General features: G+C 34.9%; 5 protein-coding genes across 7 annotated transcripts in view; all 5 read right to left on the bottom strand.

Annotated features, from left to right (window-relative positions):
* Positions 1–30,686: 30,686 nt before the first annotated feature.
* Positions 30,687–35,349, bottom strand: LOC109806126 (Cox19 family protein (CHCH motif)). The gene is made up of 3 exons (XM_020368499.3): positions 35,191–35,349; positions 34,446–34,522; positions 30,687–30,923 (listed from the first exon to the last, which is right to left on the bottom strand). Exons 1-3 carry the CDS (start codon positions 35,279–35,281, stop codon positions 30,876–30,878), a joined length of 216 nt encoding a protein of 71 aa, XP_020224088.1. The 5' UTR covers positions 35,282–35,349; the 3' UTR covers positions 30,687–30,875.
* An 18,834-nt stretch (positions 35,350–54,183) lies between these two features.
* On the bottom strand, positions 54,184–55,218 carry LOC109806210 (uncharacterized). The gene has a single exon (XM_020368585.2). The coding sequence runs from the start codon at positions 55,216–55,218 to the stop codon at positions 54,184–54,186; it is 1,035 nt and encodes a 344-aa protein (XP_020224174.2).
* Positions 55,219–62,394: 7,176 nt separating this feature from the next.
* LOC145957335 (eukaryotic translation initiation factor 4G-like) lies at positions 62,395–62,835 on the bottom strand. The gene has a single exon (XM_083073570.1). The coding sequence runs from the start codon at positions 62,833–62,835 to the stop codon at positions 62,395–62,397; it is 441 nt and encodes a 146-aa protein (XP_082929696.1).
* LOC109806209 (eukaryotic translation initiation factor 4G) lies at positions 62,586–65,180 on the bottom strand. 3 transcript variants are annotated; one of them, XM_083072529.1, is made up of 4 exons: positions 64,369–65,180; positions 64,022–64,254; positions 62,802–62,992; positions 62,586–62,725 (listed from the first exon to the last, which is right to left on the bottom strand). In XM_083072529.1, the coding sequence occupies exons 1-3, from the start codon at positions 64,511–64,513 to the stop codon at positions 62,987–62,989; spliced, it is 384 nt and encodes a 127-aa protein (XP_082928655.1). In that variant the 5' UTR covers positions 64,514–65,180; the 3' UTR covers positions 62,586–62,725; positions 62,802–62,986. The 3 variants fall into 3 exon arrangements, with proteins under 3 accessions (XP_082928655.1, XP_082928654.1, XP_082928653.1); XM_083072528.1 differs by having other exon boundaries at positions 64,066–64,513; XM_083072527.1 differs by lacking the exon at positions 62,586–62,725 and having other exon boundaries at positions 62,859–62,992; positions 64,022–64,513.
* Positions 65,181–65,379: 199 nt separating this feature from the next.
* The window catches only part of ELP6 (elongator protein 6), an 11,748-nt gene continuing 11,276 nt past the window's right edge, over positions 65,380–65,851 (bottom strand). The window contains exon 6 of the mRNA XM_083072526.1: positions 65,380–65,520. The gene's annotated coding sequence lies outside the window, so the exon portion shown is untranslated. The remainder of the gene's footprint in view (positions 65,521–65,851) is intronic.

Below are 65,851 nucleotides of genomic sequence, written 5' to 3'. Positions count from 1 at the left end.
TTCCGTATCATACAGTTGCATGCTTATACTACCTTGCATTCGCAACCCTTTGTCTCTTATGGTTGCTGTGTCATTAGAATTAGAATTACCATTTAGTTGCATTGTTGCTTACCACTACTGAAAACAATTTTAAACTGTTGGCGGAAGCTATTTTGATCTTGTTCTTGTGAGATTGCCATTTGAAGTTAAGAGCCGCAAATAAAGTTAGAGTTAAGAGTTGACCTAAACCATATTGTTTTTGTAGGGACTAAAAGAACATGGTTTTGTAATTTTTAAGGACTAAACAAATAAACTTTTCACAGCATTAAAACCAAAAATAGGCATAACTTTGAGGACCAAATTCATATCTAAATTAAGTTATACGATGCTTCCATTTGTTCTGCGGTTTAATGTTGTAGTTCCACACTTTCGGAATTGTTTTGAATTTTTCTCCTTTCCCCACTTTTGTGAAAGCAACAGATCCATATCTGAAGCCTTGTTGCATCCTTATTCCTCACCATAACTGTGTAGTGTGACTTATTATACTTATATACTCCTGCAGTTGTGAGTCTTGTGTTAATGGAACAATGGAGTCAAATTAAATATAAGTAGATGGTAGTGTCAATTCTATAGTATACTGTTATGTTTTGACTGTTAATAGTCTTTATGCCTTTATCCATGATATTGGAACTAAAATCAGGTTTCTTTTCTTGTCAGTAAGGTACACTTTCTACCACATTGACTACTACACCCACTTTGAATTCAACCCTCACACTCACTCTATACATCAAGATTTATGTCATGTTTGAATTACCATGATTGACATGGTTCCAATTTTTGCAAACACTGTAATAGTGTTTACTTTAAGTCCTTACTTGAAAGTCAAAACCTACTTTACTTGTAAGAGTGTCGTAATTACAGATTTATAGATCTTTGTTATATCATCAAGAATTTGCCGTTTCTTCCCTCCTAAGTCCTAATTAGGTTTTGCCTGATATGTACCTGCACTTATAGGTTGTGATGTTGGATGAACGTGGGCAAGACATAGGATCTGAGCAAATGGCAGAGTTGGTGGGTGATGCAGGAAATACTGCAAGAAATTTTGTAAATGATCTCTTCCATACATGGATATTCTTTTAATCATTGACATAATATAAGTACTGTCGATAGAGATTGAATACCACAATTCATATCATGTCAATCATGTGATAGTAAAATAGTATCATTCATATTTCTCACTTTTGGCAGTGCTTATATCAATCATTTTTGTGTATTTTCTATCTTTCATGATCTTTGTTTATAGTGAATTGACTTAGCTATCACTAAACATTTTTAATAGCCACCGGAATGATTAAATCTACTTTTAGTTTTTATAAACTTGCAGGTCACCATTCCAGCTCTATAATTGACCTATGCATTGTTATTTGTATAAAACCATCTATCTCTAACGCAGGCCTAAATAGTTTCTCAGTTTTGAACTCCTGAAGTGTGATTTCCTTTCCTGTATATAATTGACCTATGCATTGTTATAATAAATGATTGTTGAATTTCTGTTTTCAAGCCAAAGTTGTTTTATATGTCCATTCCCTTGTGATTTCCATTCATGTTATAGCTCTTTTGTTCTTTTATTATGAAAATACCTTTCAATAAAATTTATTTCATGATTTCTGTTTTCTCACAGGGTGCTTCACGATTATCCTTTTGTATTGGTGGACCATATGGTCATGGAAGAAAAATGCGAGAATGGGCTAATTTATCAATCAAATTATCTTCACTGGTCTTAAATCATCAAATAGCATTACTTGTGCTCATGGAACAGCTTTACAGGTAGCAATGACTTGATCTCTTAATATCGTGTTCTATTTTTTTTATATTTAAATATTTACTAATCTTTTAGTCTAAATATTTAAATATTTACTAATCTTTTAGTCTAAATATTTACTAATCTTTTAGTCTAAATATTTAAATATTGAGACTCATAATAAATCTAAAAAATCTCTAAAAGCTTGATTAGTGGTAATATGAACTTAAATTAATTCATAATCTCTTTAATACCACTTTAGTTTTTCTTTAATAAATTGATTCTTACTCTTTGGTTACAATTTCTTTGATCTTTAATTTGTTTTTGGGTTGCTAACACATATTGTGCTTCAATTCAATGTCTTATTTTTCAATTCAATGTCATTTCTGTTTGTAAAAAGAAATTTGTTTTGGAGTATAGGATGAAAATTTGTCTTATGGATGATGGAATTGATTATAGCTATATCAAGTCATTAACCATGAGAATAGATTCCAGTATTTTTTTTCTGCACAGAGCAATATAAATTGGCTAACTCAATGTATAAGATTTCATTGACTGAATTGTTGTATTCTTTGGCTGTAATTTCGAATGCAGGGACCAGCCTTTTGTCTCTTATGGATACCTTGTAATCATCAACCTGTTTACTTGATTATTGGAGTGAACTATTTTTATCTATTAATTGGTGCTTAGGAGATTTTATAGTCTTGCTGGATTTCAATTAGTAACCTTGTTTCCAACCACAGCTCATGTGGTAAGCTTCACTTTCGTTTCCCATACTTCTTGTAGTTTGTGTGTATAAACCTTGTTTATTTATTATGAGAAGTTACATGCACATTATATTAGATTATATAAAGTATACTCTCAATGTTCTTCATTAAAAAAAATCTGATTTTACGTATAATGAGAAAAAAATTTATTTGCATTAAATTTTATTAATTCCATAACATTCTTCATTGATGCTGAATAAAAATTAACCTCTTACAATAATGACAATACTGTGCACGCTCACTGTTTAATTGTTCCATATTTTACTTTCTGTGGTTCCACTTCTGTATCAGTTATTATTGAATATTTTAGCACTTTGTTTAATTGTTGCATCTTTTTTTACCTTTTCTTTCTGTGGTGCCCCTTTTACTCAAATGCTCTGTGAATCTGTTTAGTTAATATATTTTATTATTGTATACCATGGACTTAGTGCCTTCTTATGAATACCCTGTTTTGTCTTCTTTTAAAATGGAATTCAAAGTTATAGCTTTATTAGAGTAGTTATTGTATCTGATAACCTCTAATTCAGGAAACTAACTGGAACTCAATAATTAGATTTTGAAATTATACTATGAATGAAATATATTTATACAGGTAACCCAGAAAGAATCAAAAAAATAATTGATTATTATTATTTTTTTAAAATGCAATCTACATCGGTTTAAAGTAGAACCGATGTAGATTTCAACGCAAATTTACATCGGTTTTCTGACAACCGATGTAGATTTGAACGCAAATTTACATCGGCTTATTCTACATCGATTTTATAATCGATGTAAATTACCTTCCAGAACCGATGTAGAACAGTGCTTTTGTAGTAGTGATTCAACACCTGCAGAACACAAAACCTGCAAAGCACACACACACAACCTTTCTCCCCCTTTGGGCATCATCAAAAACAAATCAAGCTATGTTTGTTCATAACACATAATATAAGCCATATGCACACACCTTATATGCTCAGAACAATACCAAAACTGGTTTAACATATCATAGGTATTGGTTAACAAACAAACATTGTGAACTTTGAACTATAATATCCAAGTCAGAATTATTAGATCAGCAACTCAAGCATGAATTGGTTAGCTAACATCACAAATTTCAAACCACAATTCAGAATTTTACAATCCAAAAACATTATCAATTTAGCTCACCAAATATCAAATATCAAAATATCAATGCTCAAGAAAAAAACAGAACATCATCATGCTAAAAAATAGAGCATCATAGCATCAATCAACCAAATCAAAAATTTGTCACACCATTCAAACCAGTATTACAGCAATTCAAACTTCAAATACCATCAGAATTTAAATTGTTCAACAGATTAAAGCATTCAAATTGTTCCGGAATTAAAAATATTACAACCAAATTGAAATGAAAATCCAAAAATAGAATTTAAACTTCCTAATTAAAATAGAACAGCAAAAACAGAGCATCAATCTGAGTCTTCAGGCATCCCAAGGTGAGTCTTGAGTCGATTAATTTCATGATCAAGGGTATCAAACCTATCAAGAATACCCGAATAAATTGACTCATGCCTTCTAGACATCTTCATCACAGCATCAAGCTTATTAATCATAATTTGCTCGAATGGAGAGAATAGCTTAGGCTCCGCTTCTTGCTCCCAGTTAGGTTCAACTTCAACCTGTGGTGGATGATCTTCATCATGTGATGGAACGCCATTTTCATCTATCGCCGGTTCAGGGGTTAGAGGTACATCTCCCTTAAATACCCACTTGTCTTCCTGTTTGAGCATCCCCATGTGATGCAAGGAAGATTTCTCAATTTTGTTAGAAGCATGGAGAATTATTTTCTTCTCCTCTGTCAAGTCTACCCCTGCATTCTCAAAAATTTTCGGCAGCAACAGAGCATACGGAATCGATCCATCCTCTTTTCATCTTGCCTTCCACATATAGTCGTTTACAACTGATACCCAATCAATCTTGATTTTCTTCTTAATCACATGCATTAATAAAATGTCGTCCCTTGAAATTTGGGCATGGTTATGCAAACAGGGTTTTAACATCCAAGCAATTATAAAAGAAATCAAACGGGAATTTTTCTTCATACCTCCCGCCATAAACTTGTTGTAGTTGGTGGTCTCAGGATTTCTCTGACAATCTCTGAAGGTCGTCAGCTCCTCAAAATCACCAAAGTTGAAGGGTTGGGGTTTTTCATGTCCCGTGCCACTCAGCCCGGCAACCGCCTTCAAAGTTGGCCCGTCAAGCTTAATCAGCTTCCCCTTCACAACTGATTGCATAATGCCTTCATTGCTTGTTGCAAAGCAAAGAAATAGCCTAATCAACTCAGGGTAGTAGGGTCCCTCCATCTACAAAAAATTTCCAAGTTCTTGGTGCTCCATCAGACACCAAGCAGAGAACACATAATACATATACAAAGAAAAGTGTTGTACATAAAAGATCAACATTTAACAGTTTATATTGATCAAACATATTGAGAATAAAGCTGAAGCACTACAAAGAAGCTTTTCATTGTAAATCTTGTACATAGTTCTTTGTAGTCTATTTGTGTTGTACTTTCATAGAATCACATCTAGAAAAGAAAAAGTTATCCTTATAACTTTTCAAATTTATTTGTAAGGGTTGAGCCTGAAAAGACTTGCTCAAAAGAATACTGGGGTTTGAGCCTGGAGAGGCTTGTTGAAAGAATACTTGATGTTAACCATAGAAAGGTTTGTTCAAAAGAATACTTGGTATTGAGCCTGGAGAGGCTTCTTGAAAGAATACTTGGTGTTTAGCCTAGAGAGACTTGTAGAAAGAATACTTGGGTCTGAGCCTAAAGAGGCTCGTTCAAAGAATACTAATATATTTTCTTGGAGAGGCAAGTCAAAGAGTATTTAGGTTAAGCCAGAAGTGGTTTATGTAAAGAATACTTTTATCTAGTGAAAAATAGTGAAACTTAATATAGTTGGATTGAAAACTGAACATAGTCTCTGTGTTTGAGACAAACCAATATAAATTACTTATGCCACTTCATTTGGTGCTTTCTAATACTTCGGCTATCACAACTTCTATCATTTCACTACTCTTTAAAAGCGTGGGTTTTTTTTTTATGAAAAAGATAGATATGCTAAGGCATCACTATGTGGAAAAGAGATCCTAACCAAGTTAGCACCTCAATCCACACCAATCATCTGCAGCATATCAAAATGGACTAAAAGAAATAAAAGAAAATAAAAGTACAAGTTGGGGGACCAAACCAAAACCCACCTAAAAAATACAAAAGAAAACAAAGTTATGTAACCAATGCCAATCAATTGGCTTAGTGATGAGTCATTATTTTCCCTTATTTTCTTACCTTTCTGTGCTTATCTTAATCTCTGATTTGTGCTTAATTGTTTATATTCTGCACTGTTTTCTATTTGGGCTTTAATTGGACCGGTAATTCATATTTTAACTAAATTGAATTTTCTGGATCTTATTATCCCAATTTTTATTTTCAGGGCAATTTAATAATTATTTGGGCTTGGAATAAATTTTTGGACTTCAAGAAGATATGCCACATCACATGCCATGTCACCATTGCACCACTTATGCCATATCAGCATTTTATTTTCTTTTTCGTTTATTTTTATTGTATTTTCGGGTCAGACCAGTGGGGGCCCATTTTTACACTCTATTAGGGTTTTTCTAGGGAGAGGGGCAGCTACCCACATGCAGACTTGATGTGACCACGTTGTTGTCTCTCTGGGAACTTTGTTTTTTTTCGTTTTATGCTGGTGGCTCTTTGTTCTTCACGGTTTCTGGTTGTTTTCTGGTTGATCTTCCTCTTGTATCTGAACATTCACGTTTTGCTATTATTATTCACGTTTTGTATTTTGTTCCTGCTTCCATTTTCGTTTTCTTCTTCCTCTTCTCTGTTACGTTTTGCTTGCATTGCTGTTGCCACTTTCATGTTTTCTTGTATTTTCGTTTCTGTTGCTATTTTAATGGAGGGCTAAATCCCAGGGTTTGGGCCCTTGGACAGAATGCAATCCTCTGAAAGAGGTTCTCTGTGCGTTGCATTTCTGCTCCGCTTGATCCTCCCTTGTGGGATCTCTGTTCTGAGGCGTTCAACATCTGAGCCATGCTTAATGACTCTGGGTTGTTCACGTTCAGTATCTCAGGTTGCTTAATCCTGGGGAAGGAGGTCTTGCAAGGTTCACGTTTGCTTAATTCGTGTAGTGAAGTCTCATGTTAGTTTTTGCTTAGTTGATTAATCATGGACTGAACAGGATTATGTTTGGACAGATTATTTGTTGTGAACCAAGGAAATCAGAGGTGCATTATGTTCAGGGGTCTGACCTATTTTAATTACTGCAAGTAATCCATACTTCTGCTCGTTTTATTTAACTCGATAATATGAACCAACCCCCCCCACTGTGTGTTTGAACCTTTGACTGAGACAATTGGTCCTTGGGAGACGACCTAGGAGTCACTTCTTAGTACTACATTAATTGTTTTTTATTTGACCAGGTACGGCCTCGACCACTTAGTCCAAAACAATGTCAATTAAGCTATATACAATCAACATGATTCCCAAAAATCACCAAAACTGTTTAAGAGTATTTATTGGGATATCTAGTTCTCAATATGTAAGCGTTGGCTGACTCCACACAAGGCTTGTGCCTAGGTGGACGGTAAGAAGGTGTATTCACTAAGCCTGAGCCAACTCTTGATATACACTATTTTACCCCTTTCTAGTGTTATCTTTTTCTCCAACAATTATGTTAAATATTATAGACAAATATTGACATATAGCACTGCATCATTGCCACCCAATTAATGAGAATAAATCGGTGATCCAATTTTATCCTTTTTGCAACCATATTTATCATAAGGTAATTTGTCACTTCTTAAGTCTTAGATTGAACCCGAGACTTGAAAAAGACATTCTTGTTAAGTCCAATCATATGTTTCTGGATACCTAAGTAAATGTTTAAACACGAATAGGCCCAATATCCAATATTGGCTCATTCGCAAATTATCACACATATTTCACGACTCACTTTATCGAGAAACCCAAGGTATCTCTTGTTATGCAAGATGGATGAGTCCTTTGTGCATCACTCACATCTCTCACATGATTCATTGTAGGCCCAAAAAACTATCTTTATAATTACCTTATTACGAATAACATTTGATAGCATCAAAACTTACAACTCATACATTCATGAATCATAGTGACTTCAAGTTAATGGACTACTCTACATGGTTACCATGATAAAGGCTTATGATACTTGTATGACATATAATGAAGTCTTCTCATAATGGATCCATCCAGTAAAAATATCTACCTCCAATATTTATACTCGTATGCCTAACTTGATATCTCTATATCTATGATTTATGAGATGCGGTCATCAATCAATTCACACAATAATCAATATATTATTATTTTCCTTGTTAAAAATAATACTCAAATATAGATATTTTTAAGAATAACATTCTTTGTTTAAAGAATCTATCCCTGATATATCTTTGAACAAATATATTATTCTAAGGATGTTGCATACTTAATTAAAACATTTGCATTTGCAATTAGGATAACAACTGAAATGTCTATCAAAATCATGATATAAATAGAGGATTGGCCACTAAAGCCAACTCCAACATCTCTTTCATCTTCAACTATTTATCCATCAACTTGTTACGCTCATGCCTAGTGTGTGCCATATTTTCCATAATTGATTTTTTTGTTGTTGTGCTTCTTCCATTGCAATAAGATCAATGTCAAATATTTCATTTGCTTTTGATTTTCCCTTTCTTTTTACTACTTTTGTCCCTATTGGACAAATAATGGGTCAAGTTGGATTGTATTCACAACTTGATGGCATTTATAGATTAAAAGATGACAAATAACCTCCATAAGTAGAAATATTAGTTCTCTTACTAGCTCCTTCAAATGATGCAATTGACCATTTAAGTTCATCCTTCAATAACCTTTATGCATGTTTAGCTTGAAATATTTGTGTTCATCTTAAGCATAAATTGTGTATGAATCTCACATGATGTCAATCTCGAAGCTATGACTATTTTTTCTTCGACATTAGGACATGTTAGGTCTAATAACATGCATATAATCATTCAATGAGCACTTTTAAGATTTAATACATGTTTAGCCAACAATGTTACCTTAGCAAAATAGAGACTAATGTATTTAGATTTCAAAATAAAATGACACACAAGAGATGTTATGATAAGTAAAACAACTACACAAAACTTCTAAGACAAAGCTAGGAGATTAAGAAATGAAAAATGCTTTCTATACTAGTTCCTTTTTAGGATTTTCATTTGATTGAATTTCTTATGGAATCAAACAAGAATAAAGCAAATCTAAAACATTAAAATGCACATACAAAGATATCCCAGAAGCACACAGCAAGATTGATTCACAAAGATTGATGTATGAATCAAAAACAAACAAGACAAAGTGAATTGTTCTATAGATTTATAGTTGTGATACAAGAACAATTCTAAACCATACAAAGACAATATAATCAAGGAGCAAACACATAGAACGAAATTAGACACAATATAACATGTTTTGACCAAGCAAAAATGAAGAAAAAGCTTAAGAAAGTGTTTATCAAGAAGCCCTAGATCTTGATAGCAAATGATGGAAACCTTCTAGAGAATCTGAATTGGCTTGGCTTTTCCTTCAAGTTTCTCTCTAGACCTCTGGCTTCTTGACACTTCTCAAGCTTCTCCAAGGATTTTAATGGAGGTAGAAGCCTCGATTTTCATCTTAGGAGGTGAAGAACACTCATCAAGTGATGTCACTCCTTGGAAGAAGATGAACCACTTCAATCCTCACTACACTCTTTAGGAAGATGATAAAAGAATTAGATCTAAATCAAAGAGAGTTTGTGACTTTAGGGAGAGAGAATTCAGGAGATAAACTCGACAATTCTCATTAATAACATCCCAAAGTGAATTTTACAAAGGAAGAAACCTATATATCGAGGTGGAGTAGCTTGTAGAGCAAGTTAGATAAGGTAGGCACAAGGTAGTAACACTTAGATCTCGATTGGTCAATCCTAGCTTGCCAAGTGTCACCTTGTCTCTTAGAGAAGACAAGGAAGAGACATCTAGATCTAGAAGAGCCAATCAAGAGGTGCCAAGTGTCACCTTGTCTCCTTGGCTAATAAGAACAAAGTGTGTAGGAGAAGCTAAATGAAACTCGGCCAAAGAGAGAGCTAGACAACCATGGCTTGTTTCCTACATCCAATCCAATCCAAAAACCTTGGAATTGGTTTAGTTAGGTTCTTCAAATGGTGGTGAGACCTAGCTAAATCAATTCCTTGAAAAAAAAAAACGGAGGAAAACAAGTCTAATATGTAAAATTTGGCCTAAGCCCACCAAAGGCCCAATTACTAGCTTCACCTACATACTTTCTATTTGACACCCAACTTCTAATACTAAAAAGTCTCCAAGTAACATATTGTAGAATCCTAAGGGTATAACCTACAAAGAAAGAAAAAAAGGAACCTCACTAATACAAAGACAAAAATATACCTATACAAGTATCAACTATGTACAAGTACTATATAATGTATATAAAATGGAGACTGAGAGACTAATAAGAGGAATCATACTCAATGCTCATGTAGAGCATAAGTCTAAGAAATAACTCCTTTATAAAATCCTCCTCTAACCTCCTAACCATGGGCCTAGTTAAAGGTCCAATGGTCTTCATGTATAAACTCTCCTCTGATGGTCCTCCATCAGATCTGGTGATGGAGCTAAGTTGAAGAAGATTGATGAACTTCAACTCCTCCATGCTTGGACCGAATGTTCTTGAGGTTAATCCCTTGGTGAAACTTGAATCTCCATGAAAGAAGCTTCCATGGAGGAGAAGCCTTGAAGAGGAGGTTCGGCCACTTCCTAAAACTTGTGAAGGAAGATTGTTGAACCAAGGCAAAGTTGAAGAACTTTGCTAGAAACCTTAGAGTGTAGGTGCTCACGGTTTTGGTGACTCTTGTTTGAGAGAGAAAATTCAGATTTTATTTCTCATATTTGACAAAAGTGATTACAAATGAAGGGAAAACAAATATATAGGGTGGAGGTTGCTTGTAGGAGAAGCTAACCTTAACCATGGTTCAATAGGAACCATGGTAAGGTTCACTTAACTCCTACGGTTTAGCTAGCTTGTAGGAGAAGCTAACCTTGACCATGGTTCACTTAAGAACCATGGTAAGGTGAGCTAACCTTACTTGAGTTTAGAAGCTTGCAAGACAAGCTTCAAAACTCAAGAAGGAACACTTAAGAAATTCGGCCAAAGAGGAAAGGATGAGCTAGGCGGCCTTGAACAAAAAATGCTCCATGGATTAATTTGAAAAACTTTGATTTGGTTTAGTTAGGTTCATCATATGATGATGAGACCTAGCTAAATCAAATCTATGAAAAATTAGGAGCAAAATGAGTCCAATATGCAAAATTTTGCCTAGGCCCAACTCAGGCCCAATTTCTAAACACACCCTCAAGCATTGCTAAATGTCACCCCTTTTCCCTACTGAAAAAATACAAAATGAAAGTATAACTAGGGAGGTTAAATGGAGCTAAACTCTCCAAGCAGCCTACCTTAAAAACAATATACAATCACTAGGAAAAAGCAAGTAAAGTGCCTCACAAATACAAAGGCAAAAATAACCTATACAAGAAACTATTTACAAAATATATGAAAAAGGTCTTTAATATCATCCCATTCCTCTTGGTTCTTTTAGTATATCACCTCTTGGATTCCTTGGCCTTGGCCATAGTCTATCATCCCTGATGGAGGACCATCCTTGGTACTTCACTTCATGTGAGACCCATCACTTGGTTCATGACTATGGTCAATTTGAGTAGTATAGAATTTATTGCTTTATTCCAATTTTACCCTTGTATTTTGGGGTATTTTAGTCATAGGATTTATTTTCTTTGTATTTCCCATTTTACCCTTGTATTATGGGGTGCTTTAGATGATTAGGTTTTTAATTTGGGCTAGGGTATTTCATGAGGAGGTGACGCATTTTTTGGTGAGCATTGGACCTATTTTTGGTGTTAGAAAGGCTTAGGCCCAAGTAGAGGGCAAAGGTTGCATGGACTTATCATGCACCTAGAAATAGTCAATCTAACCCCTAAGATTCCATCCTTGGTCACCAAGTAGCATCTAGGGTTCATTTGGCATGTCATTTGGAGTGCATTTGCCTTATGAATTTCGGCCATGCATGTCCCAAATGCAACCCTAGATGCCTCCCCTCCTATAAATACCCAACACCCCACCACTTGTAAATACTTTGGAATATATAGATTTTGAGTGAGCTTTTATGCCTCAACATCTCTTCCTTAGTCACTAGGTTAACTTCGGCTAGCCTCCTTCATTCTCCACCCTTGGAGAGTGAAACCCTAGAGTGGCCTCCACCTATACTTGGAGTGAGCCAACCTTGAGCAACCAAACGCCATTCACCTAAACACTTCCGCCACCCTAAACCTACTTCACGCCCATCTTCCTTTTCCCATCATAAGTCACCTTTTGTCTACCCTTTGGTGAGCCTAGATCAAGGGCAAGGTCTTCCCCCTTCACACTCTACATCAATCATGGAAGGAGGAAGCCATCAAGTGGTATCAAAAGCCAAGGTTCATCAAGGGTAAACGTTATTTTTTCTTGTCTCCTTTGTCTTCTTTCCATTCGGTCTTTATCTCTCTTTTGCTTTCTTTGTATGACCAAATGTTTGGGTTCATATTCTTGCCTCTTGTGAACCTTCCTTGAACATTTTAGGTTTCCATTGTTAGGTTTTTGCCATGCTTTTCAAATTTTTAGGTTGAGTCTCACATGAACATGCCATGAACATGCTTTTGATTTTTGAATCCACCTAAGTTTTGTCATTTTATGTTTCCTATATTTTGTCTACATAATTTCCATGTATGTGCCAAACACCTTGCATGAAACACATGAACAAAAATACCATGATGCATCATTCTAAGTGGGCGTGACATTTAGCTACCATCTAGGAGTCATTCATGCATGCTACTTAGTTCTAGCATGTTCCTTGAATTTTTGAGTTTCCATGTGTAAAAATGCTTCCTTGCACATGCATATAAATTGTTGCCCACTTTCCTTGCATTCTCACTTGATTTAGTCAACATTGTATGCCTAAAGAAACCCTAAAAGAATCTAAGAGGTGTGCTGAAAAATTTTGTGCAAACAACTTGTACTAGATAGTACAAATCATTTTCCACTCAAAAGATACCCTAAACACCTCTAAAATCACGCCACTTGTCCTCCTCTCCTTCTCCTAAAATTTAACCTAATTTTCACCACCCACAAGTGCAAAACCTAAGCAACAATGGGCTGACATTAAAGAAAAGAAATTGGACCCAAGAAGCCTAAAAGAAATTGACGTGAAAAATAGAACAAAAGAAGAAAAAGTATCAAAAAAAAATTGGACCAAAAAGGACTTGTTGCTAGACTTGTGGACTTGGACCATTACCTAAGAATTTGGAGTTGGACTTGTGACATTTTTGGACCATTGTTGAGACCTTAATATTGGCTGGACCGAATCACTAAAAGACTTAATCAAGTGAGCATAAACACTAATCCACTCTAGTGCCTTTCTAGGATTAATCTTTTGTGTGCTTCCTTTTTTTTGATTGAGTCTTAATTTTTAGTTTGTCTTTCTTTGGCCTCTTTTATTTTGTCTCCATCAATTCTCCTTGAGTTTAGCCTTCCTAATTGTGCTTTTTCAGTTTTATTTCTTGGACTTTTGCTCTTTGGGTTGGTTTCACTTTACTTGTAGGTGAAGAACTTCTCTAGCAAACTATCACACCCTTTGGTGGATTTGAGTGGAGGAGTGAACCGAATCCAAACCTAGCCTTTGGAGGGATTTCACTACACTAAAAGGAGTGATCAAACACTTGGAGAGGACTAACAAGTTTGCTCTTTGTGAAGGAACCCAAGTGGAGGAGTTTGAAGACTTAGACTTGTGTTTTTCATAATTTTGCTTAATTTTTCTTCTTCTCGGCCTAGTGTGTTTTTGGGCCTTAGTTTCATTCTTTTTGGTTTGTAATTTGGCCATTCTTAAACCTCTTCATTTTGGTTTAGCTTCGTGTAGTTTGAAGGTGATTTGAAAACCTTCACCTAGGACCTCGACTAGAATATGTTTTAAGTGCTTTCCTTTTGCATGTTTTATAGTTTTGGTAGTATAATTGCTTAGGCTTTTATCTTTGTCCCCAAATCCGTTTAGAAGGCTTTCTTTGCCTACTAGGGGTAACGTGCACACACACACTTTATTATTGTGCCAAATTGTTTTGTAAGAAAAGTAGAAAAGGCTTACTGATTTTTACTTGATAGGGCTTGGTTATTAAGTGATTCTTTGTAGTCCACCTCCCCTTGAAAGTTCACTTTGTACACTTAGGTCTTTTCCTACCTATCTTGTACCTTGAAAACCCTTTTTGTGAAAACCTTTTTATCACTCACTCTTTGTGAAAACCATTTCAAACCCTTTTTGAAAACAACTTTGTGAAAACCTTTTTGGATCAAAGATGAGTGATCATTCTAGTGTCCATGGTCATAATTCTCGTAGTACTAGGTCTAGTGTTAGGGATGAACTTAGGCAACTCAAAGAGTACCTAAGAAAAAAAGAAGAGGAAAATATAAAAAGAGAGGAAGAATTAAGAAAAAAAGAAAAAGAGTTTGAAAGAAATAATGAAGAAATAAAAAGATTGCTTGAAAGACTAGTTGTGGGAGGAGAGGCTAGTGGTTCAAGACCAAGAGTCACTTCTCCTCAACCCTCAAGAGGTAAGGGGCATGTGCATTCAAGTTTTCATGAGGAGGAAGGGCATCATACCCAACCTCCAAGTGATATCTTCTTTAGTAGTCATCACAATGATGATTACTATCAAAGACCCCCAAGGTATCATAGAAATAGGGAGTCTTCCAATAGGGAACCTAACATCACTCTTCCCCCATTTCATGGCAAAGATAATGTTGAAAGTTATTTAGATTGGGAAATGAAAGTTGAACAACTTTTCTCTTGCCATGGAATAAGTGAAGATAGGAAGGTTTCTTTAGCAACCCTTAGCTTCCAAGAGCATGCTATGTATTGGTGGACCTCCTTAGAAAAAGAAAGGAGAATAAATCATGAGCCCCCAATCCAATATTGGAATGAGCTCTGTAGTGCCTTAAGAATGAGGCATATTCCTCCATACTATGACCGAGAGCTTATGGACAAGCTACAAAGATTGAAACAAGGGTCCTCTAGTGTGGAAGAATATAGGCAATCTATGGAGTTGCTAATGACGAGGGCTGGGATTAGGGAGGAAGAGAGGACCACAATCTCTAGATTTCAAAGTGGTCTTAATCTTGAGATAAGAGACAAAGTTGAACTTCTACCTTATAGGGATTTGAATGAACTTGTTCAACTTTGCTCAAGAGTGGAGCATCAACTTACAAGAAAACCTTTTCGAAAAGACTCCACTCCCTCTTATTCCAAGAGTTTTAAGAAGGAGGGTCACTCTTCCCTACCTTATCCCAAAGAAGAAAAAGAAAAAGAAAAAGAAAATTCATCTTTTAAAGCACCTTCCAAAGAGTCTAAGTCAAGTGAAATCAAGTGCTTTAAGTGTCTTGGAAGAGGACATATTTCTTCTCAATGTCCTACAAAGAAAACCATGGTTTTAAAAGCCCAAGATCACTATAGTAGCCTTGATGAAGCTACTTCATCTTCCTCTAGTAGTGAAGAAGAAGCCATAGACTCCGAGGAAGAAATTTTACCTTGTGAAGGAGACTTACTATTGGTTAGAAAGCTTCTTAACAATCAACCTAGTGACATTGAACAATCTCAAAGAGAGAACTTGTTTCAAACAAAATGCAAAATTCTAGAAAATACTTGTTCTCTCATTGTAGATAGTGGGTCAACTTCAAATTGTTGTAGTACTAGATTGGTTGATAAGTTAGCCTTGACTACAAAACCTCATCCTAAACCTTATAGAATGCAATGGATCAATGAGGAGAGAGGTGTTGTAGTTAACCAACAAGTAAGCATACCAATCTCTATTGGCAACTATAAAGAAGATGTTTTGTGTGACATAGTGCCATTAGAGGTTAGTCATGTCTTGCTTGGGAGGCCATGGCAATTTGACAAGCACATAATCCATGATGGCCTCACCAATAAAATAAGTTTCCAACACTTAGGTAAGAAGTTTGTGTGGTGTCCTCTATCACCCTCTCAAGTGAATGAGGACCAACTCAAACTAAAGGCTAAGAAAGATGATGAAGAGAAAAGCAAAAACAAAAACAAAAAGAAAAGAAAAGAAAAAAAGAATTTTTCCTTTGAAGACAAAGGGCTAGGTTCAAAAGAACCTTAACCCTTGTGCCATCCTCCTTCTTTTGGTGCCAAAGAAAGATGGCAATGGAGGATGAGCACCTTTTTAAAAGCCATCATTGCATAAAAGGCACCCAGTCCCTAAGATAGATGATTTGGTGAATGAATTGCATGGGGCCAATAATTTTAATGGTGATGCCTCTTTGGCTCTCTCCTTTCCCTAGCACTTTCATTGAACAAATTGTGTACTTAAGGATTGCATCGCTAAAGTTTTAGTATTTTTTTTACTTCCCTAATTGTGGTTTCACATCTTTTGAAGGATCAATGGAATGGAAGAGCTTAAAGATTTGAGGTCAAATCCTTCTCAAGAAGGAGGGTATGATGGAGGACCATCCTTGGTACTTCACTTCATGTGAGACCCATCACTTGGTTCATGACTATGGCCAATTTGAGTAGTATAGAATTTATTGCTTTATTCCAATTTTACCCTTGTATTTTGGGGTATTTTAGTCATAGGATTTATTTTCTTTGTATTTCCCATTTTACCCTTGTATTATGGGGTGCTTTAGATGATTAGGTTTTTAATTTGGGCTAGGGTATTTCATGAGGAGGTGACGCATTTTTTGGTGAGCATTGGACCTATTTTTGGTGTTAGAAAGGCTTAGGCCCAAGTGGAGGGCAAAGGTTGCATGGACTTATCATGCACCTAGAAATAGCCAATCTAACCCCTTAGATTCCATCCTTGGTCACCAAGTAGCATCTAGGGTTCATTTGGCATGTCATTTGGAGTGCATTTGCCTTATGAATTTCGGCCATGCATGTCCCAAATGCAACCCTAGATGCCTCCCCTCCTATAAATACCCAACACCCCACCACTTGTAAATACTTTGGAATATATAGATTTTGAGTGAGCTTTTATGCCTCAACATCTCTTCCTTAGTCACTAGGTTAACTTCGGCTAGCCTCCTTCATTCTCCACCCTTGGAGAGTGAAACCCTAGAGTGGCCTCCACCTATACTTGGAGTGAGCCAACCTTGAGCAACCAAACACCATTCACCTAAACACTTCCGCCACCCTAAACCTACTTCACGCCCATCTTCCTTTTCCCATCATAAGTCACCTTTTGTCTACCCTTTGGTGAGCCTAGATCAAGGGCAAGGTCTTCCCCCTTCACACTCTACATCAATCATGGAAGGAGGAAGCCATCAATCCCCTCTCTCTTGAAAAGGATTTGACCTCAAATCTCGAGGGTCCTCATGATTATTGGCCATACCTACAAATATATAATAAAATTCATTAGAGGTGATATTTTCAACAAATAAATGTGAAAGGAATATCCTAGAAGGAATCCTTTCATGGAACCTAAAGAAATCAATGACACTAGACCTACTAATATAATGAATATGATCCTCTCCTAAACATAGACTAGGTATATTATTAAATCCTAAAAATGTGCTAAAACTAAAACTATAGCACACTAAAGACTTAATCCTAAAAACTAAAATATCTTGCCTAAAGTACCCTATGTGGTAACCTAGGCATTTCTTAGAAAATAAGGAAAATACTACTAAGAAATTTCCTAAACAATTTTGGATTATATTATTTGTTGGATGGTTATGAAAAGAATTTGTCACAAGGAACCTTGAAGGTTCATATGTTATATCCAACAAATAATATATTCCATAAATTGGGTGCATTATTGACACAACTAAGGTAGGACAAGTCCTACAAAAAGGAAGGCTATCTACCTTGGGCACCACCAAGGAAGTAGCATAAGAAGTAGAACTAAATGAAGTCCACTTCTCCTTCACAAAATCTTGAAGTTGAGATTCTTTTTCTTTAAAAATAATGGATTTGTGAATCTCTTCTTCAAGACTAGTGGCAGCGTGAGGGTAAGAGTTAAGGTCTTTATGAATAAAGAGAATAGTTTTCATAGATTCTTTAGTGATAAAGCAATTCTCTTTAGACATAATTCCCTTAGAGGATATTTCTTCCTCTTTACTTTTCCCTACCTTTTCTCTTTTTCTTTTGTTTTTCATTTGTGCTTGATCCTCAGCCACTTGTTGAGGTGAAAGAGGATAAAGTACAAATTTCTTTTCCTTGTGAGTGAAGGAAATTTCATTAGTAAGACCATTATGTATAGTTTTCTTTTCAAATTGTCATGGTCTTCCTAACAAAATATGACAAGCTTTCATTGGTACTATATCACATAAAACTTGGTCCTCATACTTCCCAATGGAAAACTTGACCTTCACTTGTTGGTCAACTACTATGTCGCCATCCTTATTAAGCCATTGCAAATGATAAGGTTGAGGATGTGGCATAGTAATTAAACTCATCTTTTTAACCAACCTAGTGCTACAACAATTGCACCATGAACCACTATCAACAATGAGAGAACAAGCATTATTTAAAATATTACATCTTGTATGAAAGATGTTCTCTCTTTGTGATAGGGTACCACTAGGTTGATTATGAAGAATTCTCCTAAGCATTAGGAGCTCTCCTTCATAAGGATAAACTGGCTCCACTAGAAGAGGAGGTAGTAGTCTCTTCTTGACTACTATAAGTGTCATGCCCCCTTAAGATCATGACTTTCTTTGTAGGGCATTGAGAAGCAATGTGGCCTCTCCCTAGACACTTGAAACATTTAATATCACTAGTCTTTGTGCTAGTGTGTGGAGTGTGGGTACCTTTACCCTTCTCTTGTTTTTATCCTTATTCTTAGCTAATTCCTTGGAGGGTTCTAAAATATTTTTCTTTTCAAAAGATTTTTCCTCCTCCATGTAGTCTTTCTTAAGTGATCTAGAGTGGGAGCCTTCTCTTTTAAAAGAAGATTTTCTCAACATTTGTTGTTCTACCCTTACACAAAGTTGGACTAAATCATTTAAGTCCCTGTAGGGTAGTAGCTCCACTTGGTCTCTAATCTCTAAGTCAAGACCACTTAGGAATCTAGCTACAGTGGTGGCTTCCTCTTCCCTAATACAAGCCCTCATCATTAAAAGCTCCATTTGTTGCATGTACTGTTCTACAGACATGTCTCTTTGTTGGAGCCTTTGGAGCTTATTCATAAGCTCTCTCCCATAGTAGGTGGGAATGTGCCTCCTTCTCATTGCACTTTTGAGATCATTCCAATATTGAATTGGAGGATTATTGTGGAGGCGTCTCTCTCTTTCTAGGGCTGTCCACCAATACATGGCATGCCCTTGGAAGCTAAGGGCAGCCAAAGAGACTTTTCTCTCTTCACTTACCTTGTGGCAAGCAAAGAGTTGCTCAACCTTCATTTCCCAATCTAAATATGCCTCCACATCATCTTTTCCAAAAAATTGTGGGAGGTCAACTTTGACTTCCCTAGGCTTGGGTGTCCTTCTAGGAGTATGTTGGTAGTGATCCCCTTGATTCATGCTTTCATTAGGGGATGTGTATTGGGAATGTGAGCTCCTACTCTTTTTCCTATGTTTCTACATATCTTCTTTTAATTTTTCTTCCTCTTGCCTTAAAATTCTCAATTCTTCCTCTAAATAAGCAAGTTGTCCTTCTCTTTCAATTCTTTCCTTCTCTCTTTGAATGGACTCTTGCTTTTTCCATAATTTAAGTGATTTTAGCTCTTTAGTGATGTAAGAAAGACTTTTTGGAGAGCCATCACTTTCACTATTGGAGGAATTTTGAGACATTTTAATTCAAGAGATTTTTCCACACAAAAATAGTTTTTATGAAAATAAGATTTTTTTTGAAGTGCTTAGACTTGGCACTTGGAGGTCTAAGAGTACAAATTGAACTTTGGAGGGAGGTGAGCTACTAAAGAGCCACTTAATAACCAAGCCTCTTCAAGTAAAAATCTCTAAACCCCCTTGTACTTTTGTCTTGCACAAAACAATTTTCACAAAGAACTTTTCTTAAAGAAAAATAACAAACAAGTGCCTATGTGTACAGTTTATAAGATGCTTGAAAACATAAAGAGCAAGAAAACATAAATTGCTTGAAAACTTAAATGACTGAAAACATAAACTAGGCGTGGTAAGCAATTTAAACCTAAATGAGAGCTTGAAAGGCACCAAAGACCTTCAAGGACCACTCTCACAAGTACTACACGTGATTAGCTATAAGAGTTCTTAAGGAGAGATGGAGATACACCAAAGGCACTCCAAGACACTCCTTAATAAAGGCCTTGTACAAAAATTTAGAAGACAAAAATTACAAATCAAATGAAATTCAAATTTGTTTCAAATGAAATGTAAATTCACACTCCAAGTGAAATGTAAATTTACTTTCAAATGAAATTAGAGGCTGCACAAAGAGTTTAGAACCAAAATATTCAGCCACTAATTTAGTGACAAATGTTAGTGACGGATTTAGTATTGACAATTTTAAAGACAAAATTTCCGTCACTAAATTTGTTGCTAACTTTTCACAAAAAATTTCACAAACAATTTGCTCCTTGTTGATTCACTCCAGCCACCAATACTGCTGCCTCACAAGGTGTTTCACTCTTCTTTTAGAAGAAACCTTGACTTTGGTTACTTCTAGGTGTGTTCAAGAACCTTGCCACCAAGAGAGAACAAACTCCCTAAGCAACCACCAAAGCCTTCAAGTAGATATCCTTTGCCTTGGCCTCCTACACCTTTTAAGAAGCACTCAACCACCTTCAAGACTAGAATATTAGTGCTAAAACTGAAAATGAAAAATTTAGAATGGCTACACCAAGTGGTAGAAGAAAATGAGACAAGACTAGAAAGAGTTCCACAAAATTTGACAAGCAAAATTTAAGGCAAATTTAGAAAGCTAGCACACAAAAGAATAACCTAGGAATGGTACTAGAATGGATTAACAAATCAAAAGCTAAGATTAGAAAACAAAATAAGACTCAAAGATATGGCTGGACCAATGCAAACATGTCACAAAAATTTTCCAAATCCGAGAGCACACAACACCAAATTTTCACTCCTATGGCTTTTTCTTTTGCTATTTTCTTTCTTTTTCTTTTGCAAAATATTTTTCTCTTATTTTTCTTTTGATGTTCAGGAGTTTCAATGCCTTTTAAACACTTATAAGTCTCGGATTTAATGTAGAAAAACTGCAGCAAAATTTCTACACAAAACAAAGGTGTTCACATGCATGTTTCTTTTCTAGTGCTTCACAATTTTGTAGTATTTTAGGTCAAAATTTTAAGCACTTTTTCCTTTGTTTTTCTCATGCATTTAAGACACTCACACCTCTGTTTTGTCTCTGTTTTAAGGCTCAAAGAATTTTAATAAGGTTCAGCCACTCAACAAGACACAAGAAACCTAATAGGAATAGTGTTTAACAATTTTTTTTGACAAAACTTTTAACAAGACATAATAGAAACCTAACTCTAGGAAATTTGCTAGAACTAATAGCAAATTAAGAACTCAAACATGTAAATCAAAAGCACATATAGTGAGGTACATATTCAATAAGCAAAAAAAACACAAATTTCGGACTCAAAAAACACTAAAAAAAAATTAGGTCAACAATCTAGTCTAAGAAGTTTTAACATACAAAGAACTACACATGACTTCCTAAGACAAAACAATTGATTAAGAAACAAAATCTATACTCAATGCATGTTGTCCAATCACGGACACATGTGAATGAATGGAGATACTCAAGCAAAAATTAAAAACGCACAAGCAAGGAACCTAAGGCACAACAAAACCGGTTTGATTCAAGAATTAGAAGAACAAGCAAATTATGAATCAAACAATTATTATGTGACATTTCGAATCCATCAAAGTATGTATAAAATCTAGATCCATTCAGCAAACATAAGAAGACATAAGATAGGAGGAAGAAACAACACGGATTCTATTAGAAAAAGTTAGAACAAAAAACCTCAAGAGCATTAGGCTCTAGATACCAAAAATGATGGAGCTAAGTTGAAGAAGATTGATGAACTTCAACTCCTCCATGCTTGGACCGAATGTTCTTGAGGTTAATCCCTTGGTGAAACTTGAATCTCCATGAAAGAAGCTTCCATGGAGGAGAAGCCTTGAAGAGGAGGTTCGGCCACTTCCTAAAACTTGTGAAGGAAGATTGTTGAACCAAGGAAAAGTTGAAGAACTTTGCTAGAAACCTTAGAGTGTAGGTGCTCATGGTTTTGGTGACTCTTGTTTGAGAGAGAAAATTCAGATTTTATTTCTCATATTTGACAAAAGTGATGACAAATGAAGGGAAAACAAATATATAGGGTGGAGGTTGCTTGTAGGAGAAGCTAACCTTAACCATGGTTCAATAGGAACCATGGTAAGGTTCACTTAACTCCTACGGTTTAGCTAGCTTGTAGGAGAAGCTAACCTTGACCATGGTTCACTTAAGAACCATGGTAAGGTGAGCTAACCTTACTTGAGTTTAGAAGCTTGCAAGACAAGCTTCAAAACTCAAGAAGGAACACTTAAGAAATTCGGCCAAAGAGGAAAGGATGAGCTAGGCGGCCTTGAACAAAAAATGCTCCATGGATTAATTTGAAAAACTTTGATTTGGTTTAGTTAGGTTCATCATATGATGATGAGACCTAGCTAAATCAAATCTATGAAAAATTAGGAGTAAAATGAGTCCAATATGCAAAATTTTGCCTAGGCCCAACTCAGGCCCAATTTCTAAGCACACCCTCAAGCATTGCTAAATGTCACCCCCTTTTCCCTACTGAAAAAATACAAAATGAAAGTATCAACTAGGGAGGTTAAATGGAGCTAAACTCTCCAAGTAGCCTACCTTAAAAACAATATACAATCACTAGGAAAAAACAAGTAAAGTGCCTCACAAATACAAAGGCAAAAATAACCTATACAAGAGACTATTTACAAAATATATGAAAAAGATCTTTAATATCATCCCATTCCTCTTAGTTCTTTCAGTATATCACCTCTTGGATTCCTTAGCCTTGGCCATAGTCTATCATCTGGTCTAACCACCTTCTTTACATATGCTCTTTGAGATGAAAATTCATGAAATCACATTGATAACAATTACAAAATCACAAGAGAAAGTTATTAAATAACATGCAACACTCACAAAATTGTGTAATTTTCAGTAAATTTAAACTAATTAAAAATGTGTGTTTAAAAGAGTGATTTTAGAGAATCTCAATTATTTAGTGAAATAAAGTTATTTTTTGTCTTAATGATGTACAATGAACCTTTAAATGTACATCCAAGAACCTCACCCTCTTGGTGCGTTCTGTCCATCCATGATAAGGCATGGTGGACACTTTCCCATGTCCATGGCCTTGTGTGGCTAACAATGCATCAACAGAAACTCTCAAGAAAACCAATAAGCCTTCTTTTGCAAAGGTTGTGTCATCACATCCGGCTCCTTCATGCCTCGCAGCTCTCCCTAAGCCTTGCTGGAAGGGTGATATACGTGCTGTCACAATACCAGAGGATGCCTATCAAGAAGGCCTAGCTCGGTGCTCCACTCACCTTCTTGGAAGAGTGTTATTGTAGAAGGGTCAACAACCATTAAAGGTTGTGGAGCTTAAGGCGAAATTGGCTCACCTATGGAAGCATATTGCTAGCTGGAGGGTCCTTTCACTCGGTAAAGGATTCTTTGAATTTGAATTTTTAAACCAAGGTGATCTTGGACAGGTTCTTGCAGCTGGTACATGGAACCTTGACCCCGAGATCTTAAGGCTTTTCCTTTGGAAACAAGATTTCAGCCCAAGAAAGTTCAAGAATACTATTGCCCAAGTTTGGCTGAGGATATCGGATCTACCACAAGAGTATTGGTGCTCTAGAATCATCCTCTCCATTGCTTCGGGTGTTGGAACTCCAATTGCATTGGACCAAGCAACGGTACAGAGAACCTATGGTCATTTTGCTAGAGTTCTTGTAGAAATCAACATGACCGAGCCTTTGCTGGAACAGCTATTGGTAGAGAGGGAAGGTTATGCTTTTTATGTTTCTTTAGAATTTGACAGACTGCCTGCATTTTGTACCTCATGCCATTGCATTGGTCATGTCACCTCCTCTTGTAATGTGCAGCAATCCGTAGGTGCTGCTGCCAAAAAACAGCAAACTGCTGCTACTGCCACAAAGGGAGTTGCTGCTGGTGCAACTAATAAAATTGAAGCTACCAATAATCCTTCTAATGGCAGGGCTGAAGCAGCTGGAGTGGAGGCTGGACGTTTGATGAATCAGGCCCTAAACATAGCAGACCAGCTGCAGGAAAAAATAGTTGATGATAATGCAAAAATTAAAAATTTACGTGTGCATGGGAAAGAAGGAGCTGGCTTGCACGTAATTGCACCAGTTGGACCGAATCTGGACGAAGCATTTTCTACGCCAATTATTGATTCAACTGCTGCAATAGTCGCAGCAAATCATGCAACACCTGCTGCACCGTTTGAGATACATGAAGTTGTCCTTGCACTGCCTGACTCAGCTACTGCAAAAGCACTGAATAATGCAGCGGCTGCAACAACACTGAATGTTACAACTGCTGTACCAACACCTGGTAACATAGCCGCTGATCCGGTTATAGCTCTTCGAGTGGCTGTCCCGGCTCCACATCCATTGAAAGGAGCTGATCCAGCTGCTGCTGTACAAACAAATGCAGCTGTTGCACAACTAAATGCAGCTGCTGAAACAACTAATCAAAATGCGGTTGCAACACTTGATGCATATCCGGAGACTTCAACACTCAAGGCAAGTGCAGCTGATGATCCCGAAGCAGCTACGGATAGTCAACAAGATGATAACTCCTTTGAAGGTATGCCTCCTCTAGAAGATCTTTCCAATGACCAAAATCAGCTTAGCTCGGAGGACATCTCAAGTGTTGCGGCTGAAGCTGTAGCTGGTGCAATAGATGTGACAGCAAAAATACATATGCCAGCATCTAGCATAAGTCATAAAAAATGGGATTTTGCTGCCATAGTGGATGCAGCCTCTAAGTCTGAGCCAGAGCACGTGGATCTCCTGCCTCATGTCCCTAAGACTAAGCCAAAAGTCCCGTATACTTGTGATGTAGAGTCGGATAACCTTCTCAATAAGGTAGCTGACTTTTACCGCAAAGATTGGGTTGATTTTCCTCCGCAGGTTCAGCATGATATGGCTCTCCTTGAGGCTGTTGGATATGACTAGGAGAAGGGCTGCATTGATCCGCTTAAGACACAACCTTCTAAGCCTAAAAAGTCAGTATCGGATAGGCCTAAAACTCGAGCAAGATCAAGAGCTTCTAAATCAAATAAGTACTCATGATATTATGTGTTGTATTTTTTGATTTGGCACTAGATATGACATATTGGATTTGCATGGTTAGATTTAGGTGGGTTTCGCTGTTGTGTTTTGGCTTCGGCCAATGATCCTTTTTGGTTTTTATTTTTGCTCTTCTTTACCTACTTTCTTTGCTTTGCCTTTTCTTCGTGGGTTTTGGTTTGGTCCCCCCACTTGTACCTTTACTTACCTTTATATTTTAATACATTCTGATATGCTACAGATAAATGGTGTGGGCTGAGGTGCTAACCTAGTTAGGATCTCTCGCCCACATAGTGATGCATTAGCATATCTATCTTTTTCAATATATATATATATATATTAGTAGTACCTTTAGTGATGGAATCATGCCAAGAAGGTCAAGAGGTGACACATTGAAAGACCCGAGAGGAATGGGCTAGACATGAAGATTTGGGCTAGTTCAAAGCCCGATGGGCCCAATGAGCTTGGTGGGCCCAAGTTGCTCCTCACATGGGCCACACCCTGAGATTTCCATTGTGTTTTATCTGTATATATAGTATTAGTATAGGTTTTATACATTTTGGTCTTGTATTTTGGACCACATAGATTAGGCATAGGCTTATTGGGCATGTTTTCGGGCTTAATGGGCCTTAGGTATTTTGGTACCCAATATTGGGCTCATTTTGCTTCTTTTATTATTTCTTAGTATTTGTGATAGGTTGACCATTGTAATTAGGTCATTAGAATAGGAATATAAAGGGAAAGTTCAATTAGACAAAGTTAGCTAAATTAAGGTCACATTTAGGAGTAATTTGAGTTGCATTTGGTGCACATGGGCTAGCCTATATGGTGTTGCACATGGTCCATCAAAATCAACATCAAATTAACTCTAAATGCAACCTTAATGCATATTGGATCAGTTCTTGGACGTGCACATGGGGGCTACCAAGAAATTTGAATTTCAAATACCATTTGAAATTCAAATTTTCAGTGCCAATTACATTCCTTGAGTTAGGCGCCAATTTTCTTGCTTCCTAGCCTATAAATTGAGTTATCTCTTCACATTGTATTCACTTTGAATCATTTGAGAAATCTGACCATTTGCTTCAGAAAAGTTTTCTCTCTTCAAAGTCTCTTCACACCTAGTTTAGGTTCCTTGAGAGCTTCTATGTTTAGGCACCTTTGTGAGCAATTCGTTGCTTCTTTCACTTTGGTGCTTCCTTCTTTGTCTAATTCTGCAATCTTCAACTTCATTTCTGGAATTTGAAGTCCAGAATTGGCTCAAGGAAAAGATCCCAAGGCCAGAGCAAAGTCAAGGGAAGATTATCAATCTTCTTCACCTAGCTTTGCCATCATTAGGGGTAAAAATAATAGATGTGTCAATCTAGAAGCCTATAGATAGTCCTCCAAGTACCAATGAATTGTTGGCTTGAATAAAACAACTTGGTCCCCTTAACAATAGTAATTAGGATGGGAGATCTCATTAAAAATAGTAAGTTAGATTCCCTAATAGAAAGATTTTATAGAAAGAAGTTAAAATAATATTGTATTTATCTTTTAACGTTATTTATTTTTAATTTTCTAAAATAAGATGATGACACTTGTGGATTATAAATTTGTACCTCCTTAACCTTTGAAAACATGAATGAAAAATATTAATGTTAGTTTTACCTTGTAGCTTTTTAATTGTAGAATATCATGAATAGTGGTAGAATAGCTAGTGTCTCTTGCAAAAGTGTCTTGTACATCCTTAACAGCTTGAAGGGATATTTCTGGCCTTTACCGATCTTTGCTCAAAATTGGAGTGCTACAAGGTTTTCTTTCATTTTAGGTCTTAAACCTAGTAGTTGATGCCTTAACCTGTAAGGATGCCTATATATGCACTACAAGTTTCATTTTCTTAATTGTCTCTCACTCAATAAAGAATTTGAGTGTAAGTCATTTTATGAATGAAAAGGAAGTTTTTCCTTTGGTTCAACTTCTCTTTGATCTTTCTATATTTGTCTAGGTTGAAGCCTTTGGTGCCATAAAAAATATGGTAGTTGACTTTATGCCACATAAATCAACATTCATACAATGTGGGGGGCATTAAAGAACTTGTGCAATTGACGAAGTTAATGCATTAGTCGTTAAGGTTAAATATCGGTATTCCTTGCAAATAAGATGTAGAAATTTTGTGGAGCTAATTGCTTCTATAATGGCTAGCCTTATATGTGATCTTGAACCTTTTGTTCAAGAAAAAAGCTCTTACCTTAGTTTGCAATTTTGTTGATAGATGTGTGTACTTCGTTGAACATGTTTTTGCTGAATTTGGTATTATACTAGATGCTACTCGAAGACAATTACATACGTCTTCAAAAATTGAGATTGAGATATAAAAGATGTATGTTCTCATAAATATTAAAAGTGATAATGAGTTTCTTAAGGAAGTAGCAATGCAGTTACTCTTCCCTCAAGATGAAAATGGATCTTGTTTTTTCTTAGATTGATTTTTGAAGAGTAATGACAGTTGTTTACACACTACTGCAATTTGGGTTGAAGAAAACCAGCATTTATATTTTATGACAGGAACATATTGAATGTTGACAAACTAAGGTAGATTAGAATCATCATGTAAAACTCAAGCCCCACACTTTTTATGATCACAATGTTGAGGACAAGGTTATTGTGGATGGGTGGAGTATTGTTACCATCTTTTTTCTTATTAGTCCTTAGGTCTTATTAAGGCCATCATATTAATTTTTCTTATATATTTATTTCTCCTTTTAACAATAACATATAAATATAAATTATAACTCTTTTAGGTAGGTTCTATAAAGGAATTTGTTATGAATATGTTTTGAGTGTTTCTCTTATAAATATAGTGTATTGCATTATCGAGAGTATGAATGAAAAATATTAATATTAGTTTTACGTTTCTTATAACTCTTTAATGGTAGAGTATTAGGAGTAGTGATAGAGAAGCTAGTAGTCTTCCTATCAAATGGTAATTTCATCAACTTACTCTCCTCCTACATTTAGCACACCAATCTATGGATTCATCTTGCATCAAAATTATATATGACCACCACAACCACCACCATAAAAGATAGATTTGCAACACCAATCCCACCACTTTCAACAGTCACAACCAAGGCAATCCTCCTGGTCCTCCACCAAATTCCAATACCAACCTATAGGAACTCTTTATCTTCCATAATGATCGCAACAACCTAGTTTCCCAACATACCCACCCAGGTTTTCTCCACCTCCACCAGACCCTCCATGGTGGACTTCAAAGCCATCAAAGTTGGTCTCCTCCTCCACTTTTTACATTTTTACATCAATTTCTAATTATATCAACCATAACATTTTGTTTATCCGACCTCAAAATGCAATGCATAATTTACCTTTTCCATTATCTTCATACCCTCCCCTTCATTCACATACACAAAACACCCAAATTATTCCATCAAATACAATATCAACTCATGTATATATTTTTTCTTCATATTCACCTACTTAGCAATCTCAAACGTCACCAGTACTTCTCCCCTCTTTGCATCCACACAACTCAAAATTAGTACTATTTAATTCGTTCATTTTTTTTTTCATCACTATCAACTCATTGAGCACCTACCATGTGATTCCTCATTAGTGCACAACACACCTTCCTAAACTTTTATATGTTCTATTGTGTCACAACCTAATTCCAAAAAAAATTATTGATGTGCCTTCTTCTAGTTCCCACACACCTCAAAATATTAGCAACCCAATTACCTTCACAACTATTCACACTCTTCAATTTTTGCAAATCTTGATATCCACTCAACTTATCATGCCCATTAACACGTAACCTCTCCTATGCATTCTACTCCCATTAAAAGGAGCCATTTTTTCCCAAAAATTTTCTCCACCATGTCAACCTCATGGCAACCTATCACACTCATCTGAACTTAAAATAATGTGTCCATTTTTATTTTTTCACATAAGACAACCAATTCCTTTTCATCACACTACAACTAAAGTCTCCGCTTCACCATCATATGCTTACAACCTATTATTGCATATTGGCCTTTTCACCTTTAACTAATCTCCACCATATATTAAAAACAACATTGATGGTATTTTTTCTTCCAATACTTGCACAATCTTGAAGACTCTTATTATTTCTCACAAAGCCTTAAGAATAGGGTTTTCATTCCACTTGATGGAAAGAGACCTAAAATAGATAAAATTAAATGGTTGAAAACTTTTATAAGATGAAGTTAACATAATATTATATTTATTTTATAATATTATTTTATTTTAATTCCCTAAAATAAGATGATAATAGTTTTAGGTTCATCCTTAATAATTATTTGGTTATAAACTTGTACCTCTTGAAAGTGTGAATGAAAAATATCAATGCTAGTTTTACCTTATAACTCTTTAATAGAATATTAGAAGTGATGATAAAGTAGCTAATAATTTTTCTATCATTTCCCAACATAAATTAATCATTGATAGAACATATTAATACTTCGCACCAATAAATAATTACCCAAAAAATAAAAATGTTCCTCCATATAAGGTGATGCATTGTTCTTTAAAGCAACAACAATTCCAAACAATAGGATGGCAAAATGGATCTCGGCATGTCAAGTCGGGTTAGACATCCTAGTTCGCCTAGCCTAGCCTACCAAATTTGTGATTGTTGTGCATTTGATTTATTTTATTATATGTAATTTGATATATGTTGTACAATAAATCTATTGGAAGAGCTATTATAATTACATATCTATTTTAATATGCAACAAATTTAAAATTTATAATACACCAAATTCAACCAAATTAGTTGTAATTTAATATTTATATATTAAGAAAGAAATATGTTGAAAGATATACCCAAAATAAATATGCAAACTTCTTTTTCTTATTTTCCTTTTTTTATTTTTTATTTTTTTGGTGAATTGACCCGTCAATCTGTCAACCCACCATTAGATAAAAAGAGTCAAGGCATCCAACCCATTTTTCTTTGGTTAGTCACCCATTTTGGCCTACTAACAATGAGCCATGCCTAATCAAGCTAAATTGACTCATTTTCCCATTCCTACCGAGCAATCCAATGTTCTCATCTTGATTACGCAATATACAAGATTCAAGACAATTCAACATGTGAGATGTTTTATTTAGATGAAGAATTTATTCAAGCATTTGTAAAATTTATTGATATGTTTAAATAACAAATTTTAAAAATTTAAGAAATTTGATATTCATAGAATTTTAGAAATCCTTAATTTAAATGGAATAATTAACAAATACTTGAATTTTAAATTCTTTTTAAATTTTTCATCCAAACAAAACATTTCATACCAAAGTATTTGAAATTCTTAAAAAAAAAAAAAATTGAATTGTTACACTAAAATCTTTCTTCCAAACATAATCTGAATTCCTAAAATTCTTTATCCAAACACTTTATTAGATTACTCATGTTATTAAGTCACTGGTAACGCCTTATATTGCACCTAAGTTTTTTATATAGCTACCATGTTTCTGCCGCTAGTCCATCGTTGGCCTGCTGCCGAGCGCCATTAATAACATTGGTACTCATAATTTAAGTAAATTTCTTAATAAATGTAACAGATGAATTAACACACTGGAACAACTGCAGTGCTAAAAGATGAAAAGAAGGAACCTAAACTAATAATTGAAAGAATAAGGAACATAAAATAGCGTAGAATACCATTGTACACATTTATTTGAACATCGTCTTGTCACGGATTCAGAAAACATCATTACCTCAGTGCTATGATATAGATGAACTTTTAACTTTGTTTTCTATGATACAATCGGTAAAATCCCAGCTAAAATTTCATGAGAATAAGGACCTATTTTTATTGCGTTCCAATCGTTCTTCCCTCTGTTAAAACAAGGAGAAGGAATTATTCAACCAGCCTGGTTAACAAAAGAATGCTCCAGAAAATATACGCTATTTTTTTGTTATATTATATAAAAGATGGAAAAATCTAATCATCAAAATTTGTAATCCATATTTAGCAGACAAACCATTTCAAGCAGCATTATCAAGCAATGGATAATACAATAAAACATAATTTTAGAAACAATATTTATTCTGAACTACCCAGCACATATCTGTCAGAGCAAACACACAGGAAGAGTTAGCCAAAGATCCAACGCAATAATAAGATTATATCACAAGTGCAACATGCCAAGCTTCCAACAATAAGTACAACAACAAAATTCAGTGTACATTTAAGCAAGATTTGCGACCATTTAATTTATGCAATGCCTTGAGTTTAGTGTTTATATATGGTGTAACCAGATGGAAACATTCACGCAATGTGATTTGCTATATAGATCCAACGATAACATAATATTATATCATAAAACATGTTGATAGGGGGCTATTGATTTTTTTAAAACCTTAAGAAAAAGGCCAAATGCATATCACGGCATGATGGTCAAGGAAGACAACAGAACACTGGAGATAAGGATGATAAAGAATCTAAAATGACAAATATTTCTTAACTAACAAGATTCATTGTGAAACTACAGCTAGTGGTGAACACTGGTTAGGTCTAGTTCAGGAGAATCTTGAACACAAACAATCCGATCAAGTTTGGGCTATACAAGTTGTAGGAATCAGTCCAACTCGATAAGAATCAATTTCGGTACTGTCATTGGGTTAAATATTAAAAAAATCAAAAAATGAAAAAAATACAAAAAATAGGGATCAAAAGAAAATAGATATCTAATATCAAAAGTTGGATAGAAAAGAATACAAATTAAATTCAACATTAAGGATAATTAAATATCGAGTACTTTCTTATATTTTAATATGATGTGCAAATTTTCCAAACCTAATCCCGACCCAATTACTACTGCTTCATCCATTTTTAAATTGTTTCAACCTATTAACTCAACCTAACTGAATAATTTTAGCTCTGTTCAGGTTGGTCGGGGTCAACCCAACCCCTAATCAACCCTAGTTAAAATACCCTTTTGCTGTTATCTGTCTTCTCAGCTGGCTCTTTTGATTGGCATAGACCTACATTTTGGAAGGGTTAAGGACAAAAGAAAATTGATAAACTTTACACGTGGAAAAATTTGTTGACATCTGGCAGTATCAAGTAACAGACTTTCATAAACTGACTACTATATAATACAAAGATAAGGGACTATCTTCATTAAAGGTTTCATAATAGCTGTAACACACTAACACTGTAACAGTGATGGATAATGAATGTATGATCAAGATGAATAGAAACTGGTTCACGTTTCAAAACAATTATTTATGATTGAAATTGAAGCAAGATCAAGAATTTTCCCGATAAGATGAGTAAATGAGACCTGTATGCAGAAGAAGAAGAAATGTAATGGTTCTCAAGGTAGATTTGAGTGAGGAAGAAAAATAAAAAAGGAAAGCATATAATGCTAATCACTAGAGCGTCAAGATGTCTCTCTTCCTCTCTCCTTGAAAGCTTCTTATCTGAATTAATGTCATTCACTCAAATGTTGTAGTCCTGCTATTTGAGGCTTTCTAGCTGGTCTAACTTTGTTGCTGAGATAAAATGATCAAGCTGTCATACAAATCAGCCATTTGTACTTGGTCACTTGATCATACTGATCATATTTTAACTGAAGAACGTATTAATCAAACAGCTAATCTCAAATGATTGTTTATTGTGGAGATTGATCAGGAAATAACAACAAAGTTTCACCTAACTGGAGAATCTACAAATGACTTTGATGGTCAAATGAGTGAAATCATTTATTAGGATGATACAACATGCTTTGGAAAGTGAGAGCAATCTTGGTGATATAGTGAGTACAAAGAGTGTACCTTAGAATAGCTGAAAGAAAACACATGACAAATAAGGAACTAAGGTAGTGTTTGGCATGCAGACAAAATGGATGGAACAGTCTGATCTATTCTTTTCACTTTGATTCTACCTTTTTAGCGGGACCCAAAGGGAAAACCCAGTGCATGAGGCTCCCGCCAAGTGGGGTCTAAGGATGATAGATATATGCAGCTTTAACCCCCACAGGTAGATAAGCTGTTTCTAGGATTTGAACCTATGACCTCTAGGCCACAAGGAAACAACTTTACCATTACGCCAAGGCTCGCCCACTTTCTAGTGGAACCAAAATGTTAATTTTTTTTGACCTTATGTCCTGGTTAATTTTATTTAAAATGCACCAAACATATAAAAAACCTTATATTCCAATGTTCTAACCCGTATTAAATGCTACCATAGGTCAACAAACAGTCAGAAAGGTAGCAATGGCATGATCAGCTATTCAGTCATTAGAGGGACTTTACACCAGTGCTGGGTGCATTGTTTGTTCAATGGAGTGAAATATGCAATTAGAGGTACATCTAGAACCATTATCCACACCCCACATGACGAGTTTAAAAGAAAACCTTAAGAGATAAATTTCCTTCTCATTCTAATCAGAATCATGCTTACTACTGATTCCCAAACTCTACAAGACGTGGTTTACTAAAAGAAGCATAAACTTGAGGGATAATTTCCTGCTCATTCTGATTGAAATCATGTTCATTACAGATTACCTAGTACCATAGAGAAGTACACACTAAATTAAGCAACATGTTTAACCACCAATGCATTATTTTCAAGCACCAACTTCCCTAAACACCGTGTTACAATCTATTACCCACCAAAGATAGAACATAGTAAAACAGCCCCAATATTTTCCTTTTCTTGATACAACTGGTTTGAACAATCACACTAAAACAAGCAATGAGTAAAAAACAATAATGACCCAACCCAACCAGATAACATAAATCATAATATAAAATTTTACACAGCTAGATGAAAGTTTTTTTTTTTTTTTTTTTTGCTGAATGAAAGTTATTTTGATTCAAATAATATAAAATTTGATTTTATAATCAAAAAACATTGAGTAACATGATGTTTTCAAAAGCTCTTTTTTTATTATATATAGAAAATGCCATTAGTTTCCTTATTAGATCTGATAAGACTCAGATAATTGCCCATTAGAAGCAAAGATTGAACTGATTGGGCCTTGCCTAGCTCAGCCAGGTTAGTCAAAAGCTAAGTTACCATGAAAACTATTTTTTCCCCGTGTTTTACACCTACAAAATTTTGTAGCTTCCCAGTAAACATTCTCAAGGAAGTGTGGTGAAAGAGAGAAGAACATGGACAAAGGAAGGAACAGTTATGGTTAAGAACTGAGCAATTCTATACAGACATGGAATCAAAATGATCAGCTAACATGTCAAACTTCTCTTTTTGTATATCAACATCACATTTCAGGAAGAAAAACATGGTCATTTGAAACACTTAATCCTCCAAGTTGTAGGACCCATGCCACCACTTTCAAAATATGCAACGTAAAACCGTAAAATAAACAAAAGTGATGAAATTTCCAGTACCTCTTTTTTCTTGCACTCCTTGTAAACATCAAAATGTTCTTGACATTTACTCTTATCAGAATTAAATTCTTGTAAACCTGGAAACATTTAAAAAACAATGTAAGATACACTAATAATTGGCTGAACAGCCCAAGGTCAATCATTAGTTACAGGGCCTTTTCTTACTTCCCAAACAGTGAGCATAGAATTTTCAACCATTTAAACTATACACTAGTCATGATCCCTTAAAGGAAATGCGCAACATTAAATTAATCATATAACTATCAATCATTAGGTATACCAACAACAGTTTACCTGGTCCAACATTTACTCCACATATATGCTTACTTCAACCATCAATCAGAAGAAGGCATCATTAAAATAAACAGTATGAGATGATTTAATAAGACAACCTAATACATTTGGAAGACCCAAAAGCTTTGATCCCCAATAATATCATAAAAGGAACAAACCAATAAAGTTAAATAAAACAAATAAACATCAATTAGTTAAAGGATCATAATGCATGTTAATGGAGGTCAAGATTATTTCCCACAATTTTGAATTTTCCATTTCATCTACCAATGTCAACTAAACTATATATTCTTACTCAGAAGCCTTAATTCTTGTTTCATCTTTGAAAAGATAACTGCTTAATTCCCACTTTGCTCAATCAGCTAATTCCCAATTGGAATCAATTAATTATGCATTCAATTAAAACAGAAAATGTAAAGAATGAAGAGAGCAATAAGAGTATCTGACTCACATTTGAGAGAAGCGGTGTATTGCGGAAAACATTGAGAATCAGAGAATCTGGCAGCACTGGGATAAGGAGGTGTTGAACCTTTGGACGCCATCGCCACCTGATAGACTTCGTTTCGCCTGCACTATTACCGACTTATGCGTTTATTAAAAGCTACAACTTTACAAATACTTTTTTGTCTGTAAAGTAAACTAATATCGGATAATCCACAGTCGTTAGCGTTACATCCGATAAAATTAATTGTAATTAAATAAATATTTTGATATACTATTAAATAACAAATTAATAAAGAAAATCAGTTAAGTAAAAATTTAAAATTTCATCCATATGAATATTAAACGCGAACAGCTGTTGTGCTAGAACGTTATTCTTTCACAAGAGTCTTTTAAAAAAAATTAACTTATTATGTAATTTCTTTTTTTATTTATCATATTTATTTATAAATTAAATTTTCATATCTTAAATATAAATTATCAGTAACAAATATTTTTATATTAAATATTAACAATTATCTCGTGTGAAAGTGTTTTTGTCTAAGAGTTATTTTTTAAGGGAATTTTTTTAAATTTTTTAAATTTTTTATTTAATTTAATTTTTTATTATATTTATTTATGAGTTTAATTTTAATATTCTAAAATAAATTATCAATATTTTAAAATAATTTTTTTTTATAATATAAATTATTTCTTAAATCTAAAATATAATTTATATATTTAAATATGTTTATTTATACAAATTTTAAGTATTTTATATATTCAAATATGATATTTATTTATTGTATCTACATAAGGACACAACAACAATTCTCTTCTCCTTTATTATACTCCTAGTCTTTAGCTTGACAATCTTTGATTCCTCTTAGTAATGTGAAAAAAGAATGATGTAATAAAAGTTGTACTTGACCTTAATTAGAATGATGTAATAAAAGTTGTAATAAATATGATCAAAAATTGTCTTTTCATCTTACCAAATGTTACTATTTTATATTATAACTTTATTGAGTTTGCCTGATGGGCCCAAGTTTCCATTATAGATTTGATAATTCATTTCTTCATTTTTGGTTTAATTCTCTTGTGAGTCATCGATGTTACTAGGTTTTTAGTCATCGTTATCAAAATCTAGTCCTTGACCTAATTTCGATATCAACACATATTTTCTTGAATAGTCCCTGATCATGACCCTACCAATATACACACCCTCATGCTCTTGAGATTTTATATATATATATATTTTTATATATTTTTAAATCATAAGAGATTTATTTACTATTGTTGTAGTGTCTTTTTACCTTCGACGTAAAGTAGTATTGCTTCATCATTTCCTATGACATTTTCAGCTTCTTGTCTTTCTTCCATGATGTTTTGAAATGTATTGCCTTTTCATACCCTTTTTTGAGGAAACATTTTATCTCTCAATAAGTCAAGTGTCACATATTATCGATCGTTGATCATCCTAAGATCCAACAGTTGCAATTTGTGTGTTTCTTGCCCTTCACAAAATCTTTTCCTATAAATATGAGTCTCTCATTTTTTTTTTCTCTGAGATCGATACCTCTTTTATTTGATTTTCACACTCTTCTAAAGGTAAGAATAACACATTCTATTCATTCTATTTCTTCTACTTAGAATTCATGTCTTCCTCTTCATCCTCATCAAATTCATGTTCATCCTCATTTGGAATCAATCATGTAATTAAACAGGCTAACCCTATGGCCAAAGAGTAGGGTTCTAATATTTTCATAGGCGATTCTTGCAAGGATCCCATCAATGTCATAATCGTCCCTAGATATGAATGGGTTCACGAAGTTGTTGGAACTTACAATTCTTGTTTCAACGATTATGTAACTTTTCAAAAAAAATTATCTAATATCAAAATTTCCTTTCTCTCTGTTGAAGTTAAACCTTTTCCTATCCATGTTCGACGTTGTAAGACTAACGCCTCCTCCTATCCTAACTATATTTTTATGAAAAAACTCCTTTAAATAAACATCATTTTTTCTTTATGTATGATTGTGTCTTCCAAGACTTAGGTATAAACCTTCCCTTTAATGATTTTATTTATGAGTATGCTTTGTGTGTTAAAATGTCACCCTACTCAACTCCACTCAAATAGTTGGGCAATTATGCAAACTTTTTGGTATTTATGTAAATATACCCATTTTCATCCTACTTCAAATTTGGTTCTTCATTACTACTATTGTTGACCTAGTGATAAAGTGATGGAAACCTTAGGAGAGACTTGATTGATGTAGTTTGATGGACCATGGGCCAAGGGCCCAATCACTAGAGCTATGGTCAGGAGCATTCAGGAAGGATTGGACAACTTGAAGACCAGTGGGCTTTCCAAGCCTAAGGTACTCTTCATATGGACCACCTTATCATGAAGAGAAGGCATAGTTCTTTTGTATATAAATTGTACATAGTTTATTTGTATAGGTTTACCTTTTTGCCTTTGTATTTGTGAGATACTTTATTTCATTTTTATAGGCCATTGTATATTGTTTCTATGGTAGGTTACTTGGAGACTTTGACTCCATTTAACCTTGTATTGAAGGTCACTCTTTTTCTATTTTCCAATAGTAGAAGTAGGATGGAAATTAGCAAGGCTTGAGGGTGTGTTTAGCAATTAGGCCAGAATTGGGCCTAAGCAAAATTTTACATATTGGACTCATTTTGTTCCTAATTTTTTTAGGATTTGATTTAGCCAGGTCTCATCATTTTTGGATGAACCTAACTAAACCAAATCAAGCATTTTAGAAAATGGGTTCATTGAGAAAATGAGTGCAAGGTCGCCTAACTTGCCTAGTCTTTCTCTTTGGCCAAAATTGCTTCTACACTTTGGAGCCTTAAGAAGCTTGTTCTACAAGCTTCTCATCTAGCTTGCTTCCCAAGCAAGTTAAGTGAGAAGCTTGCTCCACAAGCCTCCTAAACTATGATGGTCGGTCAAGCAACCAAACCATGGTTCCCTTGAACCATGGTTAAGGTTAACTTGCTCCCTAAGCTACGTCCTTCTATAAATTTGTAAACCTCTCATTTTCCCTCACTTTGGATGAATGAAATCAGAAATTCTCTTAGAACTCTCTCTTCCCAAAGCCATAGAATCTGTGGAGAACTCCCTTTCCACCTTTGTGCCCTGGTGCCTCACTCTTCTACTTCCTTTAGAAGTAACCAAACAAATTCTTGTTGCTTCTTCACCATTGAAGTTTTTTCAAGGTGTTTCCGCCATTGTTGAAGTCAACCTCAAGAGAAGAAAGGACTTGGACAGTGGAGCTTGAAGGAAACATCAACCATTTCTTCAAGAGGTTCCATCATTTTTGGTATCTAGAGCCTTGGTGTTCTTGAGGTTATGTTCTCTTGTCCTTTAAATTGATTTGGTCATGTCTCAATATTCCTTTACATGTCTCATTTGTTTTGCTGAATGGATCTAGTTCTTCTACACATTTTGATGGATCCAAAATGTCACACGAGAATTGATTGATTCATCTTATTGCTTATTCCATTACTCTTGAATCAATTCGGTTTTGTGCTTTAGGTATTCTTGTGCTTGTGCTTTTTATTTTTGATTGAGTCTTGCCTATTCCATAACATGAATCCGTGATTGGATTACAACATTGAATAGCATGAGTTTTTGTTTTTGAATCATGTGTTTTGTCTAGAGTCATCTGTAGTCCTTTACATGTCATTGAATCCTAGACTAGCTTTTTTGTGTTGTTTTGAGTCAATGTTTGGTGCATTTTTTTTCTTTATAATTTTTGTGCCTGACCTATATGTGCTTTTACTTTACATATTTGAGTTCTTAATTTGCTATTTTTTCTAGCAAATTTCCTAGAGTTAGGTTTCCTTGATGTCTCATTAAAAGTTTGTCAAAAAAAAATTGTTAAACATTTTTCCTATTAGGTTTCCTTGATTCTTTTTGTATGGCTGAACTGTGTGGACATTGTTTCTCAATTCAAACAGAGGCAAAATAGAGGTATAAGTGTGCTTAGGGTCTTAGAAAAACAAAAGAAAAGAGTGCTTGAAAGTTAACCTAAAAATTTGTACAAAATTGTGAAGCACTAGAAAAACAAATTCACTTGTATACCTCTTGTTTTGTTAAATTTTTTGCAGCAGTTTTATTACACTAAATCCGAGATTGCTATATGTGTAAAAGGCATTAATACTCCTGTGTTTTAAAAGAAAAACAAGTGAAAAATAATTTGCAAAAAGAAGAACAAAAAAGAACAAAAGAAAAAGCCAAAGAGGAGTGAAAACTAGTGAGAATTGTTCTAGGTTTTGGTGTGTGTTCTTTGCTTTAATTTTTCTGTCCAGCCATAGCATTGTATGATTACATTGAGTTTTTGATTTTCTAATCTTAGATTTTGTTTTTGTAATCTACTCTAATTCCATTGATAGGTCTTCCTTTGTGTGCTAGCCTTTCTTTGGTGCCTTAATTTTTGCTTGTCTTTGTTTGGAATTCTTTCTAGTATTGTCTCATTAATTTCTACCATTTGGTGTAGCTTTTCCTAATTGTTCCTTTCAGTTTTTACCATATATTCCAGCAACTTAAGGTTTTTGAGTGCTTCTTGAAGGTGTGGAAGGCCAACCTAGCAAGGTAGCCATATTGGAAGGTTTGTGGTGGCCTAGGAGACCTTGCTTCTCCATTGGAGGAAAGCTTTGGAAGCCTAAACACCTAGGGATAACCAACATCAAGGTTATTTCTAAGAGAGGAGTGATACACTTGGAAAGGTTGCTGCAGCTGGGAGGAACTTGAAGGACACCAAAGAAAATTTTCAAGAAAATTTTTGTAAAAAGGAAACTAGTGACCAAATTTAGAGACGAAAATTTAGTCACAAAATTTCCTTTCCAAAATCTATCTTTAAATTCTGTCATAATTGGTGGCTATTTTGTTTTCTAAATTTTGGTGCAGCCTCCACATTTCATTTCTTGTGAATTTTCATTTCATTTGTGTACAAGGCCTTTAGGAGTGTCTTGGAGTGCCTTTGGTGCATTTCCATCTCTCCTTAGTGTTTTCAACTAGGTAATCCGTTTAGTGCATGTGAGAGTGGTCCTTGGAAGTCCTTGGTACTTTCCAAGCTCTCACCTAGGTTTACTAGCTTCGGACGCCTAGTTTATGTTTTCTTACCTTTAAGTTTTCAAGTCATTTAAGTTTTCAAGCAATTTATGTTTTGAGCAATTTATGTTTTCATGCAATTTATGTTTTCAATTCTTTAAGTTTTGATTGCATTGCTTAATTTCACACATTAGGCACTTGTTTGTCATTTTCTTTTTGAAAGAAATTTGTGAAAACGTTTTGTGCAAGGCAAGGTATAAGGGGGTTTAGAGATTTTTACTTGAAGAGGTTTGGTTATTAAGTGGATCTTTATAGCTCACCTCCATCCATAGTTCAATTTGTACCCTTAAACCTCTAAGTGTCAAGTCTAGCACTTCAAAAATTTTATTTTTCTTTAAAAAATATTTTTGTGTGAAAATTCCTTTTGTTTAAAATGTCTCAACAATCTGACTATAGTGGAAGTGATAACTCTCCAAAAAGCATTTCATACTTAACTAAAGAACTTAAGTCACTTAAACTATAGAGAAAGCAAGAGGCCATTCAAAAAGAGAAGGATAAAATTGAAAGAGAGGTCCAACTTGCTATCCTAGAAGAGGAATTGAAACTTGTTAAACAAGAGGAAGAAAAATTGAAAGAAGATATGAGAAAACAAAAAAGAAGGAGTAGGAGCTCACTCCCAATACTCTTCTTCCAATGAAAGCTTGAACATAGGTGACCACTATCAACCCACACCTAGAAGAGTCTCTAGGCCAAGGGAAGTCAAAGTTGACCTCTCCCAATTTTTTGGAAAGGATGATGTGGAAGCTTACTTAGATTGGGAGATGAAAAGTGAGCAACTCTTTGCTTGCTACAAGGTGAGTGAAGAGAGGAAAGTCCCTCTAGCAACCCTTAGCTTCCAAGGGCATGCCATGTATTGGTGGACAACCTTAGAAAGAGAAAGGCGCCTCCATAATGACCCTTCTATCCAATATTGGAATGATCTTAGGAGTGTCATGAGGAGGAGACACATTCCCACCTATTATGGAAGGGAGCTTATGAATAAGCTTCAAAGGCTCCAACAAAGGGATATGTCTGTAGAACAGTACAGGCAACAAATGGAGCTTTATATGATGAGGGCTTGTATTAGGGAAGAGGAAGCTACAACTGTAGCTAGATTCTTGAGTGGTCTTAATTTAGATATAAGAGACCAAGTAGAGCTACTACCCTATAGGGACCTAAATGATTTGGTCCAACTTTGTGTGAGGGTAAAACAACAAAAATTGAGAAAATCCTCTTTTAAAAGAGAAAGTTCCCGCTCTTCATCTCTAAAGAAAGACTACAAGAGGGAGGGTAAATCCTTTGAAAAGAAGAAAATTTTAGAACCCTCCAAGGATCTAGCTAAAGAAAAAGACAAGGGAAAGGGGAAGGTCACTCCACACACTAGTTCTAGGACTAGTGATATTAAATGTTTTAAGTGTTTAGGGGGAGGCCACACATTGTCTCCCAATGCCCCACAAAGAAAGTCATGATCTTAAGGGGGCATGACACTTATAGTAGTCAAGAGGAGACTACTACTTCCTCTAGTGATAGTGAGGAAGAAGTAAGTGATCATGAGGAGAATGTGGAGTTAACTTATCCTTATGAAGGGGAGCTCTTAATGATTAGGAGACTCCTCAACAACCAACTTAGTAATACCTTATCACAAAGATAGAACATATTTCATACTAGATGTAATGTTTCTAACAATGCTTGTTCTCTCATTGTTAATAGTGGATCATGGTGCAACTGTTGTAGCACTAGGTTGGTTGAAAAGTTGGGCTTAACTACTAGTCCCCATCCTAAACCTTACAACTCCATTGGCTTAATGAGGATGGTGATTTAGTAGTTGACCAACAAGTAAAGGTCAAGCTTTCCATTGAGAAATATGAGGATGAGGTGCTATGTGATGTAGTACCAATGGAAGCCTGTCATATCTTACTAGGAAGGCCATGGAAATTTGATAAGAAAACCATGCATAATGGCCTTACTAATGAGATATCCTTTACACAAAGAAAAAAAATTTGTGCATCCTTTTTCTCCTCAACAGGTGGTAGAGGATCAAGCACAAATGAAACTCAAAAGAGAGAATGAGAAAAAAAATACAAAAAAAAAAAATAGAAGAAAAGAGAGAAGAAAAAAAAAGTGCATGAAAAATAAGGATAAAGAGAATTCTAAGGAGAAAGGATTCCCCTCCCTAGAAGTTGTTAATCAAGAGAAGGAAATTTTAACACAAACCCTCTTAGTAAAACAACCCTCTTTTATCCTTTTGTGTACAGGGACTCTAACTTGCACTGCCACATCTAGAGAAAATGAGACTCTACCTAAGGGGGTAAAAATTCATTTGAAGGAATTTGATGATCTATTTCCTCCAGAGAGTCCAATGGGCCTTCCTCCTTTAAGAGGGATAGAACATCAAATTGATCTAGTGCCTGGGGCTAGCCTACCCAATAGGCTAGCCTATAGGACAAACCCCCAAGAGACTAAAGAAATAGAGTCTCAAGTCCAAGAGTTGTTGGAGAAGGGCTGGGTTCGAAAGAGCTTAAGTCCTTGTGTTGTACCAGGGTTGTTGGTCCCTAAAAAGGAAGGTAAGTGGAGAATGTGTTGTGATAGTAGGGTCATCAACAACGTCAGTGTAAAATATAGACATCCTATCCCTGGGCTTGATGACATGCTAGACGAACTTCATGGAGCCATTATATTTTTCTAAGGTTGATCTTAAAAGTGGGTACAATCAAATTAGAATTAAAGAAGGTGATGAATGGAAGACTGCTTTTAAGACCTAGTTTGCATTATATGAATGGTTAGTTATGCCCTTTGGGATCACTAATGGTCCTAGCACATTTATGCGTCTCATGAATAATATCTTAAGGGATTGCATAGGAAAATTTGTTGTAGTCTATTTTGATGATATTCTTATATATAGTAGGTGCCTAAGTGATCACATAGGACACTTAAGGCAAGTCTTTAGTATTCTTAGGAAAAATCATCTTTTTGGAAACTTAGAGAAATGTACCTTTTGTGTAGATAGTGTTGTGTTTCTAGGGTTTATTATTAGAAAAAAAAATGGGTTCATGTGGACCCCGAGAAAATCAAGGTCATCCAAGAATGGCCCACTCCTAAAAGTGTTGGAGATATTAGGAGCTTCCATGGTTTGGCTAGCTTCTATAGGAGATTTGTTCCTAATTTCTCCACACTTGCCTCCACATTAAATGAATTAGTTAAGAAAAATGTTGAGTTTCAATGGGGAGAGAAACAAGAGAGACCCTTCCTAGCCTTAAAGGATAAGCTCACCCATGCACCACTTCTAGCTCTTCCGGATTTTTCTAGAACTTTTGAGTTAGAATGTGATGCCTCTGGGGTTGGCATAGGGGCGGTTTTGTTACAGGGTTGGCACCCATTTGCTTATTTCAGTGAAAAACTTAAAGGTGTCTCCCTTAACTACCCTACCTATGACAAAGAGTTCTATGTTTTGGTTAGGGTCCTTCAAACTTGGGAACACTACCTTATTCCCAAGGAGTTTGTCATTCATAGTGACCATGAGTTACTAAAATATTTGAGGGGTCAAGGCAAACTTAAAAATAGGCATGCTAAATGGGTAGAGTTCTTGGAACAATTTTCATATGTGATCAAATACAAGAAAGGGAAAAATAATGTTGTAGCTGATGCCCTTTCTAGGAGACATATTTTGCTAGTCTCCCTTGGTTCTCAAATTTTGGGATTTGATTACATTAAGGAGTTGTATTCCAATGACTCTGAGTTTAATGAATCATACACCCAATGCTTAGCTAAGCCTCAAGGAGGTTTCTATGTTTATAAGGGGTACTTGTATAAGGAAGGAAGAATTTGTATTCCCCAAGGATCCGTTAGAAAGCTCCTAATTAAAGAAAATCATGAGGGCGGACTCATGGGGCACTTTGGAGTTGATAAAACTCTAAGTTTTCTTAAAGAAAAATTCTTTTGGCCCACATGAGAAAGGATGTTGAGAGGTTTTGCTCTAGATGTATAGCTTGCTTGCAAGCAAAGTCTAAAGTAATGCCTCATGGCTCCTACACACCCTTGCTAGTTGCTAACTCTCCATGGGTTGATATTAGTATAGATTTTATATTGGACTTGACCAGGACCTAGAGAGGCATGGGTTCTATCTTTGTGATAGTTGACAGATTTACAAATGGCTCATTTCATACCTTGTCACAAGATAGATGATGCTAGCAACATAGCAAGACTCTTCTTTAAGGAAGTGGTTAGACTTCATGGTCTACCCAAAACAATTGTGTCAGATAGGGACACCAAGTTCCTTAGCCATTTTTGGAAAACTCTTTGGAGTAGGCTAGGAAGTAAACTATTTTTCTCAACTACTTGTCATCCCCAAACTGATGGGAAAACAGAAGTAGTTAATAGATCCTTATCTACCATGTTAAAGGCAGTCCTTAAGGGTAACCACAAGTCTAGGGATGAGTATTTGGCCCACATTGAATTTGCCTATAATAGGGTAGTCCATAAGACTACCAAAATCTCACCTTTTGAGGTTGTTTATGGTTTTAACCCTCTCACTCATTTAGACATAATACCCCTACCTGATTCTTCTCATTATTTTCATAAATAAGGGGTATCTAGGGCTGATTTTGGGAAGAAATTACATGAGAAGGTTAAAACTCATATCCAACAAAAAAATGAGAGAACTACTTTAGAAAGAAGCAAGGGCAAAAAAGACCTCATCTTTGAGGAAAGAGATTGGGTTTGGCTTCACTTGAGAAAGGAAAAGTTTCCTTCTTAAAGGAAGTCTAAACTCAATCCAAGAGGAGATGGTCCTTTTCAACTCCAACAAAGGATTAATGATAATGCCTACAGGTTAGATCTTTCTAGTGATTATGGAGTAAACAACACTTTTAATGTTAGTGATCTTATTCCCTTTGCAGGTTATCATGATGAGGAGGTTGAACCTACAGATTTGAGGACAAATCATTCTCAAGAGGGAGGGTATGATAGACCATGGGCCAAGGGCCCAATTACTAGAGCTATGGACAGGAGCATTCAAAAAAGATTGGACAACTTGAAGACCAGTGGGCTTTCCAAGCCCAATGTACTCTTCATATGGACCACCCTATCATGAAGAGAAGGCATAGTTCTTTTGTATATAAATTGTACATAGTTTATTTGTATAGGTTTTTCTTTTTGCCTTTGTATTTGTGAGACACTTTATTTCATTTTTATAGACCATTGTATATTGTTTCTAGGGTAGGTTACTTGGAGACTTTGACTCCATTTAACCTTGTATTGAATGTCACTCTTTTATATTTTTCAATAGTAGAAGTGGGGTGGCAATTAGCAAAGCTTGAGGGTGTGTTTAGCAATTACGCCAAAATTGGGCCTAGGCAAAGTTGTACATATTGGACTCATTTTGCTCCTAATTTTTGTAGGATTTGATTTAGCTAGGTCTCATCATTTTTGGATGAACCTAACTAAACCAAATCAAGCATTTTAGAAAATGGATTCATTGAGCAAATGAGTGCAAGGCCGCCTAGCTTGCCTAGTCTTTCTCTTTGGCTGAAATTGCTTCTACACTTTGGAGCCTTAGGAAGCTTGTTCTACAAGCTTCTCATCTAGCTTGCTTCCCAAGCAAGCTAAGTGAAAAGCCTGCTCCACAAGCCTCCTAATTTAGAATGGCCAGTCAAGCAACCAAACCATGGTTCCCTTGAACCATGGTTAAGGTTAGCTTGCTCCCTAAGCTGCCTCCTTCTATAAATTCGTAAACCTCTCATTTTCCCTCACTTTGGATGAATGAAATCAGAAATTCTCTTAGAACTCTCTATTCCCAAAGCCATAGAATCCGTGGAGAACTCTCTCTCCTTAGGTTCCTCACAAGGGTTTCCACCTTTATGCCTTGGTGCCTCACTCTTCTACTTCCTTTGGAAGTAACCAAACACATTCTTGTTGCTTCTTCATCATTGAAGTTTCTTCAAGGTGCTTTCGCCATTGTTGAAGTCAACCTCAAGTGAAGAAAGGACTTAGACGGTGGAGCTTGAAGGAAACATCAACCATTTCTTCAAGAGGTTCTATCATAGTTTCTCCTTAAAGTTTATTGGACAGATTTTTAACTTCTTGGACTCCTTCAGACTCTTTCAACGGCTTCCATTGATGTTATCGAAGTCATTTCTAACACACAAGAACAGGTAGGATCTCCCTTAGGTGGCGCCACACTCTTGAAGAGTGATAAGTCTCTTCAAATTATCACCATACTCAAGAAAGGATAAGAGAAAATGAAGAATTTCAAAGGGAGAAATAAGCTCTGAGAGAATTTGGAGAGGAATTTTATCCAAATCATGTAAAATACTCAAAACTATCCTAAAATAGGTACAAAGACATAATATATAGAGTTTAGTTAGTCTATGGTACAAGCTAGATTAGTCATGGTTAAATGTAACCATGGTTAGTTATCTTGTACTTAAGCTAACTAACTCTAGTTAAATTTCTATAGGTCTAGTTAGTTGTCTAGAAGCTTATGGAGCAAGCTAAGCTAATCCTATTTTAAGAATAACCTAGGTTAGTTTAAGTTAACTCTAACTATCTAACCTAACCATTACAACTAATAGACTAAAGATTACTTTTAACAAGTTATTGAGATATTATTATCAAAGTCATGTGACTTAATTTGTAGCTTGGATGACAAGCTTGGCATGGTTTGGACATCCAAACCACTTGCATGAGCAAGTGGACATCCAAACCTATGGCCATAAAAAGACTTGGTTCATCCAAGCCCAAATAAGTCTAACAAGACTTTGTTAATTACATATCCCTTAATCAACTAATTACACCCTTAAGTAATACAAGACAAAATTACTTATACTACTTAACCCAAAATACAAGGCCAAAAATACCCTAATACAATCATGACTAAAATAAATTACAAGAAAAATGTACAACTACAATAGGAGTCCTTTAAGGTAGGATAGACCTGCAAAGGTAGAGTATCTTACAAAATAAGGATAAGTACCATACAATTTTTTAAACTAATTGTCGCAACCCGAAAATTTTCGATCTTACAACCTATGGTTTAGACATCCTTTTAAAAAATCTCATAAATTAGGGAATGCCCGAATACTAGACTAATCCCTAATTAATGGTTTTGAAAATAGGTTCTTAGAGTCGCCACTAATGTTTTACTCAAAACATTGGAAAAAGAAAAGATTTTTGAAATTCCAATAAAGGCCTTCATAACCAGAATTGGGTTCGAGAGTCAGTTACATGTAGGGAAGGTATTAAGCACCCCTACAACGCCCTAAATCGGTACCCTATGATGAAGATAGCGTAATAAGAATCAATAGTTTAAATATTTGATCCCATTTATTAATGATTATTTACATGAAATTTAAATAACACGATGAACCCTAAGATGTCTACATGGTCACGTTTTGGTCACGTTTATTATAGAAATATTTGAAATAAAAGAAGTGAAAGATGGAGCAAGAGATTGATGAGCAATACCTGGTAGCAAGCTAATGGAGAAGGTGAGGAGAAGTGATAGTTGACTTCTCCTTAGCTACTCCTTAAACTCAGATCTTCTTCAAAGGAGATTGAACACGAAATGATGAACCAAAGAAGGAGGAAGTATCACGGATGGAAGAGGCTTAAGCCTTGGATGGAAGCATCCAAGCTTAAGGTGCAAGGGAAAGCTCACTTCAAAGAGGAGGAAAACCTAGTAGGATTCCTAAGGTGAAGCTTTCTCTCATGGTGACTCTTGAAGAAATTTGGCTGAATAAGCTCTCAAATTTCATTATTCTCAAAAGTGAATACAATGAGTGAAGGAGGAAGCTTAAATGGATCCGGAATTAGGGACACTTGGCGCCAATGTGGAGGCTTCACATGTGGCACCAAATTTTGAATAAGTGAAAGATGGAGCAAGAGATTGATGAGCAATACCTGGTAGCAAGCTTTATTAGATCTTCAACTATGGAGATTTTAGGTGCTTTATGGCAACCTTTCACACTACAATGTTCCTTACAAAATCTCAAGAAATACAGAGGAGAATGAAAGAGAAATTTCGAGCTCTAAGGAGTCTTGGACGAACTTTTCTAGACACGAGAACTGTGCCTGAGTCTGCTATTTATAAACATCAGAAATTGCCAAAATCGCCCATTCTGGATTCATAATGGGTTGTTCGGGATCTGTACGTTATGTGTTAATTTCACATCTTGGAACGGCCTGTTTTGAAATCAGAACGGCTCGTTCTAAAATTGAGTTTTAACACATAACTACCACGTTGGAACAGCCCGTTCCAAACTAGGATTTTAGGCCTTTTTGGTGGTTTGGAACGGCCCGTTCTAGTTTTAGATTTAGAACAGGTCGTTCCAATTTTAGAACAGGTCGTTCCAGCTTGAGAACAGCCCGTTCCAGTTTGGGAATAGGTCGTTCCAGTTTGGAAACGGGTCGTTCTAGTTTGTGAACGGGTCGTTCTAGACTACTAAGTCACCCTTTGTTGGGCTTTAGGCCTTTTGATGTCATCATGTTGTTTCCATGCTTCGGGAGCTCCTTTCCTTGATAATAGACATCCATTTCATTACTTTTGTGGGTCCGGACAAAATTGGGTGTCTACACTAACTTTATCAATTTTCATCCTTCTTAGACTTATTTTTCCATAGGGATTATTGGGAATTAGATTTCCATCATAAATTTAAGTAGGTTTCCTTGGCTCAACATCCTTCTTGAAAACTATTAAATCCTTGTACTTTTTCTTACAAAAATTTCAAAATTGGTTTCTTTAAGATTGGAAATCATTCCTCTAATCATATACATTTTTTTTATAATACAAATAGGCATCTCTTTCACTTTTGCTAGACTCGGGTACCAAGACAGTATGAAGAGTTTCTAGTTTCTTATTTATTGAACAAGAGCATTCAGATCTCTCATTTTTAAAAACTTTTCCTTGTAATATACCATCTAGGAACTTCATTGATTGACACTGATCTCCTGAGCCTACTAGAAATATGAGGGTAATCTTTGATTTTTATAAAACTTACTTTTTACTATATTTTGATTGTTGACTTCTTTGTATAGGGATTATGGCTTCCGCTAGTGTTAAAGGCCTTTCTTTCCGGCAAGTGTATAAGGAATGAGATCAAGTTGCCAAGGCTATTGTGGCCATTGCCAACACTATTAGAAATAACCCTTTTGTTGCAGGTACCACTCCACTCCCTCGACCTACTCTCATAGACATCATTCCTCCTTCATCGGACAAGAAGAACAAGAATAAGAGTGACCGTGAAAGGATGAACTTGAATGATAAACACAGATGTGTAGAGCATGCCGAAAAAGGGTGAAGTGAAAGAGAAAAAACTTGGGCAACAAAAAATGTCTTCCTATGTTATAACCCATGCCATCCCTTCCTCGGTTATTGCTGATACCTACCTTTCTCCCTCTTGTGACACATGTGACCTCTTTAGCCAAGGTGTTCTCTCACCTCTTGGTAGGGAGTTTTTATCCCAAGAAAGTTCATCAACCAAATGGTCAATTCTTTGTGAATTGTTGGATCGTTCACTTGGAATTTCCCAAAACCTTCTTATAAAGCCTTTTTTTTTTTTAAATCAACAAGTTGATGACAAAACTCAAGGAATTTGAGACTACTCTTGCTACTGCCGTCTTTGCCAACCAAGAAATCAATGCCCATATTGAAAAAAAATTCTAATAGAAAAAGGCTTCAACACTTGGTTAATAAGTTGACTAAGCAATTAAAGGCCTCTAATGATACAAATTCCAAACTTGTCGCAAAGCTTCATGTTTCTCAAGATCAATTTAACTCAATGACTGTCGAGAGGAATACAACACTTGCAAACTATGAGTCTTACAACGAGGATGCTGAGAACAAGATTTACAATAAGCATCAAAAAGGTTTCAAACATGTTCGACAAGCCTTGCACTTTTGCGAAGTACTTCAAGTTTTTAGTTTGATATGGGTAAAGATTTTTACCAAGGTGAATTTCTTTATCGAGATGATATTCCTGAAAACAAACCCCGAAAGATGAAGTTACTTCTTCTTCTCGACTTGACTATAAGGCTTGTAAAACAACACTCCCTTATCATTTTTTGATTTGCACGAACAGTTATCACCTTTTTTTTTATTCCTTGATGGAGATTTCATCGTCAAATTTGGCACGGAGACAATAGCCTCTAAAACATTAATTGAGGGTCTCCCAAGAAGATCCATTGGCATGAACCAAAATGTATTTTTATTATAAGGTACATGCTCTGATCAAAATCGAAACAAATGTTACAGTCAATGCATACTCTTATAGTTACCCGTTCTCCCAAAAAACCAACAAATGGTTCATCATACGACATCAATTGTTATCTAGAATACCCATATGTATGAATGTTTTCCAATAAAAATATTTATCTCAACACTAATCACCATTAAATCATCTTGCACCACATCTACTTGAAAATCATCAGTAAACATGATGCATGGCATCCTCAGAGTCTTTCTTACATTGACCATGTGTAACCAATTTGACAGCCTAAACAAGCTGCTTACAAGTCGAAAAGGTTGGTCCTCCCCCCAACAAATCGTCCTGCTATGGTATTAATCACCCTTTTTGGTTGATCACGTGAATTATCAAGAGAATTAACTGGTAAGACATGCAATGGGCAGCGGAAGCATAAAACATAAAAACCATACAAAACCATAAAACAGAGAAGAGGAAAGGTTAGGGAATAGAGCAATTTCGTATTTGCTGGACAACCACACCATTCTCTTATTTTTCATTCATATATAAGGCAAATACATGAAAAATGACAGCCATGCATAGAGCCCATAAATAATGTCAGTAAAACACATGTTCCCACCATCATTAACTGTGTAGATTTTCCTAAAATCAGATACCTAACAAGATATTATCTACTGGACTAAGCAAACATAATTACTACAGAACTTTACCCACTAATACAAGCAACCATAATTAATTATAACAGTAAAAAATAAAGGAAAATTTTTATTGCATTAACACTCCTCCTTAAAACTTTTCTTAAGGACTCCCAACTTGCTTCTTAGCTCATTAAACTTAGCACTTGGAAGGGCCTTAGTGAGTATGTATGTCAATTGCTCCTCAGACCTGCAATACATCAACTGAACATATCCATTCTTCTCAACTTCCCTTATAGCATGAAATTTGACATTGATATGCTTGGTTCTCCCATGTTGAATTGGATTTTTAGCGATTGAAATGGCTGACTTGTTATCACACCATAGCACAGTAGGTTCTATTTGCACATTACTCAAATCTATCAAGACTTTCCTGACCTATATAGCTTGATTTGATGCAGCTACATTCAGCCTCGGCAGAGGATTGAGCAACCACATCTTGCTTCTTAGAGTTCCATGAAAATACTACATTACCAAGTGAAAAAACATATCATGTTCTGCTCTTAGAGTCATTAATAGATCCAGCCTAATCACTATCAACAAAACCTTCAACCTTTCCATCACTTTTGTTATACCAAATGCCAAAATTAGCAGTACCTTTCAAGTATCTCCACACTCTTTTGCCTACACCAAAGTGTGTTAAACTTGGTGAATGCATGAACCTTGAAAGTAAACTACTGTAGAACATCAAATCTGGTATGGTTGTAGTCAAACAAAGAAGACTACCAACCAAACTTCTATATTGAGTCACATCTACCTTTGCATCACCATCATCCTTGGAGAGTTTTTCATTGACAGCAAGTGGAGTCAAAACAGGATTACAATTCTCTAATTTGAATTTTTTCAGCAAGTCATTTGCATACTTTTGCTGTGAGAGAAAAATTCCATCATCAAACTGATGCACTTCCATCCCCAAAAATACCTCATCACTCCAAGATCTATCATTTCAAAAACCTGTAACATGCTATTTTTAAACTCTTCAATTTCATCAACATCATCACCTGTAATCAACAAATCATCAACATAAAGTGAAACCACAATTTTCTTTCCATTGCCACAATCTTTCACATAAAGAGTAGGCTTATTTTGGCTCCTCCTGAAATCATTCTGCAAAAAATGAGAATCAATTCTGCTGTACCAAGCTCTTGGAGCCTGTTTCAGCCCATACAAGGCTTTATGAAGCCTATAAACTTTTTCTTCATGACCTATAACAATAAAACCATCAGGTTGTTCAACATATATTTCTTCTTGCAATACTCCATTTAAAAAAGCAGATTTAACATCCAAGTGAAAGACTTTCCATCCATATTGAGCCACTAATGCAACAATTCGTCTAATTGTTTCATGCCTAGCAACTAGCGCAAATGTATCACCATAATCAATTCTAGCCATTTGAGAATACCCTTTCACAACAAGCCTTGCTTTGTGCTTGTGGATGGAACCATCTGGATTTAATTTTGTTCTATAAACCCATTTGACGTCAATCACATGTTTGTCCTTGGGCTTTGAAGTAAGCTCCCAAGTGCCATTTTTGTTAATCATGGCCAGCTCCTCCTTCATTGCATCTTTCCATTCTTCATGCATTGAAGCCTCTTCAAAACAAGAAGGCTCACTTACAACAAAATTGCAGTTTTCATAAATTTCAGCCAAAGACTTGGATTTTAGCACAGGAGAATCAGATTTAGCAATCTGATTTTTATTCTCATTTGCAACTTGCTCCTGGTCGAAATTGGTTTTCAATTGTTCTGTTTTTGTGCTCCTTTGAACTTCATTATTTTCCCAATTCCAGTATGCGTTCTCATCAATTTGAATATCCCTACTGATCACAAATTGTTTTGACCTCATATTGTACACCCGGTAACCTTTGAATTTTGCAGCATAGCCTAAGAAAATCCCTATTTCAGCTTTGTCATCTAATTTGGATCTTTTTGCTGCTGCAACATGAGTATAACAAATAGATCCAAAAATATTCAGGTGTTTGGCAGTAGGCTTCACTCCATTCCAAGCTTCAATTGGTGTTTTCTCTTGAACAGCTCTTGTTGGTAGCCTATTCAAAAGATACACGGCTATATAAACAGCTTCAGCCCAAAAACATTTAGGCAATTTCTTTTCAGCAATTAAACATCTTACCATCTCCATAACTGTTTTATTTTTTCTCTCAGAAACTCCATTTTGTTCAGGAGTATAACTTATTGTCAATTGATGAACAATGCCCATATCTTCACAAAATGCATTAAACTCATTAGATGTATACTCCTTCCCATTATCAGATCTCAACATTTTAATTTTGTAGCCACTTTGAGACTCCACCATGGCTCTAAACTTTTTCAAGACATCAAAAGTTTGAGTTTTGCTTGATAAAAAATACACCTATGTCATGCTTGTCAAATCATCAATAAACAAAAGAAAATATTTGCTTTGGCTAAGAGAAGGAACACTCATTGGACCACACAAATCAGTGTGAATAAGCTCCAATTTTTCCTTTGCTCGTGTGACATTTGTTGATGAAAAAGACTTTCTATGCATTTTTCACAATTGACAAGCATCACATAAATCATCAATAATACCCATCATAGGCATGTCTTTCACCATATCATGAGTTTGCAAAAATTTCAATGCACCCATATTAAAATGACCATATCTTTTGTGCCATAAAACAGAATCATCATGTTTGGAAACAAGAGCTGATTCATTCACTTGATTCAAACTAATTGGAAAGCTATTATCACACATTTCAACCTTAATAACTTCATAATCATTTGAATCCAATATGATACAGCCATTGTTTTTAAATGAAAGAGAATATCCTCTCTTCATTAGTTGAGCAACACTTAGCAAATTCTGATCCAAATCAGGAATAAATAAAACATCATGAATAAATTTAAGACATTTTCTGGTGTGAACAAAAATAGTACCTCTTCCTTCAGCTTGTACAATATCTCCATTTCCAAGATTAACTTTGGTTTGGACAGCCCTATCCAAAGAAGTAAAGAGACTTGAGTCCCTCGCCATGTGGTTTATGCACCCACTATCAACATACCATACATCATTTCAACCTGAACTACTTGTTTGAGTAGCCATAAACAAGTGTTCTTCATCTTGGAATTGCTGATCAGTGAAGTTAACTTGATGTGCATGTTATGGTTGAGGTTCTGCTTGGATCTGCAGTACCTCTCTCTATGTCCCCACTTCTTGCAAATGTTACATTGGATTTGACGCTTCCCCTTATACCAACAATCTTTCGACAAGTGATTTGTTCTTTTACATGTAGAACAAGGAGGAAAATGATTGTTTGCTGCAGATTCACTACTCCCATCCATCTTGGTTTTACCCTTTTGGTCACCAGCTGTTTTATAATTATGCTTCTTTTGATTTTTTTGACCAGCTTGCTTTCCCTTGTGTCTTGCTTGAAATGCACCTTCAGTTACATCATCCATTCTCATGGAAAATCTTTGCTCATGAGCTTGCAATTTACTGACCATTTCGGAAATGGTTAGTTTCTTAAGATCACATGACTCTTCAATGGCAGCAACTTTAGCTTCAAATTTTACGGGTAGACTGATCAGCATTTTTTCGACTACCTTGTGGTCATGGACAACCTCACCATACAATCTCATTTGGTTCACCAAGTGAGACAGTTTTGAAGTATACTCCTTGACTGATTCACTTTCCTTCATTTTCAACATTTCAAACTCTCTTTTAAGAGTCAATAGTTTGGTGGATCTCACCCGTTCATCACTGATATATCGCTCGTTCAGCTCATCCCATATTTGTTTTGCTATTTCTAGATGCATAATGCTTGTAAAAACATCATCTGACAAAGCTGAATGTAAACATGAGACAACTTTTTCCTTCTTCAAAGTCTCCTCCTCATGTTGCTTCATTTGAGCTATGGTAGGATTAGCCCTCAATGGTGGAACTTCCTTATCTTGATCTACATACTCCCATAAGTCAAAAGACTTCAAACATGATCTCATTTTGACAATCCATATGTGATAGTTTTCCCTAGAAAATTGAGGAACAGCAAATACACCATTATTCCCCGAAGCCATTTTATCACTCACTCACAAGTGTTTAATCTCTCCTCTCAATTTTTTCAGACCCACAACCTATAAGAACAATGCTCTTGATACCACTGTTAAGACATGCAATGGGCAGCGGAAGCATAAAACATAAAAATCATACAAAACCATAAAACAGAGAAGAGGAAAGGTTAGAAAATAGAACAATTTCGTATTTGCTGGACAACCACACCATTCTGCTTGTTTTTCATTCATATATAAGGCAAATACATGAAAAATGACAGTCATACATAGAGCCCATAAATGCTGTCAGGAAAACACATGTTCCCACTATCATTAAGTGTGTAGATTAGCCTAAAATCAGATACCTAACAAGATATTATCTATTGGACTAAGTAAACATAATTACTGCAAAACTTTATCCACTAATACAAGCAACCATAATTAATTATAGCAGTAAAAAATAAAAAAAATAAAAAGTTTTACTGCATTAACATTAACTTTTCTTTCTCGAGATCGACTATGCTTTCGTTTTGTTTTCTTTCAACCTTCATTTCCTTCCTATCTTTGGGAGGTTTATTCTCTTCCACAACTTTCATGATCTTTGTTTGCCCCCCTCTTGTATTGGCTCACAAAACCCTTTAGCTGTCCCTGTTTAATAAGATCTTCAACTTTATCTTTTAATATTGCGCAGTACTCGTTCGAGTTTCTGTGATTCTCATGATATGAACAAGGTTAGAATGATCAACTTGAGAAGGTGTATGGGTTCGCCTCGTAATTGTCAATATTTCCAAGGCTAGAGCTTGCTGGAGAACTCTTTCCCTAGTAACATTTAACAGTGTGTAACTTGTATATTTAGGACCTCGAGGTGGATAGTTTATAGACGAATCTCCTCCCTTGCCCAAACTATATTATGAGACTCTGTCAACTCCTTCATCTACATATACTTCTTAGCAAAACCTTGCTTCATGGTCGCATAGAACCTTGCTTCGCAATGTGTCATTTTTTTTGGAGTTAGGATTGCCAAGGGAAGGTTCTTTCATTGTTGGAAAAGGATAAAAATGTAAATTCATCTATTTTTTTTAAATGTATATTTTTTTTTGGAGTTGGGATCCAGAGTTTTAGATTAATTAGTTGAGCAGCACGTGTAAGTTATCGTAAATATCTTAGTATTGAAATTAATTTTAATAGATAAAAAAATATGAAATTTTGCGAATAGATCCTCAATAAAGATAAGATTTCTAACTAATGTGAAGGTAGCTACATAGGTTGAAAGACTCTTAAAACAAAATTGATGAACTCGCATGGCTAAGTTTGTCAATGGTATTATCAACTAAACAAAATCTTGAAAAGAATTACGACGAACCTAGCATAGGTTGTACACCTAAAAGTTTTATATGAAATCTAAGACCCCCTTTGTTCCACTTGACGCTACTGTATTTTCTTTTCACACCTTTCATTTATTTTATTTTTTAGAAAATTTCTCACACGTTTTATGAAACATCTACAAAGTCACATTCAAATCTTACTTACCACAAAAGAAAATATAGAAAATAATAATATTTTTAAAATCAAATCGATAAATTGAACCGAGTCAAACACTAGTTTAATATTTAATATTTCAATCGTAATCGTAATCAAACTAATATTAATACAAATAATTATTATTAGTAATAGTATAAAAATAATATTTAATAAATATTAGATTATAATTTTATAACATCAAATGTTAAAATAAAATATTATTTATAAATTCTTAACATTAATATACATGTAAAATTTTAAATTATATATAATAAAATATTTAAATTTAAATTTTAATAAAATATAACAATATACACTAAGAACAAAATTACATCTAGATTAAAAATATCAAATTAATATAATATAAACTATAAAAAATAAAGATATTAAAAATTGTAAATTAACATAAACTATTAAATTATATTTATGAGAGAAGTATTGAAAATAAGTTATTCTAATTTATTAATTTTTATTCAATATTATTTTAATTAAAATTATTTTAAATTAAATTTTTAAAAACTAAAAAATTATTTTCTTATTTGGACCAATTCAAATTAATTTGATCAAAATAAAATTTTTATTCATTTCCTTTGTTTATTTAGATATCTGAGTTATTTATTGGAAAACATATTTCTGAACTTATGAGAAACTGCTCAACTTTATGAAAATGAAAAATAAACTCTATATGTTACGAGATATGTACACTAGAGACTAGATCCAAGGAGAAGTACGAACTTGCAGTGCATTTTTAATGACCACAGTGAACTCCTATTTTTCAGACAAATCAACATCCCCTCACTCTAGAACCTTCTAAGCCAAATTACCACAGGGTACTTCAAATGAAGGCCAGATTATTGCCGGTCAAATTGTTAGATAATTTTTATGATAATGTATAATTTCATAATGTTCATCATTCAACATAATTTCACTTCATAAATTTTAAGAATCTTAAATAATATATTTTTTATTATTTTTATACTCAATCATTTTATGAAAAATTTAGAAGATATACTTAAATCTATAATGCAATTCAATTTTTTGATAAGTTGTTCTTCCTTATCTTACTTCCTATAATTGGTCTCTTGATGGTGTTAAAAACCCTTTTTAAATATTCTTGATAATTTTCTTTTATTTTTTTCCAAAATCCTCCATGAACGTAGTCATGAAGAAAAGGAGTAATAATGAAAAGGAAAGAGGCCGTCCTTTTGTAAAAAATCGCCTCTTAACTTCCATAACTTTCATTTATTTATTTATTTATTTATTTATTTATTAAATTACTTTTTTATTGTCAACATTGCCCTTAATGAAGTGAGAAGAAAGGAAATTAATTTAATAACTTAAAAATATTCCCCAATGACTTTTAATATATTTTAAATCTAATAACCATCACATTAGACATATTTTCATTAAAAGTCATTCATTAAATATATGTGTCAATATTAAATTAAATAATCTAACATTCTCTTACTTGGCTCATATGATGACTTGAAGATTTAACATTAAATTATAAGAGTGTACCATACATTAAAATTACAAGTCACCATCCTTAATTAAATTAAATGATTGAATCATGGCGGTTGCATTCTTTCCATGTATCACAAATCATCCAATTTAATGCAACTTTAATTAATCTGTAATATGTGTCTTTATTGTTCTTTCTAAGACATATTTTATCATCTCATTAAAATAGTAATGTATACCATATAATGTGAATGACAATATAAATAGAAACAATTATAATTGAATTCACAAGTGTCATACAATATGATCATTATAACTATAATGTATATATATATATATATATATATATATATATATATATATATATACATCACACTACATTGTTAATAAGGACATATCCATAACATTTATCCTTTCAACATGACCAATGAATGTCTTGGGTGGTAAACCTTTAGTCAATGGATCCGCTATCATTAATTTTGTACTAATATTCTCAATAGACACTTTATGTTTCTACACTTCTTTAACCGAAAAACTTTAAATCCATATGTTTTGCTCCTTTAGAGTTTGTCATTCTTAGAGAAGAAGACAGCTGCAGAATTATCAAAATAAATCTTTGGTGGTTTGGCTATACTATCAGAATGCCAAAACCTAAAGTAAAGTTTCGTGACCATAATGCTTGAATTGTGGCATCAAAGCATGCCACAAACTCAACCTTCATGGTAAAAGTGGCAATCATGGATTGTTTTGCATTTTTCCATGACATAACTCTTCCAGCTAAAAGAAAGATATACTCAAAACTAGACTTTCTTGAGTCCACACATCCAGCATAGTTTGAATCCAAATAGTCAATCACTTCAAGATGATTTGACCTTTTATATGTGAGCATGTAATCCTTTGTGTTTTATAAATACCTAAGAACTTTCTTTGCAGCTTTCCAGTGATCTATTCCAAGATTACTTTGATATCAACCCAACATTCTTATGGTAAAGCTAATATCCAACCGAATACATGTCTGGCATACATCAAACTCCCAACAACAGATGCATAAGGAATAAACTCCATTTCCTTTTGTTTCAAGTCATTTCTAAGACATTGCATTTGACTAAACTTATCCCCTTTCTGAATTGGAACAGTCTCTGTAGAGTATTTTCCCATTCTAAATCTCTCTAACACCTTATTGATATATCATTTCTAAGACAATCCCAACACTTCTTGTGATCTATCACAGGATATTTCTATTCTTATCACATTAGATGTTTCACCCATATCTTTCATTTCAAAATTATTAAAGAGATATTTCTTTACATCATGTAACATAGCAACATTATTAGCAACAAGCAAAATATCATCAACATATAATACTAAAATTTCAAATCTACTCTCATTGACCTTCATATAGATACACCAATCTAGTATTCTCTACAAAACCATACAACGTAATGGTATTATTAAATTTAAGATACCATTGTCTGGAAGCCTATTTTATTTGATATATTGACTTCTTTAATTTACACACCATATTTTCCTTTCATATGGAAATATATCCTTCGGATTGGCTCATATAGATCTCTTCCTCTAAGTCACCATTTAGAAAAGCAATCTTTACATCCATCTGGTGAAGCTCTAAATCATAATGAGTCACCAAAGCCAACACAATTCTTAAAGAGTCTTTCTTAGAAATTGGAGAGAATGTCTCTTTATAGTCAATGTCATCCTTTTGAGTGAAACCTTTGGCAACGAGTCTAGCTTTATACTTTTCAATGTTGCCTTTTGAGTCATGTTTGGTCTTAAAGACCCATTTACAACCAACTCGTTTTGAACCTTTAGGCAATTCAACTAGATCCCATACTTCATTGTCATCCATTGATTTTTTTCTTTCATTGCATTAAACCACTTTTCAGAATTGTCACTCTCCATGGCTTGTCTAAATGAGACTGGATCTTCATCAATGCTCAATTCACATTCATGCTCAAGTGAATACATAACATAATCGCTTGAAATAGCTGGCCTTTTTATCCTTTCAGACTTCCTTGGTACTATTTCTGGTACCTCTTCTATCACTTGTTCATTTATGACTTGCACACTGTCTTTTTTGTTCATTACCTATATGTTCAACTTGTGGTTTTGAATATGATCATGTTGTCTATGGTTGTTGTTTGACTGTAATACAAACAGAGGAACAACATCCTGAGGAGGGACTATAAGTGAAGAAGATTCACCAAGAGTCTCTACAATATCCATAATTTGTGATTTCTCACTCCCACTAAACAGACCATTCTCAATAAACTTAGCATTACCAGACTCAATTATTCTCGTAATATGGTTAAGACAATAGAATCTGTAACCTTTGGACTTTTTAGGATACAAAATGAGGAAACCACAAATGGTTCTTACATCAAGATTTTTTTCATGTGGATTATACACCTTTACTTCTGTTGAATAACCCCAAACATGGAGATGCCTCAAACTGGGTTTCCTTCTTGTCCACTGTTCATAAGAGATCTTAGGAACTGCCTTACTAGGAACCCTATTAAGTAGATATGCAACGGTCTTTAATACATACACCCACAAAGATAAAGGTACAATACTATAATTTAGAATAGACCTAACCATGTCCATTAAAGTACGATTCCGCCTTTCAGCCACACCATTTTGTTGTGGTGTACCAGGCATAGTATATTGTACACATATGCCTTTATATTTAATAAACTTAGCAAATGGACCAGGACATTATCCACTTTCATTAAATTTTCCATAAAATTCACCATTTCTATCAAGCCTTACAACTTTCACTTTCCTATCTAACTGCATTTTTATCTCATCAATGAACACCTTTAAGACATCCACTAATTGAGACTTTTCATGCAATAGATATAAATAATAATAACGTGACAAGTCATCAATAAAGGTAATAAAATACTTTTCATCACCCCAAGATAGAACATCAAAAGGTCTACAAATATCAATGTGTATCAACCCTAGAAGTTCATTACTTTTTGTAACAGAATTCTTTGGTATTTGTTTAGTTTGCTTTTCTTTAAAACAATCTAAACATATATCCCAATCACTAAAATCCATTAGAGGCAAAATTTCATTTTTCATTAACTTTGTTATCCTTTCTTTGAAAATATGACCTAATCTTTGATGCCACAAGTAAGCAGAACTATCATAATGTATATTACGCTTGCTACTAACAACACATTCAACATTAAAACAAGGATTCTTTAAACTTTACATCAAGATTGAAATAATACAAATAATCTATTAAAATACCATATCCATAATAGTACATATCCTTAAACATAAAAAAATACATTGTTTTCAATCCTGAAACTAAAACCTAATTGATCCAACTTTGCAACAAAGACTAAATTCCTATCACATCTAGGTACAGAGACATCCTTCCAAATCTATATGACACCTCATGTAAAAGATTAATCTATATGTCCCAATGCCTTTTATTTTTGCCTTCATTTTGTTTCCCATATAGAAAAAAATTTCAGTTCCTCTTATAGTTTGGATAGAAAGGAATCTTTGCATTATATGTGACACATGAGTAGTTGCTCCAGAATCAAGCCACCAGGTATTATTAGGAACCTCAACAAGATTTGATTCAAAATTTACACATATAAAATATACCTTTCTTTTCAAACCATTTCTTTATTTTCGAGCAATCCTTCTTAAAGTGATCATTTTGTTTACAAAAATAACACTTCTTTTCCTTGCAAACTCCTGCATCTTTAACCTTCAATTGGAATTTGCCCTTGTTCTTTTTACCCGACTTGCTTTTGCTAGTACCAGCTCCATCATGAGTTATGAGATGAATTAAATTGTCATTCATTTTCTTTAACCTCCATTCCTCTTAAATTAACATGGCCTTAATTTCTTGAAAATTCCATTTTTTCTTAAGAGTACTATAATTCACTTGAAATTGGCCAAATTCAACAAGAGAGTTCAAAATGAATTGTACTAGAAAAGACTCACTCACTTCCATTCCCATGGAATTTAATTTTGAAAAAGTAAACCCTCATGAAAGATATCATATAACTCATCTAAAATTTTCAGACGCTGAACTGAACCTTTTATAATTGCAGTGAAGATAACATTTAGACAGAAATACACATATAGAATTTTCCCCAGCCATGGAGAAAACCATTTCTGCAAATTTAAGTATCCTAATAGCACTACACACACAAATAAATATTTTCCTCTATCCCCCTAAATAAATTTCTCTAATTTCCTTGATGTAAGAGGTTTCAGTGGCTGGAAGGCCTCCAACCACAAGTTGGAGCTTGCACAGATCTCACTCAAAACAGCATCACCCTTATACATTTTTATTACCTCCAAGGTGCTTCCAAGAACATCAGCTGCTAGTCCAACTTCAAAGAGGCTGCCCGGTTCCTCTCCACCCTCATGTATTAACCGCCCAATCTCTTTCAAAGAGACTACATGCTCTGTTATAGCTTTGGCAATAACACAGCCAAGAAACTCTGGTGCTTTGGGGGCACCATTAACCACATCTTCCAAAGTAATCAGAACAGATTCCAACCTATCCAGGAATAATAAAAAGGAATGAGTAACAATCTCTTTCTTTACTCTCGGAATGACAGATGGAATAATCTCACCCTTTATTAAGCTGGGCTTGACCCAAGGGTCCATCCTCAGATTTCACAAGGTAAATAAGCAGCTGGGACAAAAGAACTCTCTGTGTCCTTTCTCTCAAATGAGTCCATCACTCAGAGAAACCATGGAAAGATGAAAGCTTGGAGAGTTCGGATCTTTGATGCATATAACAACTTCGTTCAAATCTCTAGCACTGGATTCAATAACTTACAGTTAGATGAATGTCATAAGACAAAATAACTGCAAAATAAATCATCACTGCAACACTACAAAATTAGAGATCAACATTCATTGTGACCGTACTTAAAATTAAACATTGGCTATATGTTTCGATTCATGTTACATGATCCAGAATCACATTAAAATATCAGCAAACATGGCTTTAATTAAGCAAATGTCCACATGTTTGATTTGAAGTTAAATAACTGACCATGGCTCCAGAATTGAGTTGAACCAAGTTCATGTAGTTTGTGTTGGATAAAAAATTTTATACTGAATTTAATAGTAACTTGCTTTTAGACATTCAAATATAAATCACATGACATCAAAATCAATTTTGCAAACACTTGCCAAACATACATTGAATCTATATCATGAAACTCTCGACAATCAACATTTACTGGATGTTGTAGCAAAATAATAATTAAAATGATTGTAGCAGTAGCAAAAAATACAGTTTGAATCCTAAAAAGGAATAGAAATAAAAGCAGGGGAAAAATAAGCAAACCCCATGGTTTGGCCATCACTTTGAACCATGTGGATAACAGTAATGAAGAGATGTTAAGGTCTTCAACATGCCATTTTTTCTAAAATCATAGGTTGGAAAAAGAAAAGAGGCCAAACAGAGAGAAATAATCACAACATTTTCCTAAAACAATAGACAAAAGCCCGTTGAACACACAGCAAGTTTGAAACCATAAGAAAAGGTTATTACATACAACCATAAAACTCAGGGTTCATAACCATATAATGAAAATCATCATCACCAACACAAAATCCTATATTTAGAAACATACGGAGTTAAACATTTTCAGATGCTGAGTGAAACAGTGATAGAAACTTCAAAAGCAGCACACATAGGCTTAGCAAAAGTTCAAAAAAAAAAAAAACACTAATGTATATAGCACAGGCAACTTCAGGAAGTTGACCTTTAAGAAGAAAAGAAGCGGCTAAATCAACTAAGGCAAATCTAAATAACAACAAAATGGTAGACACAGCATACATTAAGCACACAAGTTTTCCTCTTATCCTGGGAGACTGTTGTACCTTGCATTCTGGCAGGTGGTGAAGTTACAACTGGTTTATCAAGAACCCTATTTGAATTTCTGAAGTCCCTGCTGCCATAATTTATTTTCCGATCTTGAACACTAGATTGATCGTAAGCAGTTGAACTGGAAAATCTATCTGGTGTATATCTCCATGCAGGGTCCTCCCTAGAGCTGTATGAAATGCTCTCTGGCAAATTATTATAACCATTAAGACCAGTCAAACTTGAAACTGCAGGTGGACCTCTACTGGACATGCCTCTAGAAGGACCACCCATAAATACCAAGGTGATTGACTCGTCACCTGAAGGTCTTTGAGGCAAGGGAACTGACAATGTCCTGGCCTCATAAGTTTGCCTTTCATCCATGTGAACATCATGAGAACCAGACCCTTGAACTTGAGTAGGCAATCCATGCAGTCCACCCATCTGAGAACTAGGAGATAACATGAATCATCCGCTCTTGAGAAGCATCTCTGTGCACCTCCTCAATCTTCTTTAGGCCTTCAACTTTTCTTCTTTGTTGCCAATTATTCTTCCTCAAATCAATGACATCCTTCAACATCAACCTCACCCTAGAAGATAAGTTTGTGCTGACTGATAATGATCTCATCATTTCAAAATATGCATCCATATGTTCCTTTGCTTTGGGATGGTCAATCATCTCCCCAACAGTAATCATCAGCTTGCACAAAGCTTCAATATATTCTTCATCCAGATCTTGATACTAACCTGGTAATTTCTTGATGCATTCATGCATAATCCTCTCTGCCAACATTTTCTTCGTATATAGTTCTCCAATCAATCTAATAATACCCATCATATGTCTTCTTCCAGTAGAAGAATGTGAATCACATCACATTCAATTACATGAGAATTAACATTAGCACTCATCAAAACCTCAGCTATGTCTGCCGTGATTTCAAACCCTTCAGGAAGATCAGTACATTGCTCTGCAAATTTCAAAAAGAAATCTCAAGAATACTTTTTTGGCAGTAACTGCACTTCCATCAGTATCCTGTTAGGTTTTAGTTTTGGACTTTGGAGTAGACATGTCAGCAGCATCCTCCCAATCAACAAGTTCAGCTTTACTCTGCTTATTTTTCTCACCTGCTCCAGCATCTGGCTCAGCCGCATCAGTGGCATCTGCTCTAAATTTCCAGAAGTAGAAGCACTTTCTTTTCCATCAAGTTCTGTTTTCTCTAAACTTACAGCAGTTTCTTTCTTTTCCTCAGGTCCCTTGTATGCATTATAAAGATTAGATGTTGACCCAGCAGCATCAACCTTCTGAAGAATCTCTTTTCGTTTCTTTTTCCCCTTTGATGAAGTTTTCACCTTACTGGACTCTGAAACTGGTTTGTTCTTGATACCTGATGCTGGAAGAGACACTGAACCACTTCCAGCATTCTCTGAACTATCCTTGCACGTTGTTACTAGGAGATCAACAGACTGCTGATCTGATGTGCCAGAATTTGTAGAAACAACTTCATCACTAACTACAGTATCATTTCTATTTAAAGAAACATTTTTAGAATCCAATGTGATAGAAATAGACATGCCTGAATTATCAGCCTAAATCCAATGTAACAGAATTGTTTGCAAGGCATGGTATAAATATGAATTTTCACCTTAAGGTTTATAATGTTGCTCCTACTTTTATTTCCTTTACTTTTGTTAAGTTAGAAGTTTCTATTACCTTCATGTTCAGCTTTTATAAAGCTGTTTTGACTTTATCTAGCTGCAGTGATAGGTGTCAGTCTTTTCATTCTTCTGACTTAACTTTTGTAT

Source organism: Cajanus cajan, chromosome 4, assembly GCF_000230855.2.
Source record: "Cajanus cajan strain Asha chromosome 4, NIPB_CcT2T_4, whole genome shotgun sequence".
Lineage (NCBI taxonomy): Eukaryota > Viridiplantae > Streptophyta > Magnoliopsida > Fabales > Fabaceae > Cajanus > Cajanus cajan.
Note: the sequence above shows the minus strand (reverse complement) of the source record. Positions and strands in the feature narration are given on the sequence as shown.

Coding starts and splice junctions, on each gene's coding strand:
- LOC109806126 (XM_020368499.3), bottom strand. CDS start 35,281: ATGGCGTCCAAAGGTTCAACACCTCCTTATCCCAGTGCTGCCAGATTC. Junction 34,523..35,190: donor ATACACCGCTTCTCTCAAAT/GTGAGTCAGATA, acceptor AAATGTTTCCAG/GTTTACAAGAATTTAATTCT. Junction 30,924..34,445: donor AGGAGTGCAAGAAAAAAGAG/GTACTGGAAATT, acceptor TTGTTTTAACAG/AGGGAAGAACGATTGGAACG.
- LOC109806210 (XM_020368585.2), bottom strand. CDS start 55,218: ATGGCTTCGGGGAATAATGGTGTATTTGCTGTTCCTCAATTTTCTAGG.
- LOC145957335 (XM_083073570.1), bottom strand. CDS start 62,835: ATGGACCCTTGGGTCAAGCCCAGCTTAATAAAGGGTGAGATTATTCCA.
- LOC109806209 (XM_083072527.1), bottom strand. CDS start 64,513: ATGTTATCTCCTAGTTCTCAGATGGGTGGACTGCATGGATTGCCTACT.